At 34.1% G+C, this 72,089-nt stretch overlaps 1 protein-coding gene and 1 long non-coding RNA gene across 2 annotated transcripts; both read right to left on the bottom strand.

The window, feature by feature from the left end:
- Positions 1-47,101: 47,101 nt before the first annotated feature.
- On the bottom strand, positions 47,102-48,171 carry LOC149783775 (uncharacterized). Its single transcript, XR_016414065.1, has 3 exons — positions 48,060-48,171; positions 47,737-47,778; positions 47,102-47,347 (listed from the first exon to the last, which is right to left on the bottom strand). It is a non-coding gene; the product is annotated as an uncharacterized LOC149783775 (long non-coding RNA).
- Positions 48,172-50,270: 2,099 nt separating this feature from the next.
- LOC149783774 (metalloprotease mig-17-like) lies at positions 50,271-61,578 on the bottom strand. The gene is made up of 10 exons (XM_089932907.1): positions 61,560-61,578; positions 60,297-60,449; positions 59,931-60,003; positions 59,080-59,173; positions 58,456-58,533; positions 56,469-56,626; positions 54,306-54,349; positions 51,710-51,818; positions 50,814-50,984; positions 50,271-50,412 (listed from the first exon to the last, which is right to left on the bottom strand). Exons 1-10 carry the CDS (start codon positions 61,576-61,578, stop codon positions 50,271-50,273), a joined length of 1,041 nt encoding a protein of 346 aa, XP_089789033.1.
- Between the last annotated feature and the right edge of the window lie 10,511 nt (positions 61,579-72,089).

Genomic DNA, 72,089 nt, shown 5'->3' with positions numbered 1-72,089 from the left:
AACTGGATGGGTACAGGTAATACATTAAACTAACTACATTAAACTAATAAAGCATCTACTTTATGTCATTATATTTTGTATGATTTTAAGTGGATTATCTATCTCAGGATTTTTTTTATATCATTACATGAACTATTTGTTCACCTGTATCTTTTCAGGCACCGCCAATACCAGTGGCCACAAAGGATAATGGATTTTTTTTTTTGAATTCACCAGTGACTGAAAGTCACTGTGGATTTCGTTTGATAGAAAGCACAGAATATTTTCTTACTGGTAATCTCTCTCTCTCTCTCTCTCTCTCTCTCTCTCTCTCTCTATATATATATATATATATATATATATATATATATATATATATATATATATATATATATATATATATATATATATATATTTATCTGTGTATCTATCTCTCTCTTTACATATTTATGCAAACAAATATCATCATTCGTAATTAAATAAGGAGCAAATAAACATGATGTTTCTTAAATAGCATATGTACATGCATATAATAATTATTATTTCACTTTACAATTTGGTTCTTTTATCGTACGAAAGGTTCAGATTAGTCTATTGGCGGCTCGAGTTAGTGTGATTGTCAAGTAATAGTGTAGTTTCGCGTGCCCTAGGGACACTTTTCTCATCAAAAGCGTGCCAAAGCCTGGTCTAGAGTGTATGCAATGTTCAAGTAATTTTCAGCTTTATGGGGTTTTATGAGGCAATCGATTTAAATATGGGAGTGACATGTATTTAGTGATTACAGGTTACTGTGGAAACTGATATGATATTATCAAAGAAAACTTCGAGACGCAAACCAAACCACCACAATCCTAAAACGATTGTGGTCTTTGGGGGGATTGGATTTCATGTAAATGTCGTGTATCGAGGAACGGACACAGTGAATCCTCATACAGACGTAGTATCTACGAAACTGATTGTCCGTTTGTATCTTGTTATATCCAAAATAATGATTTAGTTTTAAAATGCTAATGCTGAAGTTGCAATAGGATCGTTTACATACCGTACAATGCAAAATTCTCGAAAAATGTGCATAAAAATTCACTCCAAAAATAAACACTATAGGCAGTGAGTCAAACAGCCAGCTTGTTACGTTTTGAATAAGTATAATAGTTTCCTGTGTAATCCGATTGATTTTATGTAATTATTAATCTTGAAAGTGTTACCGTGGAAGTTTTTATATTAAGCATTTTTAAACATAATAAAAAAAGTTGCTACAACTCTTGGTTCAGAATTTTTCTCTCTCCTTGCATTTCGAACCTAGTACCTTTCTGAAAACCAGCAATTTAGCAATGCCCTAATAGCGGTAGTGAAACCTCCGCTAAAGGTGCCCATGATAACATCTTTTTGTATCACTCGTTCGATCTGAGAATGGCCATCAATAAATGTGAATGGTAAAGGGACCCAAACTAATCACTGGTAAATAATCAGAATATAACATCACGTATCTACAAGGATACAATCCAACATGTCAACATGTCTGTTTATATATCTTTCTTTTCGATTCTCATCTCTTCTCTCTCTCTCTCTCTCTCTCTCTCTCTTTCTCTCTCTCTCTCTCTCTCTTTCTCTCTCTCTCTCTCTCTCTCTCTATATATATATATATGAGTGTGTGTGTGTGTGTGTGTGCGTGCGCGTGTGTGAGTATACAGTCCCAAAACATTGGGTATAAGAAACCCCAAAATTAGCCCACGGTTAAAAAAATACATGCATGGAGTTACACAAAATATTTCGTCACCATAATACATGGTTACCAGTTACACTGGTCAATCAAACAGTCAGCATTGCAGATAGTCACCGACCACAGTTGAATCACTCGTTAAATCAGGCAATCAGCGCCCACCAATCCGTAAGCAACGCCCTATCGTCTGCTACTCTACCAGCAAAACACTGTTCATCAGCTCTATGGCTGCTATGGTCAACTTCTTTGGTCAGATCTACAGCTGGTGACCTGAAAATTCGGATCAGTTGAAAAAAAATGTTGACACCTTGTACTAAGAATGACAGGGGTATATTCTCATGAAGAGTGCACCAAAGTCATGTGAACTTGATCCAATTCCAACATCACTGCTGCTTGAGTGCTTAGATCCAGTATTGCCTTCACTAACTGTTGTTATTAATACCTCTCTCTAATCAGGGAAATTCCCATCATTTTTCAAAACTACAATTGTAAAGCCTCTGCAGAAGAAACCAACACTAGACCATACTTTTTTAAAGAACTACCGCCCAGTTTCTAATCTCCCATTCATATAATAACTCTTAGAAAAAGTTGTTCTATCCCAGCTTGTATCTCATCTAAATTCAAACAGTCTTTTTAGCAATGTACAATCTGCATATCGCCCTTGCCACAGTACTGAAACTACTCTTCTAAAGGTAGTTAATGACATTCTCTCTGCTTTGGATAGCGGAAAGATTACAGTCCTCACCCTCCTTGATTTATTTGAAGCATTTGACACAATTGACCATGATATATTACTTCACCGTCTCCAGCATGTATTTGGCATTCATGATACAGCCTTACTGTGGTTCAAGTCCTACTTGGTCAACAGGACACAAATTGTATCTGCAAATGGAATACACTCCAGCCCAGTTGATCTATGTTGTGGTGTTCCACAGGGGTCTGTTCTTGGACCTGTTCTCTTTATTCTGTACACTCAGTCGCTCTCAAGTATCATAGATCATCATCCAGTGTCTCACCAATTGTACGCTGATGACACCCAAATATACAAATCTAGCCACCCAGCTGAAGTTGATGCTACAATACAAGGTGTAGAGAGGTGAAATCATGCATGACATGTAACAAGCTGCAGATGAATGATGATAAAACTGAGGCCATTCTGATCACAACACAAAGACTTTCTCATTCACATCCTTTATCTCAAACAATAAATATCAGCAACGCCCAAATTAAATTCACACAATCAGTACGAAACCTAGGTGTTACTCTGGACAGTACTTTCACATTGCACCAACATATCATGAACATATGCAAGGCTGCATATCTTGAGCTGAGACGCATAAACTCAATTCGCAAATATCTTTTAGTTGATGCCACTAATACACTTGTGTGTTCATTAGTACTTTCAAGACTGGACTATTGTAACTCAATTCTGCCTGGTTCCTCTCAATATCTACTCTAGAAACTTCAAAAAGTTCAAAACACAGCTGCTCGGATCATACTTAGAGTACTACGATCAGAGCACACCTCCCCGCTGCTCAGTACCCTATATTGGCTATCCATTCGATCGAGAATCAAACACAAATCTTTTTCTCTGTGCTACATTTCACTGTCGGACTCTAGTCCAACATACCTATCCGACCTCACCCATGTGTAAACTCCATCAAGGTACTTACGCTCCTCTTCTGACAATCGTATACTCATTATTCCCACTGTGAAAACAAAGCCATATGGACAGCATTCTTTTGCATACCAGGGCCCAGTAACGTGGAATGAATTTCCCACTGAACTTAGACACAAAGACACAGTGATCACATTCAAGAGAGCTCTCAAAACTCACTTATTTCAACTGTATGAACAAACTTAAAGACCTAATAATGTTTCCTACCTGAAATATTCTCAGCATGTTTTTATTTTTTAATGTTTTTCTATTTTCATGCGGTTTGTATTTGTAATAATATTATGATATATTTTTTATCTTATAGGTGTTGTATAATGTTGTAAAGCGCTTAGAGCAGAGGTGGGCAGACTTTCCAGCGCCGCATACACAAATTTACACCTTGTCGCGGGCCGCATAGTTCACTAAGTAAAATAATTAATATTTGAAATAGCATAAACAAAAGGTTTTTCTGAATAACATCTAATTAATTTTCAGTTGTTAACATGTTGTTAATGTTTGAAAACTTAAACTTAAACTTAAAAAGAAGCACATTTATTTGATAAACAGAGTAACATAAACAGAGTCAGTGCGAATGATGACTTGTTCCTAGGCCTCATGAAAACCCCTGGGGGCCGCATGAAAGCCCTTGGTGGGCCGCATGCGGCCGGCGTGCCGTAGTTTGCCCATCCATGGCTTAGAGCTTCTAAAGATTAGGCGCTATACAAAGTCCTCATTGTTATTATTATATCCGATAACACGGGAATGAGGTTACATAAGGTACGCTATGCAAAGTACATTATCTGCACAACATGCAATACAATAAACAGGTTCAGAAGTGAACCTACTTGTGTCCGATAAGAATACAATGTTACTCAACGTTTCTTAATCAAATGTAACATTATTGCTAATATAGATTTCCCGTTAAGTCACATACAAGTATATAAAATATTTGCATTATACTACGCAAGCCGGAGCTACATAGAAAATACACAGATATAAACTTCGTAGTACAATAGTTCTAACCTATAATATACATACGAAATTAATAAATAACTCACATACATCTACAGATGAAGTCGTCCGTAAGTAGACTGCTCACTGGCAAGATGTTTCCGTAGTGTAATGGTTTCCTCCGACGGTGAGTTATTTATACACAGACGATGTAGCTCTACATTGTCTGTGCACTTGATGAACCGAACTCCTGTTTCGAAATATTGTACAATATACACGAATCACCTGGAGTATCGTTGTACATTAAAAAACGAAGCCCGAGTACATGTATTTAATAAATAAAGAGATTCAACAATTCCGTGACATTCGTATTGATGTAACATGAAAGTGAGCTATCCTGGTCGAGGAAGGCAACATTTTAGTATTACATATAACCAAGCTTGCACACCATTAGATTTTGTTTGATGCTAAATCATATAATGATCGTAATGTTAATTCGTGACACAGTATGATCATTATTGCGCATATACAATATTGGAATCCATTATTTGCGCAGTTGTTGCTATATCATCAAAATGTAGCTCTTGTATCACCATTTACCTTATTATGTGCCCGTAGAACAACGTGATTATTTTGGAAGCCTATTGTTGCTCACAGTTTCTATTGCATAAAATAAGGAAAGTGCAAAATAGTTAACCGATGGAAAAATGTAACCATCTGCAAGCCATACGGAAATCAAATACCAGAACATTTAAAAGACTTTGAGCAAAAGTATGAAATATAACATTAATAGCAACAAAAAAAACCCATCTTTGAAAAAGGTAACTGTCACACAAACGGTCTAATTATTGATGGGATGCTGTTTACAGAAGCCAGGGTTTATTTTCCAACACATACTTTCTTCAAATAATCATTTTGTATTGAAAACATTTAGTTTTGTTAATTTGCAAGGACATTGCATCTTGGCTCATTTTTTTCATCTTTTGACTTGGAAATAAATCCAAACATCCATGCGTAGATATTTAAATGTGCATTTAATAGTTTCCATAAGTCACGTGCCATTATAAGATGGCAACACCACGCAACACCATGACTTTCATCAACTCATTGGAGTCCCCTATTTTTTATACGTACGTAACAAAAGTCATTTTTAACAAAATATATATACATAGTTGAGCATTTTATTAACAGATGATTCTCATCCAACCTTGAGACCATCCAATAAAATACAAAACTTCCAGTTTTGTGTATGTTTTCAATTATTCTCGAACCAAACTATGCCTTGCTGTGCAAATTATTATATTCTTACATGTTGGTTGTCAATTTTATTATTTTAGTACACGGTAACGTCTAGAATTTAATTCTGTCAAACTAGATGCACGTGACCTATCGTCCTTGGACTTAACTTTGATACAATGCGCGTATTGATTTCCTTGTCAGACTTCAACGTCGTTTCGAGTTAAAGGACGATAGATCCAGTGGTTGGTCAATGCATTTTCTGTCAATGACAATTACCGGTGGATGATCCATGTTTCTTTTTGCAAGGGATGGTGATGGCGCGTTTGTGAAACCTGACGATAGTCATATGAGATCATGGATATGCCAGTTTAACTTACAACAATTATAAGCTCCTCATTATAATTTCACGACCCATTAGCTTAACAGGCTTGAGACAGTAGCTCTGAAATAGTGTGCTGTTTCTACTAGCATAGGTGTTTGTTGAAAGAATGCGTACACACCAGTGATTGAAATATCCACGTTTGAATGTGTTTCTCCGTTAACATGTTTTGGAAAAGAAAAACACTCCAACCGTTTTTATTTTAACGTTACGTCACTCGTTATATCCGCCAGTCGACCCGTTTATGCTACGATGGATCAACATTAACTGCATTAACTGACAACTCCATGGATCTCAGTACCTCACTGTGCATTAGACGTAATGACTTCTGACTACATTCTACTAGACTTCTAAATGCAAACGGTAGCGAACAATGAAGAATGAATCATTGTATAAAATGCATAAAAGCTGGAAAAAATTGAATAGGACACTTTGTTGCTTGTTTATATTCTATGCTAGGCCATGAACCGCTGAATTTGCCATGTGGAATGATGTCATTACGATAACGTTTGCTTTTTTAAATACAGTCATTCTGCAATAATTATTCAACTAACTTTCTCGTTTATTCTTGCTTTAAGAGGACTAACCTTGTAATGTGCTGTATTACTTGCTCGGACTCTACAATTTCAACATCATTATAGATTTTGTTTGTTCCAGTTGGAATATGTGAGAACAAGTACTCATATTTACATATAAGGTGCTTCAACTCATTGTTTTCTTGTGGCCGATGTGAAAGTTTATTGTCCATATGCTTTAATGTTTCATATTACATTTTAGATTTTTTGAACCAACGTCACTACAATCCGCTTGTACGTCATCATTTAAATCTTCACACTGTGGGACAGGAACCACAACATTTACTGAATGATTTACAGAGCTATCTCTTATTGATGTGGCAGAGTTGTTTCTTTTTTTGGCCTCTCAGGAGTATCGATGATATAACTTAGATCACTTACTTTCTTTTTAATGTATAGGGACCACGCTACCTAGCATGAAGCGGATTCTGAGGGATGGACAAGAGTGCCCGAACTTTATCACGAGTTTGAAAAGTTCTTTTCCTTGTAGTTTTGCCTTACCTTACGTTCATTTGTGAATGGGTAGTCGAAATATAATTACTTGCCATTTCACTATCTTTTGTTAGATTGTATTTAAACTCAGAAACATAATAAAGTAAATAAATCTCTGAATCTTCTGTAACTTCAACAACGTGAATGGTCCACGAACGGTGTGTCCAAAAACAATTTCAAAAGGACTAAATCCTAGGGACTCTTGGACTGATTCCTTAACAGTCAACAACAATAAGTAAACACCTTCGTCCCAATCTTTTCTCATGCTATTATCCTCCTTATTTGATGTTATTAAACGATTGCTTTGAGACACGTGATTTGTTTGCACCAGACAACGTCACTTGATTTAAACTAGTTTTATCCTCGTTGGTGACATCATACCATATACGCGTGTCTACAGGATACTGAAATGGAATTTTCACTATTCTTAAAAAATATTAATTTTGACAACTTTGTACTAAATTAAACCCTGCATAGACCTTTGACAGCCTGTATATGACGATTAGTAAAATAGTTCACTGATATGATGAAGCAGTTATTCACAACTGCTAATACAAGTATTAGAATCTGGATTTTTAATGTCGCTTAATAATGTTTAAGTCATATCGCTACGATGTCTGCAGTGTGGCAGTTTATAGTGATGTCTAGCACTGGGACATCATGCCGCAGACATGTAGCATGATGTCCCACCCAGTCACATTATCCTGACACCAGGCCGATCAGTCCTAACACTAGCCTGTACATGTTGAGCGCCAAGCGAGCCAGCTGTTACTACCATTTTTGTAAGTCTTTGGTATGACTCGGCCGGGGATCGAACGCACGTACACCAGCATCCGAGGCGGACGCTATAACCGCTAGGCCACCGGAGCGGTTTTTAGTACAAGTATTAGTGTTTTATAAAGACGTTGTATTAATATTAAAAGTTCTTTGAATTAACACATACATAAGCTCATCAAGTTAAACTAATATATATGGTTTCACGATATCTATCTATCTATGGAATATATAGATACGGTCGTCGTTGTCATGTCACTTTTCTACATAAAATCTTATTCTGGGATGGTGTATGTTTACGGATATGCTAAATAAAGCAAAAACTGCATTAGTTCGCACTTTCATCATCATCATCATCATCATCATCATCATCTTGTTTAATGTACTTTGAAGCATATACATGGCCATGAAATTGTCATATGACATCTACTCGGGCTAACTAATAATAATGTGTACAAAATTATAAATACTTCTAGTTTTCCGGAATTAGACACTCTTCTGTTATTTTATGAAAATAAACCTCCGAGTCATGTGTCTCATACTTCTGTGGAGAAACTATTTATCTCAGATACAGAATTTTCATTTTGTAGTGGTTGCTGTAAACAATGACATGCAGTTCAATCGTTCCACATTGTCGGCATATCTCTCACTTTGTTATCAGTGCAGGCATATCATCCTGGCCACCATGTTGAGTTCATTATCTTGGCAAAGGTGAGAAGGATTGAAATATTGGTAACTTTTCCATCAGTGATATTCTGAATAGCTTTGTTACCTGTTTCTGTGGGAGAGGATTCTAAAGAGGAATCCGTCTGTACATTCATAACAAATGTATTGTAATCATTGTTAAGATGAATAATTTAATGTTTTCAAAACTGCTGTGTCTTGAAAATAACAATTTCCTTCCAAGGTAACGGTTTTTATGAATGTATGTTCATGCCCTTTGAATTTGATTCCAACTACTGATATTCCCGTTTCTATCGCTGAATTTCTTATGATATTGAGATTTAAGTCTGATTCTCTTATTTTGGTAATGATGCTTGAGCTAGATTTACGCAACCCTGGTATTTATTTAACGCAAATTGCGCATTCTTTCGATCATGAGTATAATGGCCTAGTTTTGTGGGTCTGTTGACAATGCACAGTGAATAATAAGGCATTGATGTTAGTTAGGAATGCCATCTGCGACTCATTGCACGCTGTTTTGTTTAACGTTCCGCCTTTCAAAAATGCTATTTGACCTATTATTAGAATGTCACCCCGATTTCATCTTTAAGATATTATAGATTGACGTTTGCTTATTTTGATTTGGACACAAATTCAGCTATGACAAATAAATATCGGGGCTATATAATAAAAATAATAGTGAAATGAGTAGAAATGCTGTATTGAAAATGGCGGTATAGTATGTTTTAATTGTTTAGAGGACACTTTGTGCCATCATTTGGTATGACCACGCATTTGTGTTTACCTTGCATAAGCTAAGAATACTGGTTTCTGTGTTAGTATGCACTTTTAGAAAAATGGGTGAAAATCTGGAATACGCTGTTGGGGCAAATTTCACCCGGCTGCTCCATTGTCATATTTAAAGTCCAGTTGGGATATTCCTGACAAAGTAATCATGAACAAAATATTTTACTAAACTCTATTCTGCACTTTTATCTTTCTTTGGATATTGCTAGTGGAATTCGCTTGCAACCTCAATACCTGGAACATTTGCGTATCCATGGTAATTTTTCAGGCCAGCGAGGTTATTATCAAAATAAAGACGGAAACTCTAGCATGGTAGATCAAATAAATCTTGAGAGAAATAATAAAAACTGTCACATGAAAGAAAATTAGGATCATATGTATCATAAGTCAGAATTTCTCTACATGGGGAGAAAAAGGAGTAAGGACATAAAGATCGTATCATTTATGATACATTAGAAAAATGCAGTATTATTTATAATGCATAAAAGCTAATTTATAACTGGTCACGGATACTTGGCTAATTGCACTGGTTTCATGAAGTACTGGTTTTTCCAAGTGAAATGGAATAAGTGTGATAACTCACTGAAGTGAAATAAGATATGCATCTTCACTGCTGCGTCGATAACACGATAACCAAGAAATGTTAGCTTTTGTTTTTAGACACTTGCGCAGACGAGTGGAAAATCTTACCAATAAGCTTATAGACGAACCGTTTCAATAATAAGCACAAAGTGTTTTCTTGCATTGTTTTATGTGCTGAAAATGCAAGTTATATTATTTTGACAAGAGTAAGTTCGCTGAATGGTTGTTTTCCTAACATGTCTGTTTACACTCTGAGTAATGAAAGTTACAATAATACATTATATTTCCATGAAAGTAATATATACAAATATCCTGAAAATGATTTCAATTAAAATTGCTTCATGTGACTGATATCTGTTCTGGTATCATGCACTTCTATTTGGATTTGTTTTTATAGTTTATCTTCTCAGGCACTTGTTGAAAAAGTGACGGGGAAAGGGATGTCAACCCACATTAAATAAAATCATGGCATCATCTCTAATGTTACAAAAGTTAGTAAATGGATTGCATTTTGTAAAGGAAAATCACTATGAAATGTAGGACCAAAACGTTATGGTCACTGACTGAAAGAGGATATAATGGTTCATGCACAATAACATAAGTTCTTTGTCACATATCCGGACTAAACATAATTGATTACACGCTTCAGTGTTAAGGAAGGTGCAGCTCGGTTTGTGGAACAAAATGTTCGTGGCCATGCTTACTGACGGAAAGGAACAAAATTGCGTCCTAATAATAGACTTGGTTCTACGTCACAAACTTGGCCCAAAAATAGTAAATGGCGTGCAATATTTCGTGTCCGGAATAATCCCATTGCAATTTTAGGGCAAAGGCACTAAATAATGATTAGTCGCGACCATGTATTGGCGTTGCTGGGATGGGTAGGTTTACAAAATTAATTTCCTTGAGTTTGAAGAAAAGCAACATTCCGGTTTAAAACAAAATCCCAGACCCTACCACACAATTAAATGGTATGTCCCTAAATCAAAAATAGTTTCAGATCAAAACATTCATTCCAGTTATTTGCATAGAGGACCGTGACATGCAAAGGAGGGACTGAACAATTAATATTATTGTAATGCTAACAAACGTGAGGCGGCCTCTTCGCTGACAAGAGCTGGACATTTCTCAAAGAGTGAACAGTTTTTACTAGCTGACTACACTTTTTGTCCATGTCTGTTTAAATAACATAATACTGATTCGGTGATATGCAAGTGAATTTAGCTTTTTATGTGACCCAGACACATCTTTGTTGATTTCAATACGTAACTCACAATCCGTATTGATGACTTCTAACTCCGTCTTTGGTTTTGTCGCAATTCAGGTGCCATTTATGTGTTTCTATAAGTCCAGTTGGATTGTTTATGTGTAGCTTCCAACTCCATTTCTGCAAATTTAAAGTTTGTATCGGTGGTCCATAACCCCAGTTCAATGTCTAAGTATGTTTTGGCGATTATAATCGAGTTTTAGCAATGTCGGAGATGTTATACACCTTTTCGATGACTCAGTCTCTAGTTCACGTTTGCACATATACATTCTCTGGTTATGAATTTTCAAACGATTAGGTTACGATTCGGTTTAATTTAGTAATTTGTCCAACGGTCGATACTCTATTTATTTTCTTTCTGCTTATACACAGTCACTATCATAAATCATAGCATTGTTTTCATAAAATGTTTCAATTTCAGCATATATGTAACTGAACAGCGCTTTTCTAAAACTGTTGAGAATGGCGTGTTGCGGAAAAAAGAGCGCTTGAAAGGAGGTACAGTAGTATAGAGACCAGCTAATCCTGCGTGCCAGTATAATTCTTTGGGTTTTGAGTTGGTGGACTTCAGTGGTATAAAATAGATCACTTATGTCATTTTAAATTATAGCTGTTTATACACACAAATGCTATAGAAAAGTACCTTTTCACCACTCCATATTTGCTGCACCAGAATCAAGCTACATCGATGCTCGTTCCATTCATATGGGCGAATTAGAGGTCTACAGGATTTAAGAGGCGCCAAATTAGATGAAGTGAATTGTGTTATTGGGGTGAGGAAAAGTCATAAATCTGCTACGGCTCCCAAAATCATTCGGACGGCCTTGATTAAGTTATCTTCATAGAACAGCCTCACCCCGTCACTTTCCTTTTCGTACTTCACCACTGATATCTATCCCAATATTACCTCTCACTATCTACATATACTATTGCATAATATACCATAAAATATACCAGCACCTACTTCCCTTACTTACATAAACTTGCACCGACTAAAAAGTGGGACATACATGCAACCCATTATCTAAATGCTGAACAAGCGTTGTAGGTATTACGACCCCATACCACGAATGTCTCAGATTTCCTTGCTCAGATTAATTGTATATTTCCAACTGTCCACGATGTTCGATATGTGTTCTGATTTGCTCCTCCACACCATCTAACCAGGCATTACATTTGATTGTTTTCACCATAAATTCCCGTTGGTAGTAATGTGATGTCGGGAAAACATATTATAAAACCCGATCCTAGATCAGTGGTTGGGGATGGGAGATCGCAGCAGCAATATGCAATACTTTCTAATTAATATGGAAGGTATTCTTGATATCTAAAATCATTTTTTAGGAAAATGGTGTACACTTTGCTATAATCGAAATGTTATAATGGTGTCAACATTCCTATAATCTTAATGCTATAATGGTGCACACATTGCTATAATCTAAATGCTATAATGGTGTACAAATTGCTATAATCTAAATGATATAATGGTGCACACATCGATTAATCTAAATGTTATAGTGGTGTACACATTCCTATAATCTAAATCTATAATGGTGTACACATTGCTATAATCTAAATGCTATAATGGTGTACACATTGATTAATCTAAATGCTATAATGGTGTACACATTGCTATAATCTAAATGACATAATTGCACACATTGCTATAATCTAAATGACATAATGGTCTACACATTGCTATAATCTAAATGACATAACTGTGTACACTTTGCTATAATCTAAATGCTATAATGGTCTACACATTGCTATAACCTAAATGATATAATGGTGTACACTTTGCTATAATCTAAATGCTATAATGGTGTACGTATTTCTATAATCTAAATACTACAATAGTGTACACATTGCTATAATCTAATGCTATAATGGCGTACGTATTTCTATAATCTAAATGCTATAATAATGTACACATTGCAATAATCTAAATGTTATAATAGTGCACATATTGCTATAATCTAAATAATATAATGGTGTACACATTGCTATAATCTAAATGCTATAATGGTGTACACATTGCTATAATCTAAATGCTATAATGGTGTACACATTGATTAATCTAAATGCTATAATGGTGTACACATTCCTTTAATATAAATGATATAATGTGTACGTATTTCTATAATCTAAATGTTATAATGGTGTACACATTGCTATAATTTAAATGCTATAATGGTGTACACATTGATTATTCTAAATGCTATAATGGTGTACACATTGCTATAATCTGAATGCTATAATGGTGTACGTATTTCTATGATCTAAATGCTGTAGAGGTGAAAACATTGCTATAAAAATCAAAATAATATAATGGTCTACACATTGCTGTAATCTAAATGACATAATTGTGCACACATTACTATAATCTAAATGCTATAATGGTGTACACATTGCTATAATCTAACTGCTATAATGGTGTAGACATTTCTATAATCTAAATCAAGTGGTACTCAGAGCAAGATATGGTAATAAAATATAATGGTGTACGTATTTATATCATCTAAATGCTATAATGGTGTACACATTGCTATAATCGAAATGCTATAATGGTGTACACATTGATTATTCTAAATGCTATAATGGTGTACACACTGCTATAATCTAAATGCTATAATGGTGTACACATTGCTATAATCTAAATCAAGTGGTACTCAAATCAAGATATGGTAATAAAATGCATTCCTGACCACAATCTTCGATCAATATGCTAGCAAAATGTATTTGTCCCATCAAAGTTGTCTTATCTATCAATATTCTGCTTCCAAAGACATGTGTGATCCTTCATTTTTTTGTAGTTTCGTTTTCTGCTCTTTGAACTATTTCGGTCTATTATTAAGAAAAAACAATAAACAGCTTCTGTGCAGTAATTAATACATTCCGTCGAACAGTTTAGTTTCATAACTGCGATATCTCATGGTGTGATGATTAATATCACATAATGTAGCCAATTTCATTGTTTTGCTCCCGGACATGACAGTTTTAGACAAATATGTGTTTGTCTTGTGACGTTCTAAAGTAATGAAATATACATTTCAGATATTATCATAGCGATTTACAAGTATGACAGTAAACCTGTATATGAAGTAAATTAGATGTCAATCTCGCAATAATAAATTACATGCTTCACACTATTCAGCTATCTACATGATACTAGCATACGGGAAAGGTGTATCAAGTGTTTGCTTCGACGCACATGTAAATGCCCATAGAAACCAAATACAGTATCAGAGAATTTTACCAAAAATTGCATAATTTACCAGTGTCCAATGTCAGTCTGGTATGCTTATGCATGATAATTAAAGTAGCTTGTTAAATTACTAGCCACATATTGATTATTCAGAATGTTTGCATTAAAGAAAATGCAAAGATATTAATACCCTTATAGCCCCTTTTAAGGAAATGGGATTAAATAATGGTTCACTAGCATTCATTTATGTGTTATATAAAACTTTCCTGGATTAGGTGCCGTATGCTGGACCGAGAAGATTTATAAAATACTGGTTTCCTAAGAAATGTTTGGAAAAACTAAATTGAAATAAATCTGTACCACAATTAAGTCTTTTGACGTGATGTTATTTATACTTTATCTCAATGGAAAAATGAACCACCGAATGTTCATGGATACTTTTCTCAAGATATTCTTCATTTTGTAAATATAGACAATATTAAATCATACACAAGAGGGAAAACAAACGGTATTGTATTTAATAAACACTTTTTCGAAGCACAGGGATCTCTATTATGTTTTGATGAAAGAAAACTATCAACATATGAGAGGGAAACCAATATGAAGAGGGAGAAAATGTACTATAAAAATATAATCATTAAACATGCTTTTGTGTAACGTAAGGAACGCAGTACGCTTATAATTTGACAACAATGGTCTTTCGAACATCGTGACATGATAATGAAGATAAATGGCAATAATTGCACCTTAAATTCATTTACATAATTAATTTTAATCATTGCAAATCCGTGTATTGAATCAGTATTATACTCTACTGCTGCATTAGTCTCCGTCGGGCTGCTTAAGTAGTATTTAATTATAGCATTCAAACAAAACACATACTTTGTGAAAACGAATAGTATCAATCGTAATTGAATAGTAATCAAATAAAATAACGTTTCTTAAAAGATCTCGAAAACAGTGCGCACAAAACCCACACTAATAAACAAGCACTATAGGCAATGAGTCAAAAAGCTAACCTGATTGATAGATGACTATTGTTATTGTATTATATTCTTTGTTAGGTACTACATACCGAAATGGTGGATATTTCACCAATTTATGCCATTTTGTGACTCCTTGGACCCTCATGCAAATGCAAAAATGGCAACATCTCATAACAGTCCCTTAAACCAGTGAAATTAACACCATCACGCAGAAGTATTTCTGATCTGACATAGAATCGTCTCTACATCTCTCCAGCTCATATTTCTGTCTGTCTGTCTCTCTCTGTCTCTCTCTCTCTCTCTCTCTCTCTCTCTCTCTCTATATATATATATATATATATATATATATATATATCGATCTATATATCTATCTAGCTGTCTGCTGTCTTTCTGTCTGTCTGCCCAGCTATCTATCTATTAACTAGTTTATACAAGTTATAACTGAATTTTTTAAAAGTTTAATGAATGTAAGAGGATAGACCTGACAGGCCTGGATCGAATAACAAGACAACACACGTCATGAAAGATGAGAATTAATATAAAATGAATTAATAAAAATATATATATATATATATATATATATATATATATATATATATATATATATATATATATATTACAAATACAATGATTCTTTCATGCTCAAAACATACGTCTCATTCAAATACTCTAACCAAACATTCACAAGTAGGAAAAAAAAATGATTCAAATGAAAATGAGATTCAAATACCTTCCTGGATGTAAACGAGATTCATATAATCTCATGTAATCAAAATAAAGATTCAAATAATCTTATGTAAAAAAACTGACTCAGTTGTACTCTACTGAAACAACCAATTTAAACAAACATGACTCAGTCATTTGTACAGTTGTACGATTTATATATATTTGTAAAACTTGCAAAATGTGTCCACTGACAAACCACACAGCTCTCCCAAATTTTGGGGTTTTGGCCGTACACACCCTTTATGGATCCACCATGCGTACAAATTTACAAACTAGCAGTTTCGTCTTCGTATGGCCTTGATGGTTACACCATCTTCCTAATCGACACACAGACTTACAGACAAATAGCCTGATATACCGCACACACATACGCACAGACAGCACGCAGTTCTCCTAAATTGGGTTGGCCCACTTGTATTGGCCACGTCCACCGTTCATGGATCCACCATGCGCACAGACATACGTATTGACATACGTACAGACAGCTACAAACAGCCCTAGATAGCTCCGGACAGCCATATACAGGTACAGACAGACATAACCAGCTTCAAACAGTCCTAAACAGCTTCAAACAGCCCTAAACAGTTGAGACAGTCCTAAACAGCTTCAGACAGCCCTAAACAGTTTCAGATAGCCCTAAACAGCTTCAGACAGCACTTAACACTCCAATGGCTGGTGAACACAAATGGAGAACGTTCACTCCTTGACTAGATCCATAGACCAGTGTGTCTGTCACAGGAGAGTGAGTTCAGCTGCTTATCTAGAAACACAATTATTCACCCTAGGTAACGTTGTACGCATGTACGACGAAATGATCAAATCGTTCTGTGACAATGAAATACAGTTGTTATAACTTAAACTTTTATTACACTCAATAAAATCAGAATATTTGTACTTGAATACTACAGAATTCACATTGCAGAAAAATATTACTGATTCATCCAATACTTCACTATAGCTAAGAAACATTTGAGTTCAGGAAACTTGTATTATAAGCGGTTTCATTCATGTCTAGAGTGAGCTGAAAAATACCAGGAGGTTCGTGAGTTCTGAAGTCAGGTTGCTTGATATTTATCTAACCAACAAGCCGGCTGTGTGAATGGAATGATTATAAAAAACATTTTGCCTTTTATGTGGCAGATGTGGGGTTTCTGTGCCTGCCAAATGTATAGATGTTCACAGCGCAAAGAGGTCGACTAAGTTGCTGTGCCTCTAAGCTGCAGAATTCTGACTTCCTCTTGCAAGTACGAAAAAACCATCGTATTAAATTTTTGAGACTTTTTATTTAGGACTCGATGAATATAGTTGTTCTTTGAAGACATGATGAAAAGTTATTCCGTTTTCTCGTGTAATAAATATATTCGTTTGGTCTATAATATTATTTATGAACTACAGTTATGGATTATTATAACTTATTATGAATTCGTATGTATTAAATTGAATGTATCTCTGTATAACTTTCTATATTGAGCTTTTTATGTCTTGAATATATCTGTGATTAACTTTCTTTATTGAGATATTTAACCAGAATTAAAAGGAATTATTACGCCACTGAGCTTCATTATTCTGCCTTCTCCTTGCAGTTCGAACCCAGTACCTTTCTGCACACCAGAAGGCTTTAATGACATTTATTATCTGATTCTTTCTGAGAGTTCCCATTATTAAATGCTTTATTACCTCTGGCTTTTGTGTGAGGCTAAAGGTCTTTCATATTTTACACAGATATAAATGCTTATCATCTTCCCATTGGTCTCCGAAAATCCGCACCACGAGCCAAGTGCACCGACCCCTATATTTGATTTGATGACAGGGCCACGCATCTCACCTATCTCCAAATGTTATAATACAAAATCAAGTGTCTATTATTTTAATCAACGTGTATGCCCAGTAGGACATATTCTGTCGAGGTGCTTAATTTAGTTTGCCTTTTAATTGTGCTAAATTGTAATCACAGTTCTTTAGTTTCTTCTTAATGAACATAAACCATCGTACAACTTGCTTTAGTCAGGAAACTAATTTTTCGTACATTTTAACCGACTAAAGTTTCCGAAGATGAAGAAATACTGTTTCCAGATTGAATATTATTGCTATTACGTGAAAATACTTGATTTGCAGTAGTAATCACCCAATTTTATTAAAATTATTATTTCACACCTCTCCTGAAATTTCTATACATACATTTAATTTTTAGACATAATTGTTGAACATTATTATTTTACGCATGGCTTAATATTCACGTGAAATAAACGAATATATGATCCAAACCTCGTCTATACATGTGTTATTGTGAATAAATAGCCAAACATTTTCCTGCAATAATATAAAATAAACATCAATCACTATTGACTTGCCTGTCCTGAAAACATTTAAAATACATATTTTAGGCCTCTTCTAGTCACATAATATTTCCTCAAGTTTAAATTGGAATGATCCAGTGAAACCTACCATGACACCAAGGTGATCTGCAAAGGCACCTATTTCATGTATGCAAACTCTCCACACTCCTTTTCATGTGTACATAGTCTTCAAACTCCATCACGTTCTCTTTACGTTGATAAATCAATTAGCTCCCAGTGGTTGTAAGGTGATTCGTCTTTATTTGATGCTCATTTAATGAAGCGCATTTGGTAGCTATTCCTTCAGGTGGTATGTGAAAATCTACCTTCGTTCTGAACCTGCTATTGGACCTTGCCGGTGTCACTCATTGCTGAAGAATTCTCGACACTTCGTGTACTATGAGCAATTGACGAATCACCATAGAAGGCGCAATCTCGTCATGTCTGGAAGCCATAACAACCTTTACCATGTCTGGAATGCTTACTGTAAAATGTCCTCCTTTGGGTAAACGTGATCTGAGACACTAAACTAGTTCTTTCCTAAGTTACCTCAGATATACTGATAAATCCCAGATAGCCGCAGTGTATCCCCCAGGGGTGTACAATTGAGGGTACAAAACACCCCTAGGTGTCAAAACTGGGGGTCAAATAAAAAATGTGGGGGTCAAAAATGTACTGACAAATTTTCATGCGACTCGTACTTTTTCAGATTGAAATAGGATATTGCAACTTGCACAATATACTCTCTCTCTTTCTCTAAACATACAAATACACCAACATGCACAATTAACAAACAAATGCATTGTTCATTCAAAGAATAATTTTATTGGTTCATTTTTCTTTTAAAGTCATACTTTTAACAGTCTCCTGAACAATATTATAGCCCAACACATTACATATAAGCCAATACAAAAAGCCAAATAAATCTTTTTAACCAAATGGGCGCTAATTTACTGCCTTTCATCAAATGTGTACTATCATAGGTTTCATTGTACTTTGTCCTATAACACATTTATCCAAATATCAAGGATGATACTGATTCATCTTCTTTCTAATAAGCTACACTTGAACTTTAGGATCTTTCTTTCATGGCAGCAAAAGTTAAAAAGCAACAAAATCTGCAATGACCCGCTGACTTTGTAATCCAAATAACGCATTTATCTCTGCAAGTTTACTGATTTCTATGTTGTGAAATAATGTCTTAGGTTATAATGTGTTATCCAGATATCCTATGGCGAACGAGAGCCTATTTTTAAAAATTCTAAAATCCTGTCACGAAAGGATTATTCACTTTGACAGTCTTTGCAATCACGCAATCAAAAGTCACACCGGTAATCATAATGAATATTCCAGTCAAGGGGATAATTTTCTCCATTTATTTCATTAAAGCTAGATCCACCGTTACTCTTTTGTGGTCTGTTTCTTTCACTTTCATCGTTAATGCTTTTTAGTGCATGACGTTTTAATCTGGCGATCACGTTTTAGTGCAACAAGCCATGATGCTAAATATCTAGAACAGCTTGCTGAGCTCGATGGAAATCGCGAGAAGCTCGCGAGATTAGGGGAAGCTACTCCGTCATAACATTGCCTATGCTAGTCTGGTTAATTGTTTTATATACTTTGCTATACGAATAGAGGAACGCAAGGCAGGGAGCAAACATAGCGGGGAACCAGTCATTGCCTATACGCGAAGTATGTACGATGCCATCCATCGTCCAATGCATTGGGTATTGAATAAATCATGATCACAATATGAAAATCCTTTGCGTCAAAAAAAAACAAAAAAAAAACGCACGGTAACAAAATGTGTGTGTCAATTTTCTCAAGCGTGCGTCCCTGACACACAAATGTGCGTAAAGGTAAACACTGTCTGTCAGATAGCATGCAACATATAATTTATAGAAGGTTACTTTGATCATGTGAAACGATTTTATTTTAATGCACATGTGATTCGGCAATCAGCCAAGTGTCTAGGCAAACAAGGATTAATTAGAAAGCCACTCTGCACTCCATCAACTGAATTGAACTTGAGACAGTCAATGATGCCCACTATTCCTTCAGGGTGTAGTATACTTAATTCATCTTACCTTCTTTAGATAATAGCACATAAGGACAAAAAACAGAAATCGGGACAATAGGAAAAGTTCTGCCATAATCTTCTTGGATAGTTTATTGCAAAGCTGCGGCTTGTTGATGCAGTTTCATATTAATTCACATCCTTATCTATATTCTTCCTATCGTTTTTAATATCTTTAAAAGTAAAAAGTATCGATCTAATTAGGGAATGTGACTTGGTCGAAAGAAACTTCTGATATTATCCAGCCAGATACGGACACCTATAATATAATTTGAAAACACAAATCATCACATGTGGTGCATCGTTATAGAGAGAATGGTAGATGTCAAATGAAAAATATTTTCGGGAGAGAACAAACGGGTTGACAAATGCACCTTCACAGCGACTAATCCACATAGACAGATGACCTAAAACTGAAGTATAAATGGCCACGAAATGCTCATTCAGTTAGACAGGGAATAATTCTTGTTGATAAAGTGTTCCAATGATCTACATAGGAGAAACCGTTCTTTGTTTTCATTATTATGCTTTGTATTAATGCAACATAAAAATAAGTTTGTACGGGTCGAGGCAATCGACACACACACACACACACACACACACACACACACACACACACACACACATATATATATATATATATATATATATATATATATATATATATATATATATATATATATATATATATATATATATATATATATATATATATATATATATATATATATATATTGCTATTAAAGGCAACCAAACCAACAAGATATTAGATGCATATTAAATCACATATAATTCTCTTACTATTAATTTGCTATAATTATTGCGCAAATATTAAAATCCGTTATTTTCCCACTTCTTGCTAAACCATCACATATGTAACTGGCGTATCAACATAGAACTTGTTCTGTGCCCATCAGATTACTTCAACATGTGTCAATACAGTTGCTAAACACTCTATATACTGCATAAACTAAGTAAAGTGGTCAATAGTTAGACCGATTAAAATATGTAACACTCTATAAGCAATACTGATCCACGAATCTTCAGGCAGACAAACTTATTTAATAATTTAAGCAGCAGGGCGGGCGAACAGACCGAAGGGCATTTTCCAAAAATAAAGGTTCTATAAAAATATTGTTCGAGGAAGGGCTGATTTTTCAAAATAAACGCTTCCATGATGATTAAAAAATGTCAAAAAATATGAAATAAATCTTTAGGATGTGACCGTGTTGATGCTGCGATGATGATGTTGCTTCATCCAAATATTTTGCAAAATCAATCTTGAAGCAGGGCGGGCGAACAGACCAAAGGGCATTTTCCAAAATAAAAGCTCTACAAAAATATCGTTCGAACAAGGGCTGATTTTTCAAAATAAACGCTTCCACGATGCTCAAAAAGTGATGAAAAAATATAAAATAAATCCCAAGGATGGTCTCTCGTTGATGCTGCAATCGTGTGTTTTTTCAAAATATTTTGTCAATTCATGATAATAAAAAAATTATCATTATAATTTAAAATTATTGATATATTAATAATCATGGATGTTGGAGAAGCATTTACTACTAGATTAGTACGAGAACGATTAGAAGCAATAACAAAATATCTTCCAGTGACAGAATCTGTTAAAAGAAAAATACGAGCAGTTGAAGATGCAAAACAAGGTTTCGCGGAGTCAACTGAGTTATTATTTAGGCCTGTAACTAAAGCTACCAAAAAAGCCGCGGAAACCACCGAAAAAATCCTCCTAGGAGATATTGAAGACCCCGAAGAGATAAAAGAAGGTATTATTCCGGTGCTGAAACGAATTGAACAACAAACTCGACCTCATGCTGCAGCTCAAGTTGTTGATCAACCTGAACCTTAGCTCAACCTGTACCTAAATCTAACGATTATTATGAAAATAAATTTAACGCTTATGGTTTGAATAAATTATCAGAATTTCCACTTAATATCTCTGATGATTTTAAAAATCTTGGTATTTTTGCTTATAATTCTTTTTTAGATAGACACAAATATTTAAAACCTGATGCTGGTATTCCCACTCGTGATAAATGGTTTGATTTGCTATATAAAGTAAGACAAGGTATTACGCGGATAAGTAAATAAAGTAATCATTATAGATCTTTTATCGCAGGAACAGTACAAGGAAGAGAAATTGCAGAAAAACCTGCTGAACAACATCCTCAAGAAAAAAACCCACAACCTTATGAAATATTTACCGACGATACTCTTATTGATCTTAAAGACAAAATTAAATTAATTGATATTGCCATATACGGTTACAATGATAGAGAAAAATATTTAAAACCTAAATATGCTAATCTTGTTGAACTAGGTAATTGGATTCCCGCGGTACATTTTGCCTCTATAAGATCACCTATCATGTTAAAAGATGAAAAATATAAAAAAAAATTCTCGACGATTTGAAAAAAGCAAAAGAAACTCCACCGCAAGAACAAACTCCACCGCAAGAACAAACTTTACCGCAAGAACAATCAACAATGGAAGGTCAAGTACCTGTAACAATGTTTAATAATTCTTTTTTTAGGAAAACTTAGGGACGAAAACGAATCAGTTCGTATTGCTGCATTTAATTACAGTGAAAGAGGAAAATATCTATTACCAAGATATTCTGATATAACCGAGCATGATTGGATTCCAGTGGTATAATTTGCTCATAAAAAATAGGGTTGATTTGGAAGATCAAGGATACATACATTTTAAAATTCGTGTAAATAAAATGAGAAAAGAAGCTGGTGTTAAAGAATCTCCTGGAGCTTCCGATAGTGGTTATAATTATATCTGCCCCGACAACGTTGTCAATGATGTATCGCGGTTAGAAGGTCTTATTGGAGGAAAACGAGCCGGAAATAATTCATCAGAAATAATCAACGAGGCAACTGATATATGCCGAAGATTATTTAGCGGCGGTATCATGGATATCAGCCTGTATCAGAATCTCATTGATGAAATCATTGACGATTACAGCGATTAGTTGTTAAATACAAAATAATTAGATAAGATGATCGTGAATAAAATTATCGCAAACATCTGACTGTTCGAGGTAAATGCTCAGTTACCCATGTACGCGGTTACTTATGGAAATGGATTAGATGATATCGTTAAAGGTTTTATTACAAGAATAGCTCCCAAGGGTGGGCCTATCGTGAATCTATTATCAATGAAAGCGATGGATTTTGTTCGTGATAAAGCCACCGCTGCTATTGGTAGCGCTGCCAGCAAAGCATTTAGCGCCGTCAAAGACAGAATATTAAATTTAGTACGTCGAAAACAACCTGTCGCGGTTAAATTACCAAGCACCGTAGTGATGCCCAGCGATGTCAGCAAGGTAATAAACGACGCAGCAAATCAAAAATTGGCATCGTTCATAAATCAAGGAACCGAAATAATAAATACAAGCATGATATCAGGAAGTGGTCTTCGTTTTAGAAGGTAAAATTTACAATAAAATGTTTTCGCGAGTATCTAATGTTGCTTTTGACATGGACGAACCCGTAAGGAAAGACGAGTCAATGCGTGATTATCAGTATTATTCATACGACGTAGTAACGCCAAATAGTAACAGTCGATTTCAATTACAAGTACATGACACGAGCAGATATTTTTTGCCGTGTGAAGCGTTTATCGAGGTTGTAGGTGAACTTGTGACATTAGCTATTGCTCATGGTGTTAATACACCATACAACGACGATTGTAAAGTTGGTTTTGTCAATAATGGTAAAATGGCATTATTTAAAAGTGCCATATACATGATTGATGAAAAAGAATTTGAATCAATTAATGATAATGTCGATATTGCTACAACAATTATAGGCTTAGCAAGATATTCAGATGATTTTACTAGATTGGCTGGTCCAAGCATGATGTTTTCCAAAGATAATACTAATCACCCTGATAACGCACCTAATATTGTAAGAAAACCAAAAAATTCTACAAACCTAATGATGATGTTGATACGGAAACAGTAGTTATAAGTGCTAATCCTGATTATAATTTAGGATTTGCTACACGTAAAAACATATTAAAAGGTGCTCGTAGAACATTTTCGTGTATGATTCCAATATTGCATATATTTGAATTTTGCAGAGATTTTAGAAAAGTAATTTTTGGAGCCAAACACACGGTTGTTTTCTATCGAAAGGGTGATAGCAAAGATGCCGTCTTGCGAGAAGGTAATGATGATAATGATGCTAGTACTGGTAAAGTAATATTAACTAAACTTACACTGTGGATGCCAGCGATGACACCGTCACTTACTGAAGAAAGTAAATCACTTTCTTTTATGAATCAATGTGGTAGATCAGTAATGTCTTGGTTGACAACAACCACCGATAGTACCCCTAGCAGCATCAACTGTAATTTTATCTGGCATATATCATCTCAGCAAGGTGTTTCTGCACCTAGACATATCTTTATTGCTCTTCAAGCGGCCAATCGATTAAATAATCCAAGAGCTAGTCATATGATATTTGATAATTATAATGGCAGCGAAATATCATTGCGAATAATTGGACATCAGGAACCATCTGAAGAAATCTCGCTGGATTTTGTTAATAATTCGGTGGCGCGTGGATATCATCGATTGTTATGTTTTATGGGACGAGATCAAAATATTGATACTGGTTTACAAATATCACAATTAGATTTTACAAATTTATATTCGATATATTATTTTTCACTAGAACATATTGATTTATTAAAACAGTCCGTGGTTGATATACATTTTAAAGCAAGAGTAAATAATCCGGGTCCTGATAATTTTAGAGCAGTTGCTGTTATACTCAGCGATAGAACTATGATTCTGGAAGGTATTGGTGGCCGAATGAGAATCAATTACGCTCCCGTTGAAAAAATGTGAGATTAATTTAGATTAAACCGCGTATTATAAATAATGCCGTATGATCATGTTAGTGTGACTCTGACTCCGGGTCAGATGAAAAAACTTCAATCAAACGCAACAAAAATGTGTGGAACAAAGTTAACATTAAAAAGTAACCAAATACGTGGTGGCCCAAATAAACTATCGCTGACTAAAACCCAGCACGGACATTTCAACAAAGCTAAATCGGCAAATGTTGGTCTTCAAGTTGATATTTCGCGTGCGCCATCAAAGATATGGTTAAGACAGGGGGTTTCTTTCCGCTGTTCGCTGCGTTGCCAGCTCTGTTAGCGGCAGCCGCTCCTGTCGCGGCAAAAGCAGCTGCAATGGGTGCCGCCGTATACGCCGGTAGCAAATTAGAACAAAAAATAACAGGAGGAAAATACGGCAAAAAATGGACGCGGTTTTCGACTGCCAGATGTCAAATTTTGATATAACCAACGCTGCTAAAAAAATTAAAAAATAAAATTCTTCCTTGGCGTATTTATGCGAGATCAACTACCGGCGTATCCAAATAGCACCGAAACAGGAATTATAAATCTCGATGACAGCGTTGGCCCAGGCACGCACTGGGTTGCTTATGCGATTAATCCACGTTAAATTATTTATTTTGACTAGTACGGGTTAGCACCGCCACGAGAATTTCTAAATTATGTGAAAACAATTAAATACACCGACCTGGTATTCGACGTTACCCACGCAGACGTTAACCGATCCTCCTATATGTGGCAGTGAAGCAATTAATGTTCTTGTCGAGGTATCTAAATCAGACAAACCGTATCATAAAAATGTGCACGAGTATACTTCTGATAAATTAAATCAATCATTATTATAATGGTTGACATATACGGAAGAACTCTGTTATCGCGAATGTTTAAAAAAAAGCCATCGACGTGGATCTGTCAAAATACGCAACAAAGGACGACGTTAATAATCTTTTAGCGATATCAGGAATAGATCTTGACGAGGTTGTTGTTTTTCAAGACCTACACGAAAAATTAAAAACAAGTAATATCAAATTAAATGATATAATTCGACGAATGGAATATGACACTTACGTGAATGATTTTACTAATCTTCAAGAATCTATTAGACAAACTAATGAAAATGCCAGGAAAGTTAATGAAAACGCCGCTGAAGCTATTAGAAACACCGCTGAAGCTATTAGAAATATTAATGAAGCTATTAGACAAATCAATGAAACAGCCACGGAAACCACTGTAAGAGCTGATGAAACTATCAGAAAAATCAATGAAAAGGTCGCTGAAACAAATATGAAAAAAATAAATGAAATTAACAAAAAAATCGCTGACATCAAAACCGTCATTGATACATTTGAAGGAACTAATGTATTAATTCCTGGAATTATGGAGAAAACTAGCTTTGTTAAGAATATGATATTTATCACGTCAACGGGATCATCAACGTGGTCGCCAGAGAATGATTCTCTCAAATACACCACGTAAGTCACTGGCGTGTATCGGTTATACGTTTCTTTCCAAAATAAGATTCAGGATAATAACTAAAGAATACGATTGGCGACATCCCAGCGATAGATTTCTTGGTTTCTTAATTGTTTTATTAAATAAAGGCGTCGAAGAAACCTTTACGTTAGAAACAGATAGAACAACAGCACCAACATCGTACTGCTGGTGCATGGAATTTATATCTGAAACACCCCAATTATTTACTAGGTATTTATGATGAGTGCATCCAAGTACAGGTACAACCAATTGCGTGCGTGGCAGTTATCGCTGAAAAATATCATCGACGTGTACTCGGCAAAGATAAAATATATCAATTACTGCTAGTTATCATTGACGTGATTGTTTATTCGGTATCCGCGGCCGTCGCTGGCGCTGGAATAATATTATCCCCGGTAACAATGAAGGCACCGGTAACTGTTACTATTTGCGTTTCCACGGCAACAACGATTGCGGAAGTCCTTAACATGATTGCGAAAAAAGTATGTTCGTGTACGAGGGTGAAATTATCCGAGTACGTCATTAAATTACATACAGCAACGACCGCGTATTCGAAATAATCTTCGTTGCTGTCTGAAAGTTTCAACGATAGTATTATATCTGACGCATAGTTTGTCACAATGATGAAAATTTACAATCAAACGATTAAAGCCACGGATATTAATAATGGCAGAATTACTTCATCAGATCGTAACAAAAACAAACCCACGCAAAACCACGATGATCTCGGTAAGTTCGACTAACCCAGAATTTAATGTTAATTTTCCAACCGCGATTTCCATTGATGAAATTGCACTAGCACAGTTGCGAGTTTATTACAGCTGGCCCAATATCAGATCCAGATCATTTGATGGATTACGATCAAAAAATTCTCTTGTTTTTGCAAATAAAAATAAAGCCGACGGTAGTTCGGATTGGACCGTTGTTGGTATTCCAACTGGTAGCTATCAGATCGAAGAAATCAGTGATGAATTAACACGCAGAATAAAAAATATAACCGGAGAAGATTCTGGAATAAAAATATCCGCGCACGAACCAACGTTAACTTCGATCATCGAGGTAGGCTCAAATTACGCCGTTGATATGTATGTGAGTTCACTTAGAACCGTGCTAGGATGTACTGAAATTGCGCCAGCGACGTCAGAACAACCATATCCACTAAAACCTAAATTAAGTGAGTTTCTCACAGACGAGGCTACGTTGATAGAAACTCCAGAATATCGATCATTTGCTCCATGGAACAGGAATGGATATCAATTTATCGTTGACCTGGATAAAAACAGATATCCTACTTTACCGTTTTGTATTATTGATTTTGATACAAAAACTTTAACTAATATTGTTTATGATAAAAATTTAAAAGAATTGGCTAATTAAAACTTATTATGAGTTTGTTTTAGCAAGATTAGGTGGTTCGTTTATGATTTATATGAGACGGTATCCCGCACAATCTTATTGTAAAGACTTTATTGTTGAAGAATTAAAACATTTAAATCAGATTATTGTAGATCTCAAATACGCCAATAAGGATATTATTGGTATAATAAATGCTAGTACTTCTAGTATTGGAGTAGAAAGTAAAAAACCAAGTATCAGAAAATTATATACTGATCATTATAAAATAAAAGAAGCAAATTTATTAAATTTTGTTCTACCAGGATTTGAAACAGATGATTTAATTAAATCACCTAATAATTTTATCAATAATGAATTTTCTGAATTATCAGATGTATGGATAAAAAATTTACCACCAGCAACTATTCTTAGAAGTGATAACGATCCATCTGGGCGCGGCAGCATGTTTCACCACAGGTTGTAAAGGTAACAAACGTAATCGCGGTTAATCTTGGTTGCGACGTAGTCGAAAACAGCTATAGCGCCGATACATCAGTGTCAATTAATCCGGTTTACCTGCGATATCATAATCGTTTATTATCAAGAATGAATTTCCGTCTGATAGATCAATCTGGAAACCTGCTTGATTTACGCAGCGAAACATTCAGCGCGAATTTACTGGTGCGATCGTAGTTGTATACGTAGAACAAAACACCAGAAAAACAGATAAAAACCAACAAAAAATTCACTTTTTTATAGTTTTTTGATAATTTCAGTGAATATTAAATACAATATTTTATTGCTTCTTCATTGTCTAGCGTTTTTCTTAGCTGTTGTACACGAGTACTAATTATTTTTTAGCCTCGTATTCGTCAGATAACTCTGACCGGATCTTTTCAACCGCGTTAGCTAGCGCGGCAAATTCTTTTATTTGTGTCGCATCAATACCAGCCAGCAACTGATACATCGTTGATTGAATTTTTTTAAAATCTGTATTCGGCAGACAGAACGTATCTGCCTTCGTGTTTATTTTGCATTAGTGTTTCAAAATCCGCGGTAATCCTTTCTGTGTCTAGTTCATCTGAAATATTTATTTCTTTAATTTTTAGCACCTCAATGGAATTAATTACGTCGTTGATATTTTCTTCGTTCATTATATACTAATTCGTATTTCCAAATGTAAAAAATATCTCAAATAAGATTAATTTCAGAAATAAAATTATAATTTTAATTATCTAATATTAGAGGAGCATAATTAAATGAAATCCAGGTTCCAAATTTATATCAAAAAGCTAATTTAGTTATTTTCTCTGCAACTTGTCGTACCAAAGATGAATTAATATCAAAATGTCTACCAGCGGCGTTCATTGATAGAAATAATATTTCTTTGTGCGTTTCTACGTTTAATGGTTTAACCACCTTGGCGTATTTGCTGTGTCTGCCAGTATTTCCTGATTTGCAATTTTCACTTTGTGAAACCGCCCTTAGACTGGATAAATTATTATTAATTTTGTTTCCATCAATGTTATCAATTACAAGTTCTTTTTTGATTGGTCCGTGAAAACATTCATAAATAAATCAGTTACAATAATAATTTTTTTTTACCGCTGGTTCTGAATCTGAAATAACCAAATTTATCTACGACACCAATTGGTTTTTTCGATTTGCAGTGTCTAACTGCGCCGTTGCAAGATGCTTCGTAGTTATCAATGATTGGATGCTTCGTGAATATATTACTCATATAGTAATTATTATCTGTGTAAATCAAAATTTTCTTGAAAACCTATTTATGTAATCTTCTTCGCATTTAATTATTCTATCATCGATGAGTTTTTTGTCATAATGTCATTTAAGTTGTCAGTAGCGTTTTCCACCGAAGCGCACACATATTCATGTTTTTCCGCGTATTCCAACGCTGCACCGTATACATCTAGTTGGTCCTGAACCGGTTCTAAGAACACCTTTGCATGATTTTTCACAGCAAGTAAACGAACCAAACATTAACCATTTGCATTGAATCATTATTATTTAGATATTTGTCTAAAACATAGCATGAGTTTTTTTTGTCCTCGATGATAACGAATACGATTTAACTGAAATAAATCAAGCCAAGAAGGAATTTTACGACGATGTTGCATCTCATGTATGGTCGACGTGGAAAACTAACGGCGTCGATAACACCATGAACGACGCACGAGCTAAAAAAAATAATTAGCGCTCTCGGTGATAAAAAATTTATTTTCCGGATAAAATTTATCGTTTACAACGACAACGATGTATGGATTACTCGTGATAAACGTGATTCTGTAGTTGGTGGGGAAAAAATCTGTCACTGTAAGTGGAAATTCCAAACCAGGATTGTTAACCGGAATCGATAAACCATATTATATTCGTGCATACCCGGTTACCGCAGTTATTTATGGAATTTATCAGTTGCATGATAAACCTGATTTTGGTAAACTTGCTTTAATGAAACATTCTTCTAGGATAAATTGTGTAGCTGAACGAGTAATGGAACATTTTACAAATGCAAAACGAGGATCAGGTTTACTGATTCTCGACGAGAGAAAATAAATACATCGGCGGAATCAGTCGCTCCCGGCGCTTTAGTGAATGACGTTGCTACGTTGTCAGCGAAGTTAAAATTTCCAATAACGGTAAAGACAATATCGGGGGAAATTCTGTATTCGTCCGCGTATAAAGTCAAGGGAGCACCAATTGTAAATGTTGATCATAATTCGCTCGTGTGGTCCAACGCAGTTACAATATTTCCGCGAGATCGTGTTGTTAAATTTTATTCCTTGGAAATGTTTGATTTTATTTACGAAATAAGTAAATCCGATCCGGTATCGGTGTGGTTGTTTCTCAGCGATGAACTATATGATCAATATTTACGACCTAACGGCGACATGTACAGGAATGAATTATTACACGACGCAATGAAAGAATTAGCAGAAAAATACTCAATAAATCCTGAGCAATTATTGATTAATTGTTTTACTGTTCCATCGGTTGTTGCTGACGCTGCCAGGGAAAAAACTCATGGAAGCCAACGCGGCGGAAGTTTCTCAAAGACGTACAACAAAGTTGCGTCGAATACGGACACGGTGGATTATGGAATACAAAATATAATTGCGCCGACGTGGTATCATTTGAAATGATTGGGTGTTACCCTGGACGTTTTCTCGGATACGACGAATGTGCTAAATACTTTGAACAATTTGGACATCCTTGCGACGAAATGACTCGTGTAGCAATTAATCGTCCGTTGCCGGATTATCCATTGACGGGATTCGCTCGTGTGGTATCATTTGAGTTTGCTGCAGGTCTACATAAAATTTGTTATATTTGGTTTGGTAAACATTTCTTGGAGCGGCGATGGGTACCAATAGTGTTGCTGCGATACATTCTTGATTGTGCCTTATTAACGTCGTTGACGATCAGCGAAGCAATTATATCATATCGAAAACAAACCTCGGTTTGGTTGCCAACGGAACACGATGACGCAAAAGACTAAGGTAGAAAAATAATCGGTAAATTTACTCAGGGCGGTGCATATCATCATCAGCGGCATCATTGCAGGTTAATCATGGAAGACGCTGAATTAGATTTTATAATTGCTGATACCGCATCGAGGGGTATATTTTGTAATCGAGAAAACGCTTATCTCGGCGACGGAACAAAATTAGGTACCATAGTCAGTTACATTGATGCAGAATCTCCGCAGTACACTCATTTAAGATCATCGATGCTCGCGTACGTAAGTATAAATTTATTATCGATGATAAACAGCTTTCCCAACGACGCAGTTAGAGTAGCTACTGATTCGTTTTACATCGAGAGAAAACATTTATCGGCGCTGACGAATTTAACCGGAGATGGTTCATGAGGCACATGGAGAATCAAAGACGAAAATATTCTTAATTATTGTGAACCAGCTGATGTTGCAGTTGAGGATCAATACCACCGTGATGCAGTGGTGGAAATTTCATTAGCCCCATTCGTGCACTATCCGGTATCACGGTATAAAACCGTGTACGTGAACGGGCCAGGTAGATCTGGTAAAACAACACGAATCATAGAATTATTTAGAAATTCTGACGTTATTTTAACGCCCACATACAGATTAGCTCGAGAAATCAAAAACCGCGGAATTAATTTGTGTACGTATCATAGTTTTTTTCAAATACAGCGTTGGTACATGGACTTCTTCGCGAATGGGAGATAAATATATAAATAAAGTTATTATTTTTGATGAAATTTGTACGGTTTCATTGGAAACGCTGAAAGCGTTCATAGATTGGTTATAATTATGACGTTGTTTTAACGCCCACACACAGATTAGCGCGAGAAATGAAAAACCGCGGAGTTTATTCGTGTACGTATCATAGATTTTTCAAATACAGCGTTGGCACATGGACTTCTTCGCGAATGGGAGATAAATATATAAATAAAGTTATTATTTTTGATGAAATTTGCACTGTTTCATTGGAAACGCTAAAAGCGTTCATAGATTGGTTATCAACGAAAAATAGCGCGGTAATTATGTGCGGTAATCACGTTCAACCATCACCTATTGATGGAGAATCCCCTCATGGTTGGCTGAAATTTTTTGTTGATTATTATGAAGAAGTAGATCACTTAATGAAAAATTCTTCGAATTTAAAAAACTAATTCGATTACAATCAAATAAAATTCAGTGTACGGTTATGCAAGAATTAATTTCAGAAACATCAATGAAAGATTTTTTGGAATCATGGACGCCAAATGATTTAATAGTTGCAAGTAGAAAAATAGTTCGTGATACGCTTCAACGAGAATTATTTCAGTTGCAACGAGATAAATTTCCAACAATGCCAGTGCCGTTATATTATCGACCAGCAGATACACGACGACAAAATATTGACGTTGATGTACCAGGACAAGAAAAAAAAACCTGGTGCTGAATGATATTGTCACAGTTGATATTAATTTCGTCGAGGACGCATTAAACGTGGACAAATCTCCTTGGACGCTAGGATACGCTGTGATGATTCATTCGTCGCAAGGATTAACAATTACTGATACGCTGGTTTGGATCGTCGATGATCGCATAGAATGGTAAAATGTAGTTTATTTGGCTGTATCTAGGGTTTGAAAAATATCACAACGAAAACATATCGCTTTAGACAAATCGGTAAATGATGAAACCGACGATTACGTAATAAGGAAAAAATCATTCATTTACAAACAATTTGATTATAAAAATAATTACGAATTTGACTTAGATGTTGAGTTTGTAATGTCGCTGAAAAAACAACAAACAATCACTGTTCAGGTTGTAATTGCATAATGACGTGGAAGTATCAGATATACGATTCAAGACAGTTTACCGTGGACAGAAAAATAACCAACTTGGTCATAATGGCATCAATGTCACTTTGGCGTGTTTGGAATGTAATCGACGTGGAATTGATTATTTAAGTGATTGTGGCGGTAATTGAGTATCCGCGGGAATTACTTGTAATTCGTCACGAGTGAATCCACGCTGAGGAGCAAGTGAATCAAGAACATAAATTACTGGTCTACCTGACGATCTTGTCAAGGTAGATATTTTATGTGTTGTTGTACTCCAGACGGGATCCGTTGCTCTTTTTCTGCCACCCTCAGCCTAGCCTGGTTTATATAAATACCGAACAATAATACTACCTAACACTGAGGCGTGTTGACAAATCACTTCTCCTAATTGGTATAATTGTTATTGTAACCGCGATAGCTGGTTTCATCGATATTGCTCGTGTTATTTCATTATTTATTGCCGCTACAACACCTGGTAACCTTGTAACCCATTGGTGGGATCTCTTGTCTTGAATAAATTTTCTCGCGTACTGATATCCAAATAATCGTTCAGCAAGTGTTTTATTAAATCGTTCAAGAATTGCTTGGTCGTTATTAATTCCGACTTTTCCTCGTCGTATTTTAACATTATTTTGTTTCATCAACGATAATACAACACCTAAAAACTCTCTGCCAGGATCAATTTGAAGTAAATTTGGCCATCGTAATGGTCTTCGTTGATAAATTTTTCTAAATGCGTTTGCAACTTCAGTTGCGGTTTTCGTCGATAACGGTCCTGCTTGTTTGTATCTGCTTGCAACGTCAACCACCGTCAACACGTACTTGTATGTTTTGTCGTTAACGTTGTCATGTGGCAAAAACATAAAATCAGCTTGATGAACTTCATTAGGAACACTAACGTCAAAATTCGCGTATTCAATTCGTTTAGGCGGTCGTAAATAAATTTGCCACACAGCTTGCTTTGATAACCAAGCTGCGGCAGTAGCACGTTTTACTCGAGCAGCAGTGGCAGGTTTTTTAATCGCTGTTTTACCTTTCCAAAATCCAACCGGAGAATAATAAATTGATTGCATAATATTAATTACCAGCACCTAACGGTAATTTGCCTTTCATTGCAGTATTAATTATCCAACTAGCTAATCTGTCTTTGATTGATTTATTTTTTATACAATTTAGCGTATGAGTTAATTTTACGTCAGCGAGATGTCTTTGTTGTAAATCATTACTTCGATAAGCAATATCATGAGCGAGACACGTTTGATCAATTGCATTTATTGGATTTTCTCCCGCTTTTGTTATATCATTGTCAAGTCCAATATCGAGTCGAGTTCCGGGACCGCAATAATTATACCAGGGAAGATGTTTTTCTCCGCTGTATTTGGACCAAAATAACCCAGGCAGCGATGCTAATTTTGCGGCAATATCACCGCCGTGTTTTTTGTTTTTGTTTTTTTTTTAATTAATTTTACTTTGGCTGGTTTTTGACCAGACGAAACAAATCTAAATGCGAAATATTCATCAAACTTGATGCAGCGGCGACATGGGTATAATTAAATTTAAAAACTTCTTCAGCCACGCTCAGTCATTACCGCACGGGTTTGTAACGATAAACTTGCATAATCCTCGAACACGATATCGAATCGGCCTTGACAAAATATTTTGAAAAAACAAACACAATTGCAGCATCAACGAGAGACCGTCCTTGGGATTTATTTTATATTTTTTCATGATTTTTTAATCATCGTGGAAGCGTTTATTTTGAAAAATCAGCCCTTGTTCGAACGATTTTTTTTGTAGAGCTTTTATTTTGGAAAATGCCCTTAGAATTAGTGCTTAAATCCCTATAACGTAAATATAATTACAGCTTGAATACGGGGAAAAAGTATCCGTTTAAGCAACTACTCAGTGGAGTTGCATGAAAAAAGAATATATTTACGTTATCTTCAAAATAATAAGAAGAATCAGAAATATACTAGTATGCACTACATTAAATAATAAACGTATTCTCTATTTGCTTTTCGGTTATAATATTCAAAATGCTACATTTATTAAAGAGCCTGTTTCCTCTGTACAATACATCGTAAGAAGGGAGATATATAGTTTGGATACATTCTAGACTCAACAAGGTAAAACAACTACGCTGATCTAATGGTAACTATTCGGTAACATTCATATATATATATATATATATATATATATATATATATATATATATATATATATATATATATATATATATATATATATATATATATATATATATATAAATATTATCATACGCATCAATTATTTCTAAACTCAACTTCAGGTTAATTCGTCATATAATTATATTTCTGGTTACGTCATAACCATTGACTTAATGCTGTTGGCGCTGGCTGTCAGCTTAGATTTTTTAATTTACCAATTTTTTTAATTTACCAAGACAAATTTTTACTAAGTAAAAGTTTACTAGTCAAAAAGTTCCTACATATCATTTTCATGATAATTAAAATAATTACTAAGAAATAATGTTATACTGAGAAGAATATTATTGAGAAGATTTTACTTAGTAAAATCATCAATACGCAATATTTTTTAATTAGTAAAAAATTAATTAGATTTTTCTTTGTAAAAAAATTGCTAAGTGAAAACTTATGGTTAGTAAAGTAATTACTTAACATTACTTGAAATTACTTGCAATTACTCAGCCGTTTGACAAATATTTCATTATTTTTATTTACTTTTTTGAGTAAAATTTTGTCTTGGTAAATTATTAATGAGTAAAAAAAAGTTATAATCAAAATATTACGTAGCAATTAATTTACTACATAAAATTACATACGTAAAATATTTCCCTTATAATTTTGATAAGTAACTTTTAAGTAAACACAGAAATAACTGTTAGTAAATACAGGCAAGCAAATGTAAATAACTTTAAATAAAACAAAGCACACTGTTGAAAATTTTCGGTAAGATTTTGGGTAAAAAAATGTTCATGTCAGCAGGCAAACTTTATAGCGCGTTAAATATTTCTCATTCACAAAAGCGATTGATTTCAATTCTTGGTATAATAAAGTATACTTTTTATGGATCCAGGTATTAAAATTAAAATTTGGTACTAATCCTAATAGATGTATATCTTTTTATGATCACCACAGCAGATTACTATTGTAGGGTATAAATTTGCTTCAGTATGCTGGTTATTAGCTATAGTAGCCTCTTTAGAGATAAGCATTTAGTGCGTAAGATTTAAATATCCACTTCACAAGGCGCGAGACTTGGATGCAAAAGACACTTCCAATCTTCGAGATAAAATAATTCATTCTTTCCCAAAGCATGGACGGTCTCATGCCAGGTAGGCTGTGCACGCAGTTTTTGGAAATGGAGGAGGCAAGTTGATTTTAAAAAATCAGTTTTTTGCACAAGATATGAAATGGGCGGGAGCAAGACTGATCAAGACGGCCGCTTCAGGGTGTCTTTTCATTCTAAATTTTTGTGATTTTTATTTTACTAAATACGGGTGAAGGCCATATTATAATTGTATTGTAAAGAATAAAACTACGCTACTATGTATGTTTTCATGATGAACATGAATTTATTTTTAAACTTCATCATAGAATATAAAAAACTTATAAACTATATCATCAAAAACAACTTTGGACAATAATAATAATGCTAATAATAATAATGTACGTGATGTGTGTGTGATTTGGATTTTTAAAGTAACTTTAAAAAATTTTCAGTAACAATCGCTACCATGTCTGCATTATGACAGTTTATAGTGATGTCTAGCACTGCAGCATCATGCCGCTGACATGTAGCATGTTGTCCACCCAGTCACATTATCCTGACGCCAGTCCGGCTAGTCCTAACACTAGCCTCTTAATGATGAGCGCCAAGTGAGGCAGCTGTTAGTACCACTTTTGTAAGTCATTGGTATGATACGACCAAGGATAGTACCCACGACCACCTGCATCCGAGGCGGACGATCTAACCACCAGACCACCGGAGCGGTCAATAATAATAATAATAATAATAATAATTATACAACCTATGTAAAACAATAATCAGTTAAGTAACTCTTCTACTGGAGAGTATTCCTGCTTGCAATTTTCATCTTCCAATATTCAATCTGTATTACATTACATTCCTGCTTATGCATTTTATAGTGAAAAGCACAAGTCAGCACATGTATATCAGATGCTTTATTTACCAGATACTATAAAACAGCTTGGGGCATTAAGGGTGTATTCATTTTTTCATTTCAAAGCATGAATAATAAACTAATAAAACGTTTCGTGTACGTGAAATCATGTTGTGCAGATTGCAAATATGGTATTAACCTTTGTAGAAAGCACAAAGTTCTTCTGGGAACAAAATAGAAAAGAAAGTACTCTACCCATCTTACAGTGTAAGTTTACAAGAACTAAATATCACTTCGAATTTGGGTACTTTTGTATCAATAGATTGTCACGTGAGATTTCGCTCGTCTTAGTCTCATGCGTATTTTAACATGCAAATTAGGTAGAACTCGACCGAGCATTATAATATAAGAGTTTAAAAATAAAGGGAAACAGGTTTAGATCTGCAAGTGCTTGCATTCACATATATAAAAGGAAGCAATTGCAAGGAATGATGTTACCTCTCTGCGCACATGGAGTAAAATGAATACTAACATTATTCATCATATATAATTGTCACTGGGCATCGGCTATGTATCAGTATATTTGAGCTAGATTCCTAAGCCAATAACACTATTTGAAATATTTGGTACACATAATTATTTTATTCTTCTGAGTTATTTAATTATTGAGAAGTATATATAGCCAGAGAATCAAATACTTTAAATACTTGCTTTAGTCTTTAGTTCCTGGTTAGAATTTCGTTACATATATTTAACGTGTCTGTGAAAAATGAGTAATTGCTATGTCAAGTATGTAATCAAATAGTAAAACATTTACTAACGTGAAGTATAATAGCAGGTAATTACTATTATTGTTTTAAGTAATCTATCCTTTCGTGGTAGAACATTCAAGTAATTCGTGTTTGAAAATTAAGTAATATCTTTGCTTGGTAATTTTCATATGTAATTCTTTTATAAAAATAAGTAGTGTCGTCTACAGCAATGAATGAAAGGTAATACTATGTTATTTATAAGTAATGGAAAGTACTCAGGTAGTAAAACGTACACAAACAAATACTAAGCAATTTTTGGAGTGCAGTCGCAGAAGGTTAGGGCAATAATATGCAACAGACACACGAATTTTGTCCGATTAAACCGAAGAAAATGATGCCAATAAAACTGGTGGATAATATACAAACAACGTTACGTTCGGCATATATATTGAAACAGAGAGAGTGAGAGAGAGAGACGGAGAGAGAGAGCAATATACATTTATAATCAGTCGCGAAGACGAATGATGTCATAAACAGGTACCCATCGGACGCAAGAAAATAAATGTATTGTGGAATCATTACAAATGAAACTATACAATCATTAATAATTATTAAGAGTCATTCGCGATCGAATTAAGCATTGTTTTATGAAATGCAAAATAAAAAGATGAAACATAAACATATTGACCAATATAAAGTATGATTCAGACACCATCACTGATGCTTAATGACAGCTGATACAGTTTGTTTTCAAAATCGTCTTTGATTTCTCTCGGGTTAGAGTAATCGATTACTTGGTTAATGTAACTGGTTACTCATTGTTACTCATTACTAATATCCGGGCGAGGAACTTTCTCAAAATGATTTTAATGGGACTATATTGTCCCAACAATATTGGATTAACAACTTGGCATAACTACATTATTTTCTAACTTTCCAATTATCTAATAATCAATTCTTAGCATGCACGACTCAATTATTTAAGACCAGTAATTCAAACAATTATCTTAAGATTCGTGTTAATGTAAAGTAGTCGATACAATTAAGACATAATATCTTGCGCTTTTGAGATTTGCTCTATTCCTACTCTTTTTTACATGCATATCATAGAATATAAAATATCTGAATGCATCATACTGCAAAGACGTGATTTTACAATCTCCGATATATATATATATATATATATATATATATATATATATATATATATATATATATATATATATATATATATATATATATAGTTAGAAAGAACGAGAGATATATAAATCGTAAGCTGGGTCAGTGTTAATTTGAGTAGGGCTACCTCTGCCACAATATGTGATGTTTCTTAACAATTTTAGTTTAGCTGATGATATGTCATTGATATGTCCTTCTATCTCAGATTTAAGGAAATTATTAAAGATATGTGAACAATACGCATTTGAGAACGATATAATAAAAAATCAAGCTGACGAAATCTGACGTTTTGGAGCAGTTTCCGAAATTCCTGGAGTAAGGAAATTCGATAGGTGGCAACCTGATTATTCTTGGAGATTTCAACTTTCACTTTGACTGTTCCGGAAACTCAAACAAATCAAATTCTCGACTCCATTAATGTTTTCAACCTCAAACAGTCAGTTAACCAACCAACCCATAACTATGGTCACATTTTAGACTGGATTATTCATAGACATGATGATAACATTCAAAGGTCCTCCCTGGTATCCCATGACCTTGCATCAGATCACCTCTGCATTATATACCATCTTCACGTATCAATCCCTAACCCCCCACCTTTATCTGCTACTAAGAGAAGCCTCCGTATGATAAATATAACCAAACTAATGCATGACATCCAAGCAAACGTAACAACGTTCTTACCTCCTACAGCAGAACAACTCGATAACTGCCTGCGTTCATTGCTTGACAAACAAACATGCCCCAGCTACCAAGTGCATATTATCAATTCAAAAGTGTTCTCCATGATATAGCAGTGTTAGGGACCAGCTTCGCATTGTTAAAAGAGACCGCCGTAAAGTTGAGAGGCTTTGGCTTTCCACCAGACTCACTATGCATAAGCAAATATATGAAGCCGCTAAATAGAATGTCACAAATATAGTCCATGCAGAGAAATCAGCCCACTACAGTACTAAGATCATGGCAAGTTCCAGCTCCAAAGAGCTTTTCGAGCTTACTAAGAAGCTAATGTCAAGTAACAGATCTACACCACTTTCAGCTACCTTCTCTCCAGGTCAACCTTCCGGACATGTTTTGAAATTTCTTCCTTGACAAAGTACAAACATTAGAGATGAGCTTGAAACCACAATTCCAACTGACTCATCGTCACCATACAGTTAGGACACAGTAGGGATACAGTTGGGACACATAACTTGATCAGCAACCGTTAGCAGCATTTGAACCTGTGTCTATGGATTTCGTACGTATAATCCTGATGAAGAGTACACCAAAGTCATGTAAACTTGATCCAATTCCAGCATCACTGCTGTTTGAGTGCTTAGATCCAGTATTGCCTTCACTAACCGATGTTATTAATACCTCTCGCTCATCCGGGGAATTCCCATCATTTTTCAAACTGCCATTGTAAAGCCTCTGCTGAAGGAACCATCACTAGACCTAGACCATAACGATTTAGACTACCTCCTACTTTGTATTCTCCCATTCATATAAAAAATGCTTAAAAATGTACAATCTGCATATCGCCCTTGCCACAGTACTGCAACTACTCTTCTGAAAGTAGTTAATGACATTCTCTCTGATTTGGATAGCGGAAAGATTACAGTCCTCACCCTCCCTTATTTGTCTGCATCATTTGACACAATAGAACATAAAATATTGCTTCACCGCCTCCATCATGTATTTGGCATTCATGATACAGCCTTACTGTTGTTCAAGTCTTACTTGGTCAACATGACACAAATTGTGCCTGTAAATTGAATGCACTCCAGCCTAGTTAATCTATGGTGTGATGCTCCACAGGGGTGTGTTCTTGGATCTGTTCTCTTCATTATATTCAGTCAGTCGCTCTCAAGTGTCATATATCATCATCCAGTGTCTCACTAATTGTACGCTGATAACACCCAACTACACAAATCTAGCCACAAAACTGAAGCTGATGCTACCATCCAAGGTGTAGAGAGGTGCATTTCTGATATGAAATTATGGATGACATGTAACAAGCTGCAGATGAATTATGATAAAACTGAAGCCTTTCTAATCGCAACACAAATACTTTCTCATTCACATCCTTTACCTCAAACAATACGTACCAGCAACACCAACATTAAATGCACACAGTCAGCACGAAACCTAGGTGTTATTCTGGACAGTGCTTTCACACTGCACCAACAAGTCATGAACATATGCAAGGCAGCATACCTTGAGTTGAGATGCATCAGCTCAATTCGCATATATCTTTCAGCTGATGCCACTAAAACACTTGTGTGTTCATTAGTACTTTCAAGATTGGACTATTGTAACTCAATTATGTCTGGTTCATATAAATATCTACTAGAGAAACGTCAAAAAGTTCAAAACACAGCTGCTCGGATCCTACTTAGAGTACCACGATCAGAACACATCTCCCCGCTGTTCTGTGCCCTACACTAGCTCTCCATTTGATCCAGAATCAAACACAAAATGTATTCTCTCTGCTAAGTTTCGCTGACTGACTCCTGTCCAACATACCTATCCAACCTCACCCAAGTGTATACACCAGCAATATACTTACGCTCCTCTTCTGACAATCGTATACTATTTATTCCCACTATGAAAACAATGTCATATGTACAACGTTCTTTTGCATAGCAGGACCCAGCAACGTGAAATGAATTGCCCACTGAACTTAGACACAAAGACGCAGTGACCACATTCAAGAGGGCTCTTAAAACTCACTTATTTCGACTGCAATAACAAACTTACAGACCTAATAATGTTTCCTACCTTAAATATTTTCAGCATGTTTTTTATGCTTTCTAATATCATGGAGTTTGTTTTTTTGTAATCATATCGTTATGCTTTTATGTTATAGGTGTTGTCTAATGTTGTAAAGCGCTTTGAGCTTCTGAAGATTAGGCGCTATACAAAGTCCTCATTATTATTATTATTATTATTATTATTATTAGTAGTAGTAGTAGTAGTAGTAGTATTGGTATTATTATTATTATTATTATTATTATTATTATTATCATCTGTAAAACAAACAAAAATCGGTTTGCATGGTCTTTTTGCCAACTTCTTTCAAATTGCCATCTCCTCCCCAGGTATATATTAACAGCAATCCTCTTACGAATGTCAACAGTTATACCTATTTGGTTCATAGTTTGAAATCAAATCGGTCAGGTAATGAAGACATGATGAGAAATTACCGATTTGTATGTACACGAACACTCATGCTTCTACGTAACTTTAAGAATTGTTCATTGAATATCAAAATTAGATTATTCAAATCTTATTTTTGCACTATGTCTTCTGCTTCTCTATGGACAAGCTTTAGTGAATGTATGAAAAGAAAACTAGTTATTGGTTATAATAATAATAGTCTTCGTTTTCTATTTGGTCTTCCTAGATGGAACAGTGCCTCCAACATGTTTGTAAATTATAATGTATTCAGTTTTGATGAAGTAATGAGAAATTATGTTTTCTCAATGATGACAAGAATATATAATATTTAAAATTTTATATTGCAATGTCCTTGGACTATGACATTCGTTTAAATTCTCATATTAGCAGATTGAACAAATTACTCTTTCAATGTGCCACTTCATTTCACTCTTGACCATGTAGTGCGCAGTTAGTTGTGTAAATATATATGTATACTTGTACGAGTGATATACATGTTCTTTTATGTTTACAATGTTTTTACTTTATATCTATATTTATACTTAGATATATGGACTACGTAATCTAAAATAAATGCTTCTTATTCTTATTCTTATCTTATCGTTTTGTCTTTTCGTATTTGAATCCATAAAATGTAAATATGTTTTATGTTAAAAGAAACTGATCTCAAAGTGTTTGGTAAAACTTTAGATTCTCAAAGTTGACAGGCACTGTATCTTTGCTATTCCATTACTATGTTGATTTCTTGACTGAATTTGTCGCGTGTTGGAAGGAACAGAAATCACATTTGTTTGATCACCCACACCAACGCATAGTGTCGTATTGCAAATAGTTGCAATCGGTTTAAACAATATTTCAAGGAAGTCTCCTTTCTCATCTTCCAGTCAAATTGATTAGCCCACTATATGGCATAAGTCTCGAAAGAAAATACACAAAACTTTACGTGAAAATTTGTTTGAAGACTGTCTCAAAGAAGTATTAAGATAACTTACTTTGACAACACGTTGATTACACAAAGATACATTTTATCAAGTGGCACACCCAGTAATCAATACTGAAAGCATAATCAAATCATTTTGAAACCTGATGGCAGTGGTGCTTTATGAAGTGATATTTTTCGTTTCCTTTTAAAATGGAATCTTAATGTGAAAACTGAAATAAAGAAAATGCAATTATCCCTCATAATACGGCCAAAGAAGAGTAGTGATAGTGCCAATGTAAATTTACACAGGAAAATGAAGCACCCGAATATGAAATGATCCAGTAAAACAAACAACATTGTTTGCCAGCATGAGAGTAGTTACTGCAGTTAGGACTTACATAATATAAAAGAGTTGGATAACTTATTGTGCAGCAGTAACAACTGCAGACGACCTATCATTTACTGCAGTTATACAGATGTTGAAGATAAAGAAAAAAAAAAACAACTAAGGATAGAGTTTAAATATGTAAATATTCAAACATGTTAATTAATAGGAAAACATTAATGTGGAGTCTCATTGAAGAAATGAGCTCCAAGGTACGGCAGCATAATAAGTGAAAAACTGCATGCCCGGAGGGTAAACTGTAAGGCTGAGAAAGAGAAGAGACAGAGAGAGACAGAAAGAGCGAGAGAGAGAGAGACAGGCAGACAGAGTGAGAGTAAAATAAACATAATTCAGGGCAGAAATAATTGACAACACCAACTGCAAAGAAGCGGTTCTGCATCACGGATAAAATATTACCGAGGAACAAATCTACACCACTTACAACCATAGCCTCCCTATACAGTCTACCAGATCAGTTTGCTAATATCTTCCGCAACATGTGAAAACTGCGAGAGATCAACTTGACAGCATTATGCAAACCGAGCCATTCTTACCTAACAGCTATGAAGCAAAATTTCAATACTTTCAATTCACAACCTTTTAGCCTATATCAGTTGATTTTCTAACTATAGTCCTAAAAAAATCTACTTAAAACTCAGGTGAACATAATTGATTTACTAAACTATTGCTCTTTGAGCGTGCGAATGCTATACTGTTTAGTCTAACGTCATAAATACTTCTCTATCTTTCTTACGGTGTTTTATTTTCCTTTCTAACCCTGCTATTGTAAAGCTAATTTTGCAAAACTCAAATATTGACCCACTGACTTGAAGAAAAATGTCCTGTTTCTAACCTTTCATTCATGTCAAAAGTCTTAAAAAAAGTAATTCTTTCTCAAGTAACATCTCATGTAAATTTACACAATCTCTCCAGCAATTACTAGTCGGAAAATATTACTGTGGTCATAGCACTGAAAATGGCCATATACAAGCTGCTAATGAGCTCATATCTTCCCATGATGGTAAGATTTCACTTCTCACACTATTTGACCTTTTCGCAGCCATTGATACAATTGACCATATCATGCTTCACGGTCTGCAATCGGTTTTTGGCAGCCACAGTCCTGCTTTATCGTGGTTAAAGTTAAACGTGACTGGCAGAAATCATTTTATTTTTCTTAAAACTCCCAGCCTAGATAATCTTTGTTACGGTGTCCCACGTGGTTCTCTTGTCGGACCGATTCTCATTATTCTATACACACAGCCCCTGCCAGATGTTTTAAATCACCATTCTGTGTCTCTCAAGATGTATGTCGACGAATCTCAATTGTACAAATCTAGCTGTTCCAAAGAAGTTGTGTCCACCATTCAGTCAGTAGAGAAATGCATATATGATTGTAAGTCATGGAAGAGGTCAAAGAGGCTATAAACAAACGAAGATAAAAGTAGAAAAATGCTTGCTCCTCACAAAAAATTTCTCAAGCAAAGCATCTACCAGAATCGATTGATATCATAGACATTCTCATTTTGACAATTAGAAATCTAGGTGTTATTTTTTATAACTCTCTCTCTCTCTCTCTCTTTCACTGCACCAGCATGCGCTGAATGTAGAGCAGCAAACCCGGAGCTGAGACGCATCAATCATATTCGTAGTCTTCTCACAGCTGATGCCACCAAAACCCTTGTGTGCTCAATAGTACTCTCTAGACTTGACTACTCTAACAATCTTTAGTCTGGTGTGCCACTGTGTTTTCTGCAGAAACTGCGAAAGGTTCAACACACTGCAGCTTGAATCATTGTTGAAGCGCGAAGAACTGATCATACCATGCCGCTTCTTCACAAATTCCACTTATGTCCAATGCGGTGATGTTTCGTACAATGTTCACAAGTGGCTCATGACTTTTCATAATGTTATGACTATGCGGATTATTAGTTTCACCAGATTCAGTTTAGTTCTACCACAAAGTGATACTGGTCAAAATGATTCAAATTAAGTCTAAAGATGTTGAATGCAATCAAAACGTTTTTTCAGGCAGTGCACCTGTATCACTTTTGAAATAGTTAATTTCAAATCAGCCAGAAATCACAGTCGTGTCATATATCAAGTTAATTTCAAATCGGCCAGAAATCACAGTCATGTCATATATCAAGTTACCCAGGAACCATCTTTTCTTAACTACTGAACCAGCGATACAAAAGTCCTTTTTCACATAGATTGCATAACAAATGTTCTGTAAAATGGATGATTTTTTAAATAAATTTCATTTTACATAATATTGCAGTTTTGTTGTGGGAAAGAATTGGTTACCTCACATAATAATTACTGGTCATGTCATTTGAATGTAATATCACTTGGACATTGTAGTTTTCAATCTTCAAAGAATTATGTCAATGTTTTAAACTTTATATAGATTCTTTCTGTGCACGTACACGATTTTTCTTTTCTCTGGTCAGGTGAAGATTATATATTGCCTACATTGCATAGGTATTCATCTTGAATTACATTACTTTTCAAAGTTCAGAAGCTTGTATTTAAGAACGTGCCTGTTACATCATGTCATCAAGGGCACATAATAGTTTATTTTGTCAAGCGTAAACATTCATTTTTACCGAAGTTAATTAGTGTTTCGATCGTTATGTGTGTAGAGTTGTAAACGAATACGAATTATTAAAAAGCACCCAAGAAATGTATCGCCACCTTCTGCGAATGTTGTTTTAATGTGTTGAAAGGCATGGTATATTTGTACTATATACGGAAACAACTCTAAAGAAAACATGTGAACGTTCTTCGACAAATGACGAAAGAGGAAATACCGATCAGCCAAATAAAAAAATGACTGAGTATTTCTTGCCTATGCCGAGAGGAACTTTAGGCAGAATTGTAATTTGAAATGAAAGACGAAATAATAGCTCATTTGCGTCAGCTTGGTGTACGGACAAACTCCATCTAATTATTATAATGTTTTATTAAGTAGAGTTTATATTTAATTAATAATTCTAGCATTTACATCATAGTCGTTGGGTCAAAGATGTGTATAAAATTAAATTCATTTTCGGGAGGATTTTTATTTAAACATGATTTTGTTTACCTGTACTATTTGGATTTATATACGCATGTTGTATGCTATTAAGTCAAATGGTGCACAAATATGAATAATAGAATGATGTAATGAAGCACTACGTCTATTTTTATTAGACCAATTTATTATTCGTGCTTTCATTTTCAATCATATTAGGTATGAGATGTCAGTGGGGCAAACACAGCAACAGTTTATATGTACGTATTCTAAAACGGCAGTCCTACAGCTCGTTCAGCTACGCATATGGTTGAGTGAGGCACGCAGAGGCTTAGACCTGGAAAATGCAAGAGGTGGCTTCATTTACTGACATCCCGATATCTTGAGTGAAATGGAGAGATTTTCATATAAATTTATATGTGCAAAAGTGTCGCTTAATTATTGTTGGCATCATCATCATCGTGATCCTCATCATCACAATTAGAATTTTTATTATATAATCATAAAGACTAAACATTGTAGCATTCACTAATTAAAAACTGAATTATAAATTTAAGTTTCGTTTCATTAATAGTTCCTAGTGTATATTTTTATTGATTGTTTGCTCTTTAACTGAAGATCAATAAAGAAACGGTGTTATGGTCAGAATTACCGTATATTCCGAATGGTCTAAGCAGTGTTCAAACTTGCATCATAATAATTGCGACTTTAATAGGTTGTACTCACCTATTTTTAACCTTTTCGAACGCACCTTCCTTCAATGCACCACTACAAAAATCAAAAAGTGTATAATTGTGTATATGTGTTACCAAAAAGTAAACATGTATTCGTGGAACCTATATGCACCCAATTTGATTGTTACAAGGAAGGTATTTGTTACCTCACTAGTCAATATATAAGTGCGATCTATTGTAAAACAAAACGACTTAATTTGTGTCTACTTTGTTTTATATTTCGTTTCTTGATCACATTTAATCATAACATTGGAGGTCAGCCATAAAGTTAGAGAAAAAAAGAAGAAGAAGAAAAAGAAGGGAGAGAGAATTTACCATATTTTTTCCACATTCTGTTCCTCTTGCAGCATTCATATATTTTTTTCTTTTTTTCCCAGTTGCTGGCTCCGTACATCTCAATATATAACAAATATCTTCTGACACAGCCTTTAACAAAATGAAATGAATTGATAGCTCGATGGTACCTATTCAAACAGTCTCAAAAGAATAATTTGAATTGACTTATAATTCGATGTTGATTTCACTTCAAGCACAGTCAATGACGCAAATTGACATATAGTCCAAATTTTATTAGGACACGTAACTAACCAACAACAATCAGTATGATAGTTTTAACCTAATGATTGCAATACTGATAAAAACGGCTTGATTGCCGACCATAATATTATTATTGTCCTATTACATTTGGTTTCGTGAGAATTCGTTCACTGACGACGGCGCTGGACATCGAAGACCACTGCTCACAGATTTAAATGTGCTGTTAGCGAATCTCATTGCATCACTAAGCTAAGTAGGTTCCTGATATATTTCCTTCCTCATTTACATTTTAAAGAAATCCATTGGAATAATTAAAACTTAACTACATCCAGATTATCTTAATTTTATTAAGCAACGACTTGGAGAAAAATATAATATGAAAATTAGAAGAGGTTACCTTTTACTAACTCGAAATAGTTGGATTAAAAAAAAAAGTTGGATCAAACTAGCATATCCAGAATATACAGAAAGTAACAAATATCTGTATAGAATTGGCACGTTCAGACAACTCACAGGGTTGAATTCCTTTCTTCTCTTTTTAGTGATCGTTACAGTATGCTATATTCCTAGAATTCAAAGCAACAAGGTCAAAACACTCCGGGTAGCCATTTTGCTTAACTTGGAGTTCAAATTAGAATTAACACAATGAGAAAAATCCTAATTAATGAAACTCTCCTTAAATTAAAAACACCTAACTTCCGATTCTGCAACTCTCTAATAATCTTCTATGTTTGAAGGATAACAGTATGTACTGCGTATGTAAATTGTGTTAAATAATTCTCTAAATTTGATTAATAGCCTATGATGACTACTATAATATTGTAATATTCGGGATATAATTTGTGGTTACATAAAGTAACATAAAATGACAGATGTCGTTATGGACCATCCATTTCTAGGTCAATACAAATATTTTCCAGTATCAGCAACAAGCAATAAACTAGTTGAAACAATAAATATTAAGGTTTCATTCCTGTAGAAACAGCCATGTAAGGTTTTGTATACATAACGGTTTTTCTGTTTTATTTGTTTGCCTTGCCTATATTTTGTATTTGCCTTTGAAAAAGACTCATTAAAGAGTCTAAAGTGCTCAGACTAGTTAGATACTAGTTTACTAGTTTAACACTGTACGTTGTCTGTTTATTATATATATATATATATATATATATATATATATATATATATATATATATATATATATATATATATATCTGTGTGTGTGTGTGTTTGTGTGTGTGTGGCTGTGTGTGTATTGAAGACACTACAAATTTTCTAAACGAATTTTAAAAAAAACAGTTTTTAAAAATAGACCCAACAAAGTCCAATTTCAATTGACCTTCCACATCTTTCGTATAAGCGGACCATACATCCATGAAACTTCTAGTATTTGCAATAATGGAACGTTAATCCCCAAAAACCATTTCTGTTACTTTGCACATTACTGGCTAAAATCAGTAAGAAATGATCAAAGCGGTACTGTGGCATGCTATGCTGTCATTCGACCTATGACGGAAACTGAAAATTCAATCGTGTGTGTGTGTGTGTGTGGTTGTGGCTGTGGCTGTGTGTGTTTATTGAAGACACTACTACTTCTAATAATAATAACGATACTTCTATCACGAAAACTACCACTATTACTAATTTCCTATAGGAAATAGATGTCTTTCCCTTTGTCCTTTACTTTATATACATTTATTGATTCATCGCTTAGTTTGTATGGCATTTTTTTTAATATATTCCTGTCTGGCGTGTACGTATTCATTTAAGAGCAAAGACATTATCTCCAAATCACTGAAGCAATTATGTATACTAAGTACATTTTACACTATAATATGTAACCAGAAATGTACTAATGTACCGCTGAAACCTTTGCATATGGAGCAGGTGTTTAGGAAAGTTTATATCGCTTATAGCATTTTAACTATTACAAGGAGATGAGAATGTGAAAACGCACATGCAGATACACACGAACACAGTTGCACACAATATTCATAACCCGTAAAAGACAGATCCTGGTCCATAAACGATATAACATTGTTGATTAGGAGTGAACACATCCCCTGGCTGATTCTTCATAAACTGTGCCCATTCATTTACGTTGTAGACTATACCATTATGTTTCACGCATTCTCTGAAATAAGAAAATGTATTATTTGCTTTGAAAGATATAGATCAATAGATAATAAAGGCGGGTAGCTATAAAGATACCCACACCTTGTCCTCCTTACTAACCTACATATGTAATTTGTTGCACTAAGACAGAAAAACAGACGCACACATGTATTTTGGATACAATAAATGTCCATGCATACAGACCGACATCCATTGGAACACATATTTCCCGTTAATCTAACTTTTCTTTCGATTAATTATTCTAATATTCGTAATAATGGCTGAGGTATAGACCTACTGGTACATTAGAACATTGTATTCTTTCTAATTGATGCTAGTACAGTCAGTTATCCGCATGAACGAATTCTCAAACAAATGTGATTTCATAATGATACATGTCTCTATAAAAATGATACACACTTCTGTTTTAGTTCCTTCCTGAACGACTCCACAGAGCAATTAGAGAAACTCCAATAGTTTCTGATGTATGGTATGTCTTTGTTGAGATGTATAGTTTGGGAAGTCATAATAAACAAATCCTCAGACTTACAAGCTGTGGCGTCCCCTTCGCCGTCATGATGTGCTCCAAGACTAGAAATAAAAAGCAAATTAGTCGCATATCTTTAAACTGTATCCAGTGCAGCTTCGGCGGTATACATTGACTAAGAGTTAATATGTTATAGTCATTATACCGTCTGCAACATTTACTATATTAATATCATCAGTTAATTTTCCATAGTAAAAATCATTCCGTTTTCAGAAAACAAATATCTTTCTAATGTCCCTATTACCAGTTTAATAATCCTGCAAGGTGGGAGTGATCAATTAAATGCATTTGTACTTCTGATGTGTACGGTTTCTCATAAGCATTACTGTCATTTCTATGGCTTTAACTATATACTGTATGCGTTTTAAAGTCGTTATCCCTTCAGCGTCTCAAATTTATTTTTCATCAACATTGCGCATCTTATTGCAAAACTACTTGTTTTATTAATATTACATTTTCGACGTAGAAAGGAAAATAAAAAGAGACGAACATTCGACAGGAGCTACGACAGCAAGAAAGCTGAGAAACGTTCTCAAATTCGAAAAGTCAGTTGAATAGTTTACCTTACATCTTTTAGATGGATAGTTTAGTGAGTATTCCTAACTGTCCATATAATTCCGTGATCAGATGATACCGAAAATTCGGACTTAGACGGATGGTCATTGACAGTTGTACATGTAGAAATCAAGAGTCCAACACGATTCAGCATAATTGGCAAGTTAGTAGAGATAAATGCGGAAGATAAATAGGGCACCAAGAGTTGACTTACTTGTGTCCAAGTTCGTGTGTTGCTGTCTGCACTGTTTTAACATAATGACGTGATTCGATAACCGACGTTTTGGAACCCGTTTCACATACTTCTCCCAGAAAGCTCACACCTCAAAGAGAATGAAAAGAAATCATGTCATAATTACATTTTTAAAGGATACCGTTGAAACTCTATCCGGGATTCTGACCTGGAGGAGTAAAATATATTGATTATATTTATACACTAATCAATGTTTAATTTGTAGGCATTTATTATCTTGCTCGCAGTGGAATGGATTTTTTCATACATTACTCTCTATACATAGCGGAAAAAGGGCACACAAGTGTGTGAAATAGAAAGCTGAAGTCACATTGATTACGCTGGCATAAACAGACACACTTGTGTAGATGCCATGACTATATTACTGCCAATATTGATATATTTGGATCCATGAGGACAGAAATAGAACAAGCGACGTCCTTTTTTTTACAGACATTTGCTTATTTCAGAGATGACAATCTTAAGGAAGTGATCATGTTATATTACTTTTTAATGTTAACATTCAACGGAAATTCTACAAGGCAATAAATATCAATTTTTCTATACATTGTATGTTTAATTAAAAGAAATCAAGCAATCAGCATCCATCAGGGTGTGCTTCTACAATAATCGTTCATGATCATTCAAACAGTATCCAACCCAAGCTGACCGAAGATATACTTAACTTTCTGAACAAGTGATACTACCTTAAGGAAATACAAAACAAAATGGAGCAATACAGATAAGAAGCTCATATACCGCAGCTGTCACGTTCCTTCAAATTATTATAAGTACTCAGACCGTTATATGCCATAGTACTTATTTGCGAAGAGTCGGTCAGCGAGAAGATTTCATAACTTAGATTAAGGTTTCCCTCTATGATGATATAGCTATGCAGGGATAGCAGCATACAGTAAATATAATTCCGTACAACTAAAATGTTGGATGGAAAGACAATTATGCACAAAGGAGATAGAATAGCCTGATGTATTAGACAAATATATTTGCATAAAACCAAACACTGGAAACTACACTAATGCATGTAAAAAATTAATATATCTGTGGATAAAGGTATATTAAAAATAAAAAACAAATCTTCACGTCTTTGAACAAGGTGGCATAGGTTAACGTATTGAAAGCTTTCATACCGTTGCTTCAGACAAGCTATACAAAGTTTGTCAATAACAGCGAGAAAAAGATATTTTGGATAAGTAAAAAGAAAACGAAAGCAAAATTCTCTATATGTCAAGGACAGTGCGATAATCATCTTGCTATCTAAGATTAGATCTGACTGAGATTGAAAGTTATCAATATGTAAACGGATTTGTACAGAGTCGCAAGCTAAAATATTCGGACTGTATGACTAGGAAGAGGGATAAAAGATATGCTAAAAGCTGGTGATAAATATAAACATGCAGTGAACCATCTCTACACAAGTCTGTATATAAACCAACATACTCATCAGACTGGATAGATATTTGATATCTACCAATATACCTATCTATTTATCCGTGTGTGTGTGTGTGTGTGTGTGTGTACATTCAACAAATAACCAGACGAAATCACGAGGATCAACATAAGTTGTGTGCAATATGATAAAAGTAACAAAACCTGGAAGGAAAGTCTCTCCTTTTCTTAAGGAAGTGTGCGAACCATGCGAACTTAAGAATTGTATTATAATGTTCGTGCACAAAATAAAATGTAACAAATCGTATTTTGAAAACAAAGATTTTATTGGTGACAATGCATATATATATATATATATATATATATATATATATATATATATATATATATATATATATATATATATATATATATATATATATATATATAAAGTATGTGTAAGCAGTTAAAAGAATCTTGCATATATTTTGTTATTTACCATGGGTTGATTAGTTTTGGTAATCATTTGCATGAGTTATGCACTTAATATTGATTTTCTAAAATGTACGGCAAGTTAATAATAAAATTGATATCTTTCATTTTGGTTGCATAACATGTAATTTATAAGCGTCGTCGTGCCTTAAAGAAACGTATTTTACAAGTTACAAAAGTAATATTTAATATAAAAAAGGAAAAAATAATTTGGAAAACTGTAGGATTATTTGTTTGCGGTCCGATATGTTGTCCCATTATCCCATTAACAATCTTTTACGAAATAGTGAGGCTTCACTATATTATTTGCACTGTCACCTGGAGTTCAGTTAGAATAACGTATGAATTCATATGTCAAAAGTTAAATCAGTCTAACAAGACATCTTTTTGAACATCAAATGAAATCGGGGGACTTTTCAAGGCATGATGTTTGTTTTGAACATTAAAATCGAATTGTCAAGTTTATTTGTTGCTGTGTTACTATGCGTCTTGTTCAAAATGAAGGATTAAGACAAATTGAAAACTAGAAATGTTATATGTCATATGTGGCAACAAATAAGTTTGTATTTACTTAAATGTCCCATTGATTTGAATGATATTTTCTCTCAACATAAACCTTTATCACTGAAATGTATTAAACTTATTTGGTTTTACAAATTGTTTGTTATCATCGAGCGTATGTATTGGTGTGTGTACTTACCGCCAAGAAGATTGTTACTAGTGGAGTTGATGTACAATTCATGCCTAAAATAGCAATAATCATTATATGTCCTTGTACAATATATTTTATAACAGCATGAAATATATGTAATCCTCATTTACAAATAACACCTGACATTCATTTCATAGCGATGTATTAGATAAATTGTTATGCGTCATTTATTCACTGCTGTTAGCGATAAGACAGCTCTCTCTCTCTCTCTCTCACACACACACACACAAACAAACACACACACGATTGAATTTTCAGTTTCCCTCATAGGTCGAGAGATAGCATAGCATGCCACAGTACCGCTTTGATCATTTCTTACTGATTTTAGCCAGTAATGTGCTAAGTAACAGAAATGGTTTTTGGGATTAACGTTCCATTATTGCAAATACTAGAAGTTACATGGACGTATGGTCCGCTTATACGAAAGACGTGGAAGGTCAATTTAAATTGGACTTTGTTTGGTCTATTTTTAAAAACTGTTTTTTAAAATTCGTTTATAAAATGTGCATGGTCAGCTTATGTGAAACATTTCTATAGTCAACTTGTAACATACATGTTTAAAAAATGTGGGAAGTCTTCTGGTCAATTTTTTAAAACTTTTTTTGCAAACCTTTGTTGCTTATTCTAAAAAGCTATAGTTTTAAAATACTATATATTTTGAAAACGTTGATAACCTTTGTAATTCCATTTTTTCCATTCCTTACAAGGACAATAGTTGTATCATTCTTAGCTATTATGACACCTTTTAATTGAAATATCTAAAAGGTATATGAGGAATTTAAAAGGAAAAATTATATAAAGTTTAAAAAGGCAACGTCATGCAAATTATTGATTGATTTGATCGATTTACTTTTAAAAATTTGGAACTATATAAATAGGTTCCCATTTTTATTGTAGATACAACATCAATCGCATTTAAATAAATAGGTACACATTATCATAGGTGACAAGCGGAATAGAAATATAACTTTAATCTATTGATGCTAATAATCCAATGCGGAAAACAATATCACCTTTAATATATTTATTCCAGTTAATGCATTCCCTTGGGCGATATCTTTATTTTTCTGTCAAGGAACGAGGTTCTGTTTTAATTCGTTTTGTGCAACCAATATGATAAGCAACACTTTCAATATTACAGACGGTGTTTCTTAGATTCACCTCTTCCAAACAATTACTTTCTTTTCTAATTTATTTTATTAATTTTTCATCACTCACTAGGATAATTGCTGACCATGTTACATATCATCATAAATAGTTTTGGTTTTAAATTCTGAGATAAAACTCAGTTTCAGAATATAATAACTCCACTTCGTTGCCATGAGCTACTTTAAGTTTAATATAATAATCGTGCATGAGTACGTTTGACAGATTCAATCCATTTGCAGAAACAAGCTGGTCGATTAAGCAGTAATTTGGATTAAATACTATTAATTGGTACCGCCTGCCAATTAAATGTTTTTCATGTGCCAAAATCATATTGCCTGATTCTGAGAGTTTTATTTGACCTTAATAAATCCACATTAATTCATATTTCAGGTTTTCCATCGCTGTGCGGAATACGCTGTTACTCATTGCCGTGAAAGATCTTGATCATATTCATATTTAGACTGTGTCGTTATATTAGTATCAAGGTGATATAAGAAGTCATCGATTTCTTGTGGCTAAGTTCTAACAGCCTATTTACCGTCGTTGCATGTATACAAATATTTACATATGATTGTAGAATGTTATTGTGTATGACATTTCTCGTTCATTACACCAGGTACTAATTTACTACAGTTAAATTGCCGTTTAGATCCTGGCTGAATTTGACTTACTGTTTGCCTAGCCGGTATTTTATCTTGTGAAATCCGTTTAAAGATCGAAACAGGCAAAAACAACGGTGTTTATTTTCAAAGTTTAAGAATTTTGCCCATGGCCCTAGGTTTCTCAAACACTCGGGAAATAAGTCCCAAATCCACTCGTACCATCTATTATAACCGGAATAATACTGCAAAAAGCGTTAACGTCTGACCAGGGTTATTGTAACTATTATAGAACTGTCGCATATGGACAGAAGAGCCAAAACGTTGGTGTAGTGAATCTTATTCATCACTGGCACATTATTTTCCTCAAAGTTAGGGTTATCCACGTAATACATCTACTTACGTTGTAAAGAGCATTGCATGATCAAAGGCTAGTATTTGGTTCTCGCTGTACTGTTTTTCCCAGTCAGAGAGATCGTCAAGATATTTGTGTGCATCGATATATCTTTTCCCGTTTTCTGTAACCACCTGAGAACGATTGTGCGGAAAGAGGCCTTCATGCTTAAACAGAATAAGAAATAGGTGGATGTGATCCAGTTAATCCAAAAATTCAGCTGTGTTCTGAAGGCAAACTTGTAAGCAATTCAAAGCGATGTAGTGTTGCTTTATTCATTTGATAATTTTGTCTGAAAATATACACTACACTAGTGACATATAATAAGGAAAATAATGATGTATGTTTGTTTTTCGAATTTTTCCAATTACATGAGTACCCACCTGCTGTAAAAACAAAATCCTTGGCGAAAATATACAGAAAGAAAACAAATGCAACAGAGAGAGACAAATGAAGAAATTGAGATAAACTGCTGAACAATGAGATTCTTGTACATTACGCTTACATGCCATTAACTAATCAGACAGTAATCTTTTTGAATATTAGATACACATTGCATTAACACTTACCACACATGCACATGAGTCTTGCATCCATTATGTTATCATCAAGAAATACATACATATCATTGCAATACAAATAGATATATTGTTTCCGTTGTGTTTATGTGATACATAGATACATACATAGATACATACACAAATACAATCATACATGCATACATACATACATACATACATACATACATACATACATACATACATATATACATACATACATGCATGTGTTGTACACGCAATGAAAGAAATATATGGAGCTGCTAATCACACGCCCTATCTTTCTAAGTCTATCTTTATGTCTGCCTGTATATGTTTAACTGTGTTTGTGTCGCTGTTTCTCTATATCTGTGTATGTCTGTCTATCTTCTTTATACTCGAAACCTTTGCAACTTCTGTTTTATCTGGCCATAGTGATCTGAGAACGAAAGATGTATACATGCACACTCAAACAAAAGATTTTTCGATTTCTTTTATAAAGACGGGAGCTCAGCAGCATGCGAATAAAAAGTTTCGGTCATTTACTTGTATGCCTGCATAACTTACGTGATGTGCTCGATCAGTATTTGTCATATCTAGGAACACACTATATGTGTCTTTGATTATATCCACTTTGAAATTTAAGCCATAGGGATACCTGCCCCATTATTATAAAACAAGACAAATCATCATTACATATTAAATTTAAACCATATTTTGCTAAAATCATGAAAATGTTAAAATAGACACAAACTTTGAAAAATATATGTACAAGCTCCTTAATAGAAGAACGTTGCTAAATGAAACCGGGGAAATAAAAAGGTGTTTTATTCTCTACATATGACACTAAAAATTAAAACGTGTTTTGACACCGGAGTCAACCAGTAATGAATTCATGATGCTTTTAAAACAGTATCATAGTTCTATCACAGGTCTTTTCCTCTCTTCTCTTCTAAATAATGTAATTATCTTATGTTCCGTGTGACCGACATGCGGGCAAAAAGACTTTGGTCATAAATTTATGTGGATAATAAATAATGAGCTATTACATTTAAAAACTGTGCCACTCGTTTCATTTCGACCTCAAATCCATACCAACACCCATTTTTGAGATAAAACGTAATGTTTGGTATCACGGCGATTATTTGAAAATCATTGTCAGTGAATTGTGCACATGCCTTTATAGTTCATGCAAAGCATCACACTTTCCTATGCAGAAGAGAGCTTCTCGTTTGCTTTAGCCATACGTAGGTTATTCTAAGGATCACTTATATGGCAGATGCGTTGTCAACTTAAATTCATTACAATCGTTATCACCTCACATCATGTAGGCTGCAAATCAGAATATTGTATTTAATGTAATTCAGGAGTTACTTGAAATCATGTAATCACGAACAGAATATGCTCTATCAAAAATACTCAGTTGCGTGCAAGATTCCAGATTTAACCAAATTTCTTACCTGGAAAAATATAAATTGCTGAAGGATAACACTGATTGTTATTTTTGTATCTTCTATTGTTTTGAAGCGCAGGTTCACCTGTGACATAATACAAATAAACTCAGTGTTTATAATTTTCGATATCGACATCACAATGTACAAATGAAGCTTTGTTTTAAATTGTTACCAAATGAAGGTAAAATTTAGCATGCTTTATGGATAATATTAAAGATATGTGACTTCTTTCAGGATCTGAAAGGATACGGAAGGATGTATACTTGACTACGTTTCATCTTCACGCAGAACGTTCAATTCTATAGAGGAATATTAAAATGCTTTAAACCGGATAATATTAAAATAAATACATCGGCCATTTCAGATAGCTGGCAAGCACATTATGGTATGTTTATTATTATAACTGCCTTTGTTGATACTAAATTATCACATGATATTGTGGGACCTGTTTACTGTGGAGAGCGGATTAAATATGTGCATGGTTTGAGAATTTGTACCGTAATTACGTTAACAAATTCTTCAGGAATACCAAATTTGCAAACGCATCACTCGATTCCAAATCAACATTTAAGCTTTAACAAACATGCACTATGCAAAGTAAAGGAATGTGATTAAGAACCAATTACTTACGCCGTTGATAATGTGTGAGTAAGCTTCCCTTATCCTTCTTGCCACTTCATCCTGTTTATTTCGTGGATGAACATAATTTACCATCGATGAATATCTGGAAACAGAGATGAAATTTGTATCTATGTGCGCATACATGCATGCATTTGTACATGTTTAAATGTAAATGTGACTACAGAAAGTAACATATGACTTTCTTAAGTACCATATTTCTCAGCAAATAAATCTCTGTATTAAGTAACTTGCAGCAAAAAAATATGTGGTGCGTGATGACTTTAGCTACCCTATTCGATTCCTGAAATTTAAATGACAGAAATTATACATTTTTTTATTATCAAACTGGATACGTTCTTAATCTTAATTTCTAATTGCATTGATTATTAGCGAAATAAATAAATAGTACTTGCAACTGGTCGGAATTTGATTGGCTATTAATCAGCATGCTCGTATATATCGGCAATTGAAGAAATCGTATTGAGTCCACCTAGTCTACAAGGATATCTTTTACAGCAAATGAAATGGCTTTTGCATTGTTTTCATTTAAGCCAATAGTTTGCTATATCACTCAACAAACTTAATTTTACAACACTTGCTGTGATAGGAAGAAAATGAACCTTAAATATTGGTGGTAAGTAAGAACGCGGGTCTGTGAGAGAGAAACAATGGGTTCCAGATAATTATTTTTAGAGACATATATGTTCTTGTGTTTGTAAAGATTCTCTCTCACTCTCTTTCTCACTCTCTCTCTCTCTCTCTATACATACATACATACATACATACATACATACATACATACATACATGCATATATTTACAGAGAGAGACAGATGGTTTGTATGCACAGCGAGTACTTACAGATCCCATACACCTGAATCTATCAGAACAAACATCTTGACATAGTAGTCTTCCTTTAGCTGGCGAGTTGTATCTGCGGAAATAATTTGCAACGATAAAATATAATTTCTGGCACGCCGTCAATAATACGAATAATACAACTTTGCGTCATATATAGTAGAACATCAATGCAATTGTATTAACAATATTTTTAATGCAATTTATTATATTATGGTATACTATATCTATTTTTAGAAGGCATGTAATGTTTAAGAATATTTAAGGAACATATTAAAGTTTAACCCAATTTATCATTTCTGAAATGAGGCATAATACATGGCAATATCGAAGCATCATCTATATTTCATTTGCTATAACTGTTCTCACCTGTTAACCCTCTATCATGGAAATTTGCTACATTTCGAGATGCTAACCTAGGATCTGGGAGACGAAAATGCTTTTGGTTTTTTGTTCCATTGTAATGTCGGAGAAGAGATTTAAGTCCCTCTTGAAATTTTATCTCATTGATGATTGTTGCATCTGCAAGGTAAGAAAAATTCACATAAAAGACCAGTTTGGTAATTAATTATGTTTTTCAGCATTTTGTTTTGCTCTTTTTGATTATGCAAGTAAACCAAAGCTACTATGGATTTATACGATAGAGGAAAACAAGAGCTTTTAGCACAGATACATTTCATTACTTTCTCGCGACATATTTTCTTTCTAAATCTTGAGAAATAAATGACTAAACTGAAATTAATAGAACAGCTGCTGATCGATATTGCGTAATTTGAACTATACTAGATCGGTTATATTGAAATGGAATCGTTATATATATATATATATATATATATATATATATATATATATATATATATATATATATATATATATACTCCAAATTTAGTCAACCGTATTACTAATACTTGTACCCATTTGAAGTTTGCATTATAGCACACACAAAAAATCATGTGTCTGAATATGTTGTATTCCATAAATAATAAGAAATTGCAAACCTGTATTATCAACTAAGTTATCAAGTTGGAGATGTGTTTGATCGAGAAGAAGATATCGCTTGCCATTATCCGGAACGTCCAACAACTCTTTCGAGTTGACATCAGCCTCCTCGGGCCGTAGATCATAACTACTATCTCCTATTTGTATGTTTCCGTTCTAGGTGAGAATGAAAAATTGCAATATATATATATATATATATATATATATATATATATATATATATATATATATATATATATATATATATATATATTATTCAAATTACTTGTCTAAAACATTTCAATTATTCGGAAATTAGCTGTCGAAACAAGAACACCAATGCATAACTACTGCAATATCTCAACTGGGAAAAAATTATCAATGGAATTTCATTGCTACGACTTGAAAAACTTGATAGAAGAAAACGAGTATCAAATATACTAGATGAGACGTGATATCCTTTGTATATACTTCTTTGTTATCTACTTCATGCACAGGTCTGTAAGACACTGTGCTCTGTGTATACTATTCTCCATTCCACATGAGATATGCAGGTAAAAGAAGGTATGAAGAAATGATGTAATAATTATATTCAATAACGGAGGTTATTACTATACAGGGTAAATGTAATATTACCTGTAGATGTAAAATTACCTGAAATTGTGACCGACATATTGACTAAACGTTAGCAACCATATTGGCTGAAAATGTATTTAATATTGTCTGAAAGGCTGATGATAAAGCAGTTATTAACTTACAATCTTTAGTTGAACTATTTTATAACAGTTTAGCTATAGCAGAACCATTACATAAAGATGAATCTATATGTGGATACATTATCGAACCAATACCTAAAGCGATATAAAAACCAATTATTCAAAGAAGTGCTCTACTTAGTGTATATACCAAAGTACCAAAATAGAAAATGGGAAAATAAATACTTTAAGACAAAGATGCAATGGTAAATAAAAGAAAATATAAGACGACATGTTATAAGTCTGGTAAAAAGTCATAGTTTAAAACAAACAGTCCGGCTAACAATCTTCACTTCTTCCTGACTGTTCAATCAGGTTATGATTAAGACGCAGTTGTTGTCGGAATGATCTATCACAATAGCTTAGCAACATCGGTAACTGATAACATTGAGTATTCTAATTCCTTTTTATGAAGGACATAACTATTTGGATAGTCTTCGAAGCAACAGTGGCAATAGACAAAGAGTCCATGGTGAAATGCGCTTCCGGCAGAGTCAGCATAATATTATACGTTACATCAAATTTTCAAACAGTATTGGATTTAATTAGACTCAAACATACTAGAATTAGAGAAATCATTTTAAATGTTTAATGTTAAATATATTTTATGGATTATTTATCATCTAACCTCAATGTTACTTTAATCATTCTCAGACATTTAGGTAGAAGCAGAGTCATGCATTAAACAAAATCTTGCCTAGATTCCCTCACTGAAAATCACGATCAGACTTATGTTTTGGGGTAATATTTTACATTTCACAGTTGAAAATGCATTCTGGAGGATCACCGAGCTGCAGCTCAAAACCAAGACAATGTTGCAATTTCATCAGGTTAAATCTGTTTCTGTCCAACGTTTGACTAGTCGGTAGTCTAATATATTGTTCTTGAGCATGCCGTCAGTAGATCCTTGCCTGCTACTAAGCTGGTATAATAAACTCTGCTTTTGATATTCTTGCTGTAATCGATGCCGCACTTGTTTTGCTTGCAGCTATGCTACGGTGGTTGCTGCATCAGTGTAGTATGCTTATGAGGGCGTTTTCGTACACCGACCTAACTAGATAGACCGGGATTTAATTATATACCTCACCCAAATCACATGCATTTATTATTAAAAAGTATTTAGAAAATCAACCGAGGCTGTATCACAGTATAAGTCCATGCAATTACAATCTTCCATGATAATAATAAAACATTTTAAAACAAGAAAATATAATGAATTTAAACAGATTTCATTTTTTAATTTATATAATAATGGTACAAATAGGAATAAATCATTGTCAATATTCGCTATACGAAACAGTGTTGGGACAAAACCTGGAGCAAAACCATGTCTGAAATGTTGCAAAGGAGTAAAATCCAAAAACCAAATTTACATTGCTTGTCTTTTCATCATGGAGTTTTATGTTTATCATCAAAGTAGGAAAGGCAAGAAATATTCATTCGATGAACAAACGTTACAACCAACGAATTATTCTGAATGTTATATTTTTGCCTGCATTTGCAAGTCAATTATATTTATTTTATGACAAAGAAATTAGCTTTATCATAATCTTATGCTGAAGGTTTAAAAATGAAATGAATTCAAATTCCAACGTGAACAAAAAGGTTGCGAATGTTAGAGTTATTAAGTTATCCCTCTGAATAACCAAGAACCAGGAATGCTCAACCAGACCTTGAACAATAAGACCCATTTCTAAATCCAGCTGTGGAGCAACTAAAATCAATGGCGAAAGAAGATATTCATGAGCATAGATACGCGCGTCAATCAGCAAATTACGAAGGTTACCTAATGAACAACCTCAATCAAACATGTACGTACGAGCGACTATGAATTAAATCTTATAATTTCTCCCAGAAAAAAATTAGAAAATAACTATTGTATCAAATATTAGCTGAATTGACCCTTTGAATTGACATTGCCGCTACGGAACAATATAATCACTCCCGCTGCAAATTAACTGTAGAACAAATTTAATCCTGGCGAGGATTAATTAATTCATCTTGGAAACCCAAAGCATGGGGACGTCCTAGATTGCACGAACACATGAGTGATTATGTGAAAATTTTTCACAAGAGCATAAATTAACAGTCAAGGTTAATATAAAATAATGCCTAATGACAGTGGTAATTGAATCAAGTACTTGGCAAAAACTATAGCCCTGATTTGATCGTAAACCAATGTTTCTTCTCTCAATGCCTTTATCGACAAGGTAAACGAAATAATCAAAATATAACATGAGTTATACGTGAATATTTTCTCTGAATATGTGCTATTGTATATCCGAAAATTCGATATCATCATCATCATCATCATATCATCATCATCATCATCATCATCATCATCATCATCAATCCACCAACCCAAAAGGTCATTGGGGCACGATAGTTGACTAAATAATCAATTCTCGCAATTTTTCTCTGTTCTCTGCTGCCCTTTTGGAATCTACAAACCCCATGCCTGCCCATTCTTTAATGTTGTCTGCTTTATACTAGCCCACTCTGTAATCAACATTAAAACCAAAGACAATAAATGCTTTATCTGTGCGATAGACTCGTGCCTACATGCTGCCAAGAATCATTCCCACCAGTCTAGTAAATATGAACAATAGTTGAATAAGATGATAACCAGGCCTCTGAAGGCTTCAATGGAAACCAGATCCAGAACAAACTTGAGCAACTTAATAATAGTTACATCGCAATTTTCATGTATGACAAACGGTTTCATGGCATTGTAATATCCGATTCCGATTATGTCCTTGAATTGACGATGATGCATGCAGAAGAAATATTCTTTTGCAAGAAAGACAGATTGGAAACAATAATGATGCGATGAAAAAGGATAATAAACCCAACTACTAACAACAACTAATACCAATCAATCAGTATGTGTTGGTCAAAAACACATCCGCTATCTCTGCTCCAGAAAACAAACGAAAAGTAAATTCAATTCCTTTTCTGCGATGTGTGCAACGGTTATCAACGTATGCCGCATATGATACACACATCGAGTATTGAGTATCTGTCAGTAAGAAAATTCAGTAGATCACGATGCCTAAACCCGGTAAACCATAAACAAATACTTTCAATATATTCATACGTTTTTCGTTCCAAATTTGAGTCCTTAAACATAACCAAATTGTCCAGGGTCGTCTGCTTAGACAATAGAGCGACATTAAGGATCAAAGAGCTTTGTTAAAAAAGCATCTAGATTTGCACATATTATCGTTCCTTGTGACCAGTTTTTCTTCGGAATCACCTGTGATTTATCTTTAAACAGAGTATTAAAACCTTCTTCATTATTAAATGACTAAGAACGCGAACGAAAATGTTAACAACTTCGAATTGAAGTTGATTACGAAAAGGCTTTGGTGGATCGATGTTGTAATTACATTTGAAAGGTTTTGACGTTTATATGTAAATAACATTTTACAAAAGAAACATTGTTGCAATGTATATTCAAATGTCACTTCTAATGAAGAATTTGTTTTTGCGGGGATGACACAATTGGGTCATTTAATGGCGTATTTCTTCCCGCGATTTCAGAGAACCATGCTAGGTTGCTACAACCTAACATGTTTGGTGGCGACCATCGTAAACGAACACGAATACTAGAAGATAGATCCTTATCCACAAAGGTTCTCGAAGAAAGCGATATAGTAGATTCAGATAAAGACGGACCTGGTGTATGTGAGAGTTAAAAACGTGATTGTACTAGTATATGTATGAGAAAAACAAGTTGCGGTGATTGGTTTGTAAATTGTATGTTTCAAGCGGTATAAACGCAGCAGCAAAACACGATATAGTGGAGTTGAAATACTCATAACGGCTTTCTCAATGGCAGCACGTTTTGTCTTTGCAACAGGAAGGAGTAGAAAAAAATGGAATCTTCAGAGCGTATGGAAAATTGCGATCGAACCCAGTATCCTGCTTAAATATTAATTTTCTGGTAAATATTTATTAAACAAATGTCTTGTATAAACATTCACGTGGTCGTATTATTAAAATAGCATTAGATTAATATAATTAAGTTCGTTTGGGACCAGCACAACATACATTTCATTTGTAAATTTAACAGTCCTATGTCAGCTTTCTAACACACATTTTCAAAGGCCTTAAAACAGTTCTAATCCTGTATAGGCAACATTATGGGAACTAATTGTGGCTACAGGTGCTGGGCACACTCTGTTCATCGTAATATAATAATACTTACGATTACTCTGTCGCATTTGTGATTTGCTCTTTTCGCACATCTTACGGTCATAAATGCCCCATTCTCCTTGTCCTGATAGTAAGCAACATCCTTTTTAAATGAATGAGTCCAACGTTAGAATGAAATGTAATCATTACAATAAGTATATAATTAAGTGAGTATTTAGGTTGATAGAGATGTTAATTGACTACATTTAGTTGGTTGCATCAGTCGGTAATTTAATGCACCCGTGACTGGGTAGGTAATTTAATGCACCCGTGACTGGGTAGGGAACAAATGATTGATTATGTATATTAATTATTAGATGATTAGGTTGTTGGTATTTAGCACAATAGGCAAAAGGTATATAAAAGGAAACGTGTGATAAAAAGCTGATGTTAAATGTGAGTAGATAGATAGTGTTTGAATTTTAAAACTGGAAAATATGCATTTAAAAATGTACATATGACTTCATAAAGAAACTGATCAGATTCTGGCTCAAAAATATAGGTGCCTCTGGGGGGGGGGAATATGTGAATATGAAGTAATACTGTGCCTGGATCGATGATATATATATATTATATTATTATAAGCTGCACATATAAAGATAATTTAATTTCAGAAGAAAATTAAAACGGAAGAAGAGATAACTGTTTGCCACACTTTACTCAACCAAAGTTGAATCAGACCTTCAAGAAGCAGTTTTTCAGACGCAGACGTCTTTTGCAAGTAACATGGATGACCAGAAATATGCAGATATTGTAAGGTGCATGTGTTTGCAACAAAGACAAAGAATTATACATATTGATCTTACGCGACATATGTAAACAAATGAAGAAGACTAAGACAAAAGTATCAAATGTTTAATGAGAACATCTGTAAAGATAGCGTTTGCTGAAGAAGGAAATGTTTTACAAAAAATAATTTAAGGTTTTATTAGCAACGGCACACGACAGAAATGATGAAATGTAAAATGCTTTCTTGTCAAGGAGAATGTGCATGGTATAACATGCAATTAGGATCCATCAAATGGTATTATTACGTGAAAATAAAAGAAATTTAAAACGGTGAAGGAAGCGTATAAGCTAGACGTCAGTGCATTGGAACATACAAATCTTCGATGTTCATAAACAGAACGATTTTTCATGATATAAAAAACGTAACATAAACAGGGCGCTAAAGGTTAAATAAATATACCATGTATGTCACTTGAACCTGTATTGATGAGAAATCCAGAAACAAAAAACGGGTGTACAAAAATACATCACAAATGGCACATATACAAAACGTGATAGGATGCCTACAAAATCAGCAATACTCTTCTATTGTAATAACTTTGATCACCAACGTAATGAAACGTAACTAGATTTTAACATAAAGAATAACACAAACAAACCGTTATTGTGTAAAGGACCTCAGTATGGTCGCTGATACTGAGGATTCAATAAAGGCTAATTGGTAGACATATATGTTTTTTCAATCGTAAGGACAGTTAAAATGTTTTGAATTTCATTCAAGCTTGATATTCCTGAGATTTATGCAGATATATCATCAGTTGTGTCGTAGACATATTTTCCACAGTTAACAACTTCAAATTACCCTTATAAGGGAGCTAGATAAGAAATAAAACATAATCAGGTGATAAGAGAAGAATTTGTATATATTATATATGAAGTCATACATGTATAATGTGCTTCTTTTCAGATCCTATGTTATCTATCACCCTAATTATGCTGCAATTTACCTATTTGTAAATAAGCATTATCCTCTTATTTAAATATTGATGCTTTATATATAAGAATCGTTTGCGGAGATGCGAATGCTGTTGTTGTTGTAGGGTTTAACGCCATTTTTCAGCACACGATAGGCTATACATGGTGGCCAGTATTAATGGTGGAAGAAGAACCCGGGAAAACACCGGAAAGAACCAACGACCCTAGAGAAGCTCCTGGCAAGCTTTCTCACATACCCACATTAGCTGAATCCGAGACTCGAACCTTCACAGACAGAGGTGAGATGGCAATGATCCGTAACGGAGAGCGCTTTAGACCTCTCGGCCACTCGGGGCCCCGAGATTCGAATGCACTGATTGTGTTGGTGTCAACACATTATGTTTGAATCGAGACCTATCATCTATGTTTGCAATATTTGAACATCTGCGTCAGTTTCAGCTACATTACAACGATTTAAAGAGCAAAGAAATCGGTCAGTCACAACTTAAAAATAATGTGTTTGTCTTAAATCAAGATTTTTTATGTTAAATAATAAATACGTGTCAGACAAAGTAATCACATTTGAAGGAGATAACTGAAAAGGAGAAGGGAAACAATCAAGAAGAAGTTAGAAATGTTTGTAAATGCTTCTCAAATACTCAAAATCAATGTCAATATAGAAACACAAATGGTAACTCCAACAATAAAGCCATTAGCAACTCAACAATTTGGAAGTTTACAAATTTAACTAGAAGATGAATATATGATCTCATATGAAAGTTGATTTTGTATGGATTTTCTATCATTGAAACTATATGTATCCATACCTGCACCGATTTCTTATTTGATAGACAAATAATGATAAATAATATATATATATATATATATATATATATATATATATATATATATATATATATATATATATATATATATATATATATTAAAATAACAACTAAAGATAAATACCGGTAATCGGGAAACGTTGAAAATTATTCATAGTGGATGAATAGTGCACCACTTTATTGATCTTGATGCAATTGTACTTCAACGGTTTTTCCTGTTCTTGTTGCAGGAATAAATTTGCTTCACTTTTGTAAAATCTAACTGAACAACACTGTGTCATAACGACGGTATTCGCTGTATTATTACGACTGCATAGTCTTAAACTAACTAACATAAAGAAGAAACACGAAAGGTTTTGGATATCATAGAAGTTATAATGAAAACTTAAGAGGAACATGCATTACTGTGAATATAATCAAATGTAATCCAAGAACATTTCATCACATGTTCAATAGAAAAGAGTTCTAAATGAATTTCAGATCTCGCTTGCTCTGTTGTACGAATATCATTGAACATAGCAAAATGTCAACAGTCTTGATGTATCGGAATGGCATTGTCCCGAACACCTTTGACCAATGATATTAGATATAGTGAATAGCCGATGAGGAATTTAACATTTTCATACATATTTTAATCAATATTTCCTCTCAAATACAACCTGAAAACAAAACTAAATATATGTGGTGACTGATGTTAAAATAAGAAATGGGAATAAATTATATATCCACTTGTACGTTCTTATACGCACACCATACAGCTGTACTTAGCAATATTTTCCTACTTCATCATGGTCTCAACACCTCCCTCTTTCTTTTCGCAATAAATCCCTAAATCGCAACACATACCCTCATGTCTTGATCATGCAATTCCATATTACCCAAAAGCCTTTTTAATAGCGAATAACAGTAATCTACAGTCATGCACCAAATGCTCAAGTCACGCTATAGACATATGCAACAGTTTGTATATTTTGTTGCATCTTCAAAGCTTATGTGGAATATGATGCCGTTTTGATTTAATTTCTTGTCTAGGTGATTTCATGTATTTGCCAAACTTTAACACCTTCGCTACTTCTTTGCTCCAAACTCTTGTATCCTACATGCAGACTAATATCCATCACAATAAAAAATGGAATGTCTTCGCATATTACTTGGCCATAATATGGTTGACCTTGCGTTCATGTATGCAGCTTTAAAATGAGTCTTTAAGTGTAATCATTATAATCATGCTTTCCCTTATTTCTATGACTCAATGCTTCAGAACGGATACATTTTAAATTTTAAAAAAATCTAAGAGTATATGCGATTTTTCGCATCTTTTAAATAATTGTTTTTTTTTAAATATTTGCAAATTTCCACCCCAGTATCTAATTAGTCTGTACTTATGATTAAGAAACCTATTGAAATTTGGAAAGCTTAAACCACGTTTTTCCAAATCATTTATCACGATCTGTGGTCTTATTGTTTGCACAACCCTTCTCTCGATAACAGTCAGTAAAAAAAAATTTGCTTAACCATCATTTGATGTTTGTCACTAACGTATAATAATTCAAAATCGTCAGTTACTTGCATTAATAGTTTTACTTAGGATATCTTGCAGGATTCAGTTATCGCTGTATGAATAGATGTTTTGGTTTTTCATTATATACTTCAGTAGAATTAACTGTAATTATGTATGTTATCATCCAATGGATGATTCATTAAAAACAATATTCTGTTCAATTATTTTTAACAGAATATAAGCCATTTTCTGATTACTTCCAAATGTGGCACTGATTTAACTTCTTTCCCTTTATAGTTTTCTATCTATGAAAAGGTAACCAAGACCTAAACTTTATTTACTAACCACAAATATAATTCATAATATTAACAGATAATCCTTTGACCATATTTATATCAATGCAAAATTTGTAATTCAATGAGAGCTTACCTCCTTTTCCAAAGTTGTTACTTTTCTCAGGATTGAATGATCGTCTTTCATCTTTTCCACAAAGTAGATCTCAGCATTTGGATCAATCTCATAGTTCCTTTTTAAGTTTAAAGTCAGATCATGTGATCCTCTCCTGAGATGAATGGTCAACAGATAAGGGAGGTCGGTATCACCGAATATCCTCTTATCGGTCTGGAATCTCGGGGTCATGTCTTTCAACCAGACTGTTTCCGAGCTTGTAGGTGCTGGCCAAACGTAGATTAGATAATGTTTGAGAATACAAAGTCAGCAAACAAATGAACGCGCAACCCATTGAAATAGTTTTTCAACTAGCAGTTACTTTTCGATAATCAATATCAGAATAAATAAACAAATAAACGAGTTGAAAAGTCTGCGCTTTGGAATTTTATTTTAGTAATCAAGGTTTCTGAGTGTCTATATACTTTAATAAGACTTTAATGAGAGCAAATGCTCAAGCAATTAAATAATTTCAGTTTTTAATATAGCACTTATGTTCCGGAATTACCTTTCTTTTGTAACATAATGACACCTCCATTGTAATATTTGATGTTGGCGATTTCAAAAAGTGCTATTCAAATCGTCTCCTTTTTAAAATTCATACTCAGTAAATCAGCGTTTGCTATCGCAGCTATATGTCGCTGAAAATAGACTGTGAATGATGGAGACATAGTTGTAGCGCCCATTACAACATCACCGTACACCATCTACAGCCTTTTAGAATTGCATGAAGTCTGACGGGTTACTGAGGCAATTGCAGCTATGTCAAAAGCTTCAAACTTCTTTGAAATCTCTCAAAACCAAATATCGCGATATTGCCAGATTGATTTTGCTCCCAAAAAGCCTTGGAAAACCATCGACCTGCGAACCCATTAATACCTGATAAATTGCAGAAACATGATATCCTCATACAGAATAGGTATTATGAAAAGCTGGCTGCTTAATTATGTTGGTAAAAATGGTATCTAAAGTTTGGAAAAAGCAGCGAAAGACGCATTGCAGTCACCCCGTTCAGAATGGAAGATTCCATATCCTGACTGCAAATGTTGTATAAATTAGCATTTTCATCATACTAGGTAAAACATATTGAATTCAACTGAACAAACTAACTTAAGAGCGTGAAATCTGTACTGAAACAGGCACACTCGTATCGAGCAACTGAGAGAGGTGCATATATTGTACCGATCGCGTATCTGACACAAATGCAATTCTCTTAAAAGATGAACCTCAACCAGACTAAATACCATGCTTGCATCCACTGACGGTGCAATACATTCTTGTTAAATGTGTTTATTTCCACTCTGTTAATCATAGTTGCTTTGACTTGAAGGGCATGAAGAAAATATATGTTTTACAGCCAAAAATCAAGGAAGTTTTGAGAGATTACGGTTTATATAACCATTTTGGACTATATGTTTCAAGGATTTTACTCGTACGTCTTTTTATTTATAGTTTGCAGAATTGTAATGCCTGTACGTCTAATCTTTTATCTTCCCATATTTCCTGTTTGTATTTATTAAGAAGGTTCTATCTTCCTAACTTTTTGTGCAATTAATTGGACAGTTTTTGCAAAGCAAATTAATATTTACCAAATAACTTGGGGTCACTTGTAACGATCAAGGAAGAGATTTATTTAATTTTCTGAATTGTATAATGCGGTGTATAGACGTTGCAATATCAGAAATGTTTCCAAAGACATTATAATTATATTAGTTCTAAAATTTGTAAAATAGAA

This window comes from Sinohyriopsis cumingii, chromosome 14 (assembly GCF_028554795.1).
Source record: "Sinohyriopsis cumingii isolate HCF-2022 chromosome 14, ASM2855479v2, whole genome shotgun sequence".
Classification (NCBI taxonomy): Eukaryota; Metazoa; Mollusca; class Bivalvia; order Unionida; family Unionidae; genus Sinohyriopsis; species Sinohyriopsis cumingii.
This window is presented reverse-complemented; position numbering and strand designations above follow the sequence as displayed.

Coding starts and splice junctions, on each gene's coding strand:
- LOC149783774 (XM_089932907.1), bottom strand. Junction 59,174..59,930: donor GATTCAGGTGTATGGGATCT/GTAAGTACTCGC, acceptor CTCTGTTTCCAG/ATATTCATCGATGGTAAATT. Junction 50,413..50,813: donor AGGAAGGAACTAAAACAGAA/GTGTGTATCATT, acceptor TTCTTATTTCAG/AGAATGCGTGAAACATAATG.